The 72,089-nt window shown below is 35.6% G+C and overlaps 5 protein-coding genes and 1 long non-coding RNA gene across 6 annotated transcripts in view; all 6 read left to right on the forward strand.

The window, feature by feature from the left end:
• Positions 1–17,140: 17,140 nt before the first annotated feature.
• On the forward strand, positions 17,141–17,815 carry LOC141480260 (G2/mitotic-specific cyclin-B-like). Its single transcript, XM_074170134.1, has one exon. It carries the CDS (start codon positions 17,141–17,143, stop codon positions 17,813–17,815), a length of 675 nt encoding a protein of 224 aa, XP_074026235.1.
• A 5,248-nt stretch (positions 17,816–23,063) lies between these two features.
• Positions 23,064–24,107, forward strand: LOC141480261 (G2/mitotic-specific cyclin-B-like). The gene has a single exon (XM_074170135.1). The coding sequence runs from the start codon at positions 23,064–23,066 to the stop codon at positions 24,105–24,107; it is 1,044 nt and encodes a 347-aa protein (XP_074026236.1).
• Positions 24,108–38,300: 14,193 nt separating this feature from the next.
• LOC141480366 (G2/mitotic-specific cyclin-B-like) lies at positions 38,301–38,945 on the forward strand. The gene has a single exon (XM_074170296.1). The coding sequence runs from the start codon at positions 38,301–38,303 to the stop codon at positions 38,943–38,945; it is 645 nt and encodes a 214-aa protein (XP_074026397.1).
• Positions 38,946–39,024: 79 nt separating this feature from the next.
• LOC141480367 (G2/mitotic-specific cyclin-B-like) lies at positions 39,025–39,480 on the forward strand. The gene has a single exon (XM_074170297.1). It carries the CDS (start codon positions 39,025–39,027, stop codon positions 39,478–39,480), a length of 456 nt encoding a protein of 151 aa, XP_074026398.1.
• A 21,568-nt stretch (positions 39,481–61,048) lies between these two features.
• Positions 61,049–62,418, forward strand: LOC141480368 (G2/mitotic-specific cyclin-B2-like). Its single transcript, XM_074170299.1, has one exon. The coding sequence runs from the start codon at positions 61,085–61,087 to the stop codon at positions 62,414–62,416; it is 1,332 nt and encodes a 443-aa protein (XP_074026400.1). The 5' UTR covers positions 61,049–61,084; the 3' UTR covers positions 62,417–62,418.
• A 4,880-nt stretch (positions 62,419–67,298) lies between these two features.
• LOC111514906 (uncharacterized) overlaps positions 67,299–72,089 on the forward strand; it is a 9,694-nt gene continuing 4,903 nt past the window's right edge. The window contains exons 1-3 of the long non-coding RNA XR_012464282.1: positions 67,299–67,478; positions 69,205–69,503; positions 69,574–69,739. This is a non-coding gene — a long non-coding RNA (uncharacterized lncRNA). The remainder of the gene's footprint in view (positions 67,479–69,204; positions 69,504–69,573; positions 69,740–72,089) is intronic.

The raw sequence follows: 72,089 nt of genomic DNA on the forward strand, positions 1-72,089 counted from the left end.
AACCTCAATGATTGTAATATGGAGAGGATTAACTTGAGTTTGATATCATGTAACTTTTTGTTGAGCTGTGTTGATGTAGATATATTTTCTGAAGACTTCAAAAGTCAGTGTGAGTCAGTTGTTGACTCAATTGCACCAGAAAGATCATATACTTTGAAGTCAAATAGTGTACCATGGTATGACAACGAGGTTTAAATACATTGTGACAAAAGAGATTGGGCTAACAAGATGTTCAAAAATAATAGAACTGAAGAAAATTGGAACCACTATGAATTTCTTCAAAATAAATGTGTGAATTTACTGAAACTCAAAGAAAAAAAACACTATTATGATAAAATTGATCAAAATAGGTCAAATAGGGAAAACACTCAAAAAGCTTGTAAGTCCAAAAACTAATAGCAATACGTTTACTGATAGTATTTATTTCAAAGTAAATGGTCAGTCAGACATTCATAAAAATAATCTAGATATTACAGAATCATTCAACAATTATTTTATTGATAGCGTACAAGAAATTGTGAACACTATTGATCAATCTGATTCACTTCATGAGAACAATGTTATATCGATTAACAACTCCATCGAGAAATTCAAAGTGTTGGAGTTAGCAGATCTGTCTAAATTGATCAACGGAGTGGAAATGAAATACAGCAGTGAAATACTCAACTGCAAACTCATTAAAATAACCTTTGGTGTTATAGGACATGCATTGTTGCATTTTATAAATACATCTTTGAGCAGTGGCAGATTCCCGAAGGAGCTCACGACCAGTGTCCTTGTGCCAATTCAGAAAGTCCCTAACACAAATAAATCCTGGGAATTTAGACCATCAACTCATTGAATATCTAGAAAATAATGATATTTTATTAAAATATCAGTCAGGTTTCAGAAAACATCATTCATGTGAGTCTGCATTACAAGTCACAATATCAAAATGGAAAAAATCAATAGATAAGGGACATTATATCATAGCCGTATTTTTAGATCTTAAAAGAGCTTTTGAGACAATTGATCGCCACATATTACTAAATAAACTGCAAAGTATTTGTATCAGGGAAACTGTTTTGTTATGGCTGACTGATTATTTATCACAACGCAAACAGGTAACCAAAATAAAAGATTCAGTGTCATCATCTCGCGATGTCATTTTCGGGGTACCTCAGGGGAGTGTTTTGGGATCTATATTATTTTTAATCTACCTGAATGATATAGATACCATCCATGGTTGTGATTTCAGGAACCTTTTTGCAGACGACACTTTGTTATCAATTTCAGGAGATAATAAAGAAACAGTAGCTGATCAAATGAATAATGAACTAAGAAATGTTTTCAAGTACATGAAAAGCAATAAATTAAAACTCAACACCTCCAAAATAAAATTTATGATCTTATCAACTGGTTATAAGCTATCACTCATCAACAATTTCAACATAAGATTACAAATTGCAGGTGATGTTATAGAGTTCGTAAGTGAATTCGAATACTTAGGTTTCATGGTGGATAATCGTTTATCTCTTCATGCTCATTTTGATTATATATATATAGAAAAATTACTAAAAAAATATTTTTTTCTCAAGAATTTCATCTCAGCTTTCGATGTACTCAAAAATTACATTATATAATTGTATAATCCAACCCCATTTTGATTATTGTGCTGGTCTGTTATACTCATTTGACCAAAATGAGGTATCGGCTTTACAAAAGTGGAATGAGGATTATTTCACAAGTGAATAGGTGTATTCTAGTATATCAAACATGTTAAGTACATTGCAGTAGCTGTCTGTTTCCCAGAGACTGTACGAGTTAGCAATGATATTCATTTTCAAACTAACACATAACTTGCTTCCAACTTATTTTGAAGAATTCTGTATATATAAATCTCAAATCCATAACCACTTAACAAGAGCGAGTAGATCCCAAAAATTTCACTTTCCTCGAACTAATTTGACTAGTACGATGAAGTCTTTATCTTATAAAGGTTTGAATGAGTAGGTATAACAAACTCCCACTTTTGTTAAAAGAATTCAATATAAGTTTTCCAATTCTTAAAAAAAACTCATGAACTATATAAAATATCATACTTGATTTTCTTTTTTCTGTTTGGTAATATATGTATTACCTATGTATATCCTCATGTTGAAACCATTCTGGAATCTTTAAAAATGTTTTTTTCTTCTATCATATCATCATTTCTGTTATTTATGTCATTTATTTATATATTTTTAAAATAATGTATGTATATTAGGATGTCCTAAAGAAATCAATAAATATTATTATTATTGATTACAAATAATTATGTGAAACTGTTTCACTAAGTTCAATTATTGAATAACTACCCATATAATGGAGTGAAATATGACTGTCCTGGCAAAATCGTCCATTCATAAGGAAACGACAAATTTGTTCATTTTTTTGCAATGCATGATAGTGACTTTGGTTTTGTAAAATAAACATGTGGTAATTTAAATTTGTTTTGAAAATTAAGTTTTTACTTATATCGGCATCATTAAGGTTATTAATAAAGTACAGAACCCAAAGAACTTGAAAGAGATATGATATTAATTAATGTTTTTTAAAGCAATTATTTTTGAATTTTGACTTGTGAAGGTGTATAATTTTTTCAAAGTGGTCCAGAAGAACAAATCAGCCTGTTATATTATATGAAAATTGTTATAAATATTTTCCCAACTAGCACTTTAGCACATTTTTTGCAAAAAATATCAATTATTCGTAGTTTGTATATTGATATTATTGTCAGTTTTATTTTGCTGAATAAGTAACATTTGTAAATGAAAACCAAATAAAAAAAAAAGTGTTTTGATTATGAATCAACATCGCTTTCAGTTCCAAAATGTATTGTTCGAATAAAATTAATATGATTATCCATGATGATGATTATGATGATTATTCCGTTTCGTTACATGACAGTTACATAAAACTATCATACATTGTAATTACCTGTACCTAATTACATTAGATTGAAGACTAATTCTGATAAGACAGGTGGATTTTGAAAAAAACAAATACAATACAATATTGAAATTAAAAGAGTTATATTGTGAATAACACAAAAGAATGTGAAAATCTTCCAGAGAAAGAAAGAAAGCAATCAATGTCAAAAAATTAACTTTATACAAATATGTGTAGATCATGCAAAGAAGCAACTTGTATCAATATGGAGTAGTAGAAAGGCAAAAATAGATAAGTTATAAATTTGTCAATAATCAACATTAACATTAGTTTTGTAACTACCTATGTTATATAAAAGGCATTGTAGAATAGTTTCATGTACCAGAATTGAGGAAGCTATGCTAACGCCTGAATTAAATTCATAGCATGAAAATTATTATCGTGGATAGTGTTATTGATTTTCATCAGATAATGAGTGAGTGTATTCATGATTAATAATAATTATAAAAAATAACAGTCATTAATACTCAACAAGCAAGAATAACTCTTGAGAGATGAGATAAAAATACTCAAACTTCAGTTATTTTATTGTTAATAGCAAAAGGTTGGATATGTTTTGTCGATGATGTTTGTTTCATTCTGAAATATCTGTATGTTATTTTAATAACGAATTGTATGCTTTAATTCGGAGGTTTTTTTTGCACATCGATATAAATATGTCTGCTTCGTTAAATAACGTTGCAATAGACATGAAGTTGGCAATTTGAGAAATATTGGGTAATAAATATTTGACTGTGGCTATATTGCAAATTATTGAAGAATACAAAAAATCCATGGTAGAGAAATAATGCATTTCATTAGTTCAGACTTCCATTGTCTAATATGATATAAATTGATTTGAAATCCCTGAAACAATTTGTGAAAAATTAAAAAGATCAGCTCTAAAATAACAATTGAGTTGAGCAAAAAAACTGAAATCACAATGAAATAAAATACAAGCAACAACCAAATAATCAAATAAATTGAAATATTAACACGAGATGAAAATTAAAAAATTATTGAAAGATTCCAAGCCAAGTTACTTCACGACGTTTCGATTGATAATTGTGTGATAACCTTCAAATGAACGTAGAGAAATGAGTTGAACATTTTCGAAAAGTGATTGAAATTTGAAAGGAATCCTATGACGTTGTATAAGCGTACCATTTTCAACTTAAAACAACTTATCTGAATATGATTCATCAGTTATGGTGCTTTTGTAGATAATATATACGGTATCGACTGGACTATAATTTGAAATTTTGAAAACGTTACTCACATGGTCGATTTCTGGAAAAACAATTTAGTAAACACAATCCTTTGAAAACTGCCAGGATATCTAAACTACCTATGGTCCAGCTCACAAATGACGTTAAATTGATTATGAAACTCAGAAAAAGGGTTCTTCTTGATCATAAATGAAAGAAATCGGATAGCTCATGGAGGTTTCATAAAGGGCTTTGTAACTTTGTTAACATAGCAGTGAAAATTGTGTCTTTTGAAACCAATACGAATCCAAAAGGGTTTTGAAAAACTTTAGTCTACATGGATATAAAAGATAAACAACATAACATTCCAAATTATTTTGACAACCCAGTGACTTTGAATGATAATTTTGTAGATAGTATACCAGTACGCCAAACTAGCTGGACTGAGTTCTTCATCTTTTCACAGATTAGTTGATTTCAGTAAGGCGTGTGACACGATTAGTCTCCCTCTTTTGTGTTCTGAATATAAATTATTTGTATTGGAAATACGGTTGTGCAGTTCTTCCATTATTATTTGTGGATACAGGACACAACATACTGTTATTGAGAATTAAATAAAGAGTAGTAAATTGTGGTGTCCCGCATGGTAGAGACCGTTAAAAATTTTTTACATACACTTTCCACAAACATGTTTAATTTTGTGAATTCCTTCAATATGCGGATGACGAAGATGCACAATTTTGCACATATAGCCCGATAAAAATTGAACTCAGACTGACACTACATGGCTCACTTTGGAAGAACGCGTCGTCTATCGACGACAGTCTATAAAATCAACAAATTTAAAGTTCCATGGTATCTAATATGTGTAACTGATGACTTGTTTATTTTGTGATAATTCATGATCACTTTAATGAAATCAATAACAACACTTTTGTCTAATTACCACTAGTTGATTTTATTCATACGACCGGTTTCGGGTTTGACCTCAATATCAAGTATGAAACTGATATGTGGAGTTTGAAAACTCGGTTATATCGGGAGTTTTCAGGTGAGATGTAAGGACAGGTATTTCAAAGACAGGTATTTGGGCGAACCAGGATTTCAACTTTAAAATTCAATACTGAAAATTCTAGGGGTTGTTAAACTTAATAATTCAAGAGAGACCTACATAAATCGAGTTGCTCGTTTAGGGGTAGGTTAGGTTAGGTCTGAGGTGAGTGGGTCTATTCGACCCTCCACCGCAACCTGCAAAGGTTCACAATGCCACGGCTCTGCCGAACTCTAAGAACCTGATTTGGTCCCGAGCGGGGCAGGCACCAAGTATATGCTTTGCTGCTGTTTCATCATTTTCTAAACAGAGGCGACACATACTGTCTTCCGACATTCCAAGCCTCTGCATATGATAATTCAAATGACAATGACCTGTAAGAAGGCCTGTTAGACATTGTAGTTCATCCTTACTGTAGTCCAACAACTGTTTGGTATCAAACTTCGAATAAACGCCTTGGAATGAGTCAATCCTGGAAAATTCTGCCAGAAGTCCAGGTATTCAATGTTTGCTTGGCAAAGTCTAAAGCGATGCCAATGACAGGTTCTGGTCCGATGAAGCTGCTTGCGTCGTTTAGGGGTATATATTTCTGGTTTTTAATTGATTTGTTAATTTCCATGGCTTCCAACAAATTCATTTTTTCCTTTTATTGCATATGCGTAGGATTTTGAGGTTATCTTTATTTCACTTGTGTTTTGATTCTTGAAGATGTTCGTACATTGTAGATTTTTGTCCAAACAGACGTGGTCACGCATCCTTGTCAAAATTTCTACCGGTTTGGCCTGTATATACTGCAGGGCCACACTCTATTCTATATATACCTGATTTTTTAATTCTATCCCGTTTGGTTTCTGCATTAAACAGATGTGCCATCTTGACCGCTTCAGTAGTAGACAAAAATGCTCATCAGGATAGATATTTCGATATTAGATTTCAGGTTTTCAGTAACAGATCAATCTATTGGGGTATACATTCTCCAGATCAGCTACCGACTCAATTGAGGATCATCGTTCTCATGGAATTCACGTTCATTTAGAGCTTACTCTGCACATGCATAGTATTTGTTCTATTCAACATGAATTTATCATTTTTGTAGTGATTATACTCAATATTTTTTCATTTGTTTCCAAAATTCACTTTCTGGAGTCATATCTTCTTTCATCTTCTCTTGTATTTCCAGGATGTTTTTATTATACACCCTGAATAACTGTCACATCTTCATGAATATTATACCGTCAATGAGCCCGCTTATATATTTGTAAATTTTGCTCTATCAGAATATCAATCATTCATTACATAAAATAGTTTGACCGATTTTAAGCTTGTTTCGAATACATCTGTTACTGCAGAATCCTTTCTTCAATATTCAATGTTTCTTTCTGAATGGTAACGGGTATCGTACTCAAAAAATACACATCCTCTTTGATAATCATTCAATAACAAACTGATTCATATTTAAGAAACACATAAGTTCTCGTTCTCTAGTTAGTCTGTTGTTTTTCAGCCATCATCTCTCAACCGGGATTACAAAATTTGCTCTTGATATGATATATGACATGTTCGTCAAATCACTGTTACCTAATTTTTCATATTGGAGTAAGAAACTTAGTTGTCTGCCATTCCATTCGTATTTTCCAAAAAAAAAAAAACTATTGATTTTTACTACTGCGATTATTTTCACAATCTTCCTAATTATTTTTGTAAAACGCAGTTTGGTGTTGAAATGTGGCATCTTTATAATTGAGTTTTTAAATCACATTTGATCGACTACGCCTAAAAAATGATAATATATCTTTCAAATCTCTATTCTTTCAATCATCCTCCAGCATGATAATTATAAGGCGGAAATTCCTCAACTACATTCGAAATGGTTTCAAATGACTTGTTTTGAACTCTGACATTAAAATTTCATGCTATATTTTTAAATATTTTCATTTGACAGTGCAATCCGCTTCATTTTCAATATAGTTTAAAATATTCCCCAATAAATGCAATTTCATAAATTTTATTATCTGCATTGTTTTCACAACTGAATATAGAGCACAATTTTTATCACTTTCAATTAACTTTATGCGAATAAAGCCCAAACTACCTTCTCTATTGCCATTATACCAGATACGAAATTCCACGAATATGATGCTACAGGTTGAAGCGATGAATGGCTAACGCGATTCGCGCTGAACTGATTGGAGGATTTCTCAAAAAGGATAACTCTCACGAAAGTAATATATTGTTTTTGTCTGAATCATCTGTTACCTAAGTGTTGTAGAATTGAGACTGATGTCTGTTTTTCAATGATGACTATACAGGGTGTAACATAAGTACGTTTAAATATTCAAGTGACGTATTCCTGAGGCAATTTTAAGAAAAAAGGTATATATGAACTTGTGCCCGAAAATGCTTCGTTTCGGAGATACGGGGTGTTGAAATTGAATTTTTTTGTTCGCTTTTTGAAAAAAACTCTTGCAAAAAATAAGTTGTTTACACGAAATTCGATACCCAGGGTTTTTTTGACGTGGGAAATCATAACTTCGAATTAATTTTCATGTAATATCTGGATGGCGCTGCGTACGCTGTGATTATTTATTTTAAATTGCCCTAACTTTTTTGACAGTAAACTTTTGGTACTTTTCATGAAAAAACCTAATTCACACACCTTTTCCAAGTGAAAAAGGTACACCTCCTCAACAACGCTGGAGGTGATCGTTTCTATATCGATGCATATTATTTAGCTCCTAAGTGAAGTTGCTGAGAACATTACAAAAACTGAGTATGTGATGAATCTCGTCAAAATAAACAACTTTTTCCTATAAAATGTTTTACGAAGAATGGTAGGTTTTTGTCATAAGTTTTTTGCAATTTTAGATATTTTCATCAAACTTTATACGCAGTATACCGATACAGATTTCTTCTAAACTGAGCATTATCGAACTGATTATTCAATCCAAATTAAAAAAAATTGTCTGGTTTATTTATTCAATTAGAAACTGCTACATTTCGGAGTTTGTGAAAAAAAACAATTCGGAGAAGAACTATGTTATTTATTAGGAAAATAAACATATAAAAATTGAACGAAACAACTATCACAACAACTGTTCAAAGTGACGACCCTCAACAGTAATACAAGCTTCTGCTCTCCTCATCAAAGAATTCCGCACCCGTTGAAAAATGTCCGAAGTGTTTCTTATCGTTTCGCAGCAAGCTGTGATGCGATCCCTCAATATTTCCTCGTTTTCAATGGGGCTAGCATAAACTAATGATTCTAGGTGTCGACGGGTTTGAGGTCCGGTGATCTCGGGGATCAATGCTCAGTGCCTCCTCTTCCATCCATCATTGGGGATATGCTACGTCTAAAAAATTTCTTGCTATCGCACTAAAATGTGCAGGAGCTCCATCGTGCTTCCACGAGTGATTTCGGAAACCAATGGGAACATCTTCCATAAGTTGGGGAAGCTCTTGTTTCAAAAAATGTAGGTAAGCATCTCCATTCAAACTTAAGAGGAGAAAATATGGCCCAATTAAATGATCCCCAATCATGCCTACCCATATATTTGAAGAGAATATGTCTTGGAAATGAGTTTGCGTTATCGCATGTAGGTTATCTCCCGCCTAGATGTGGTTGTTATGGAAGTTCATGATACCATTTCTTGAAAAATTAGCCTCATCTGTGAAAAAGATTTTCGATAAAATTTGCAGATGTTGTTCGACTTTTCTTTGAAGCCATTGTGCAAATTCGATACGTGGTTAGAAATCACGTAGCGCAAGTGCCTGGACACGCTGAATATAAGAATATAATTGCTGTTCCTTTAAAATTATGTAAACTGTCATGTGACTCATATTTAAAGTTTGTCTAATTTTTCTTGTACTTGTCTCTGGATGCTCACTAATTTCTTCGAGAACCGCCTCCCCCAATTCTATAGTTCCTGTAGTCCGTGTCCGTTCTACTGCAGAATTTGTTTCAAAGCTTCCAGATTCGGAAAGTCGCCGGAAAAGATTCGCAAATGTCGCTGCGGAAAGAGTCACGCGTTGGGATACCTTTCCTGTTAGATGCGTCTGGCCTCGCTTGAATTTCCGTCAGCCAAGCCGTATGCAAAAACTATATCAGCCATTTCAGCATTCGTCAAGTCGGGCATGGTACCAAAAAATCACTTCATAAACTCCGAACTGTGAATTTGTCAATTAATAGTTAAAAATGTGAGAGCGAACTTCTATTTTTATAAACAAACTTTCACAGCCTACTCGATTTAATTAACTTAATTTGTAAGTGGAGAGTGACAAAAATTATTGAAATCAAATTTGGCTATAAAGTAATATGCATCGATATAGAAAATTGTAAATATCTCGAAAGCGATCACCTCCAGCGTTGTTGAGGACGTGTACCTTTTTCACTTGGAAAAGGTGTGGGAATTATGTTTTTCATGAAAAATGCCAAAAGTTTACTGTCAAAAAAGTTAGGGTAATTTGAAATAAATAATGACAGCGTACGCAGCGCCCTCTAAATGTTACATGAAAATTAATACGAAATTATGATTTCCCACGTCAAAAAAACCCCGGGCACCAAATTTCGTGCAAATAACTTATTTTTTGCAATAGTTATTTTCAAAAAGCGAACAAAAAAATTCAATTTCAACACCTCGTATCTCCGAAACGAAGCATTTTCGGGCACATATAGACTTTTTTTCTTCGAATTGTCTCAGAAATACGTCACTTGAATATTTTAACGTATTTATGTTACACCCTGTATATGTTTCAATCAATTGTATCTAACTTCAACTTTGACACCTATGAATGTAATATAATTTTTTCTCTTATATTCAGTTTTCAAGCAGTCTAATCTTGATATTACTGTTTGTGTGTATTGTATCTATTTTTCCATTATGAATTCATGTTCCAATTTCTACCTGCATTGGGAAATTCATTTGATCCTCACGTATATTCGTGGTTGGAACGGCTACTATAAATCTATATTATGTTATATTATATAGTTGTTTCTACACCTCATTTTTTTTTATGATTTACATGGACGTTCATTCTCATGCTGTTAGTTCGGTGCTCAGTATCATAGTTTTTATGGTCTATAATTGAAATTGTTTGAAAAGTTCAGACGAAGGGGAACTTTCAGATCGCATTGTATTCAAGGGCATTCCGTTTTGGGCCTCCATTCCCCCAGTATGACGTCACAATGTTACTCACAGGACCTTCAAGGGACCGCCAGGTGCATGAATCTCATCGTCATTCAAAAATAGACCTTGAAAATCTTTCGGAAAAAGTTATTGTTACGACCTTGGGAAAGGTTTGGATACACGAAATAACCTATGACCTTGGGTAAAGACGTATTTATGTACTATAGAATTCGAACATAGAGCATTTGTGTATACCTGCACCGCAGGGTCCTTGTTTGAAATGAACGCTTCGATGCGACCGTCGATTCACCAAGCCATTCGAGTTTTATGACCTCCAGGAGACCACCCTGACAGAGGATCTAGAGCCTACTGGGCCTCCCTACGGACTGAACACTTCAATGCATACGTCTGCTCACTGTGGCGTTCGAGTGTATACTAACGACTGATGAGCATTCGAAAACATGAGGTTTGTTCTGGATCTGAAATCCCAAAACGTTTGGAAACTGCGCAAGACATGGTGCATACAAACAAAAAAATCTCAAACAGTCCGAAATAGTCTCGGACACTTGTTTGAACCAGAACACTTTTGAGGATACCACTGTACCACCTATCGTATATATGAAGAGATAAAGCCGAGAAAATACTATTAATCATGTCCATTTTGTTATGTAGCGTATTCCTATAGTCAGCTCAAATGTTATCTACCCTCAATCATCTATTATTCAACTCAAATAAATTAAAAAACATCCTAGCAAATAGCCCAAACAAATTTCCACATGAATGCGCATGAGTAACGGGAACAGTTCTCAACAGTTCAGCCTCGAGAGCAAGAACGATTCGAGACGGTTCAAAACAGTTTAGGATCATTTCGCAGTCAAAACCAGAACAGAGGATTCATCAGTCCGAAATTATCCTCAATGAACCAGAACGCTCTATATCAACTGCGCATGATCCTGACGTCCTAGAACATGAATTTCGCAGAACCAGAACAAACATATGATGTTTAAGTTACCAGCACTTCACTAGTGGTAGGGGAGGACCAGAATCGGCTGTAATTTTCAAGATCATGTAATGTGCGATTCACGGTGATCGAATCGTTATGGTTTTCGAAGTCAATTCATGGGCGAAGGGTTGAAAGGAGATTTCATGGTCACGACGCAACTTAAGGTCATGTGACGTCACATTCAACTCAAATCCAAGTTATAGGAGGGGAGTGGAAAAGGGGTTTTAAGAACAAGGTCATTGTGGTGACACTGGGGGAATACACGTTGGGGGGGGGAGATTCAGAACCATCATTAGCACCCTATGCATGACACAACTTCAAGCTTCATAAACACAACATAAAAAGTTATTACAACTCAGCCAATGAGTTAACACAACATTTATCAATGCTTAGGTGGTTCGAAATTCGCCGGGTCGGCTGATTTGAAATAATATGAAGCGCCTCCCTCAACTATATGAAATATGCTGTATTCTGCCCAACACACAATGCCTAAATTCGTAATACCATACACAATAAAGAACCAAATCAAATTTTGTTTCAGATTTTTGAAGGTTCAAAAATAGGCATTCAAGTCATTATCTCCAATCTAACTGCATTGCCGATGGAGGAAACAAAATAACAAATTCATTTTAAATACTATATCAAACAAGTCAAGTGACGTTTCAATGTAAATATGGGCCTCTCATATATAAATATTTTCAGTTTAACCTATTGGAATTGTAAATTTTGATAATTTTTTCCTTGAAAATCAGTTGAGTTGAAATGAATGAGGTGTACTGTAAAAACACAACTTTGATTAGTTATACTTTTAAGGACAACCTGTTGTTGAACCCTTTCACCGAACTCCGATGGCATTTAAACCAACTCAATTCAACTTTAATATTTTTCGGAAAAGGTTAAGTTGACATTTCAACTTTCCAAAAGTAAGGCAACAGTGGATATAATATTAAAAAACTATTGAATGAGTTATTACTCGATCCCCAGTCTCATAAAAAAATAGGGATAGTATGCTTAAAGGGTACAAGGTTTCACAATAGTTTTTGAATTAGAATTCGCCCTCTCATAAACAATATATGGTGATGGATTTTTATAAAAAAAAAATCCTTACAGTTGTACCTGACGATATGTTCTTGGTTGCCCACTCTATATTGACAATAAGGATATTTCTGTATTTCCCAGTATAAGTCTTATAGTTTTATTTACGATGGCAGGTTCCTACAAATAATGTAATAAAACCTATAATTATGGTCCTGAAATATTTGAGTGCAGATTAAATTTTATTGAAGTGATTTCATATGAATTCTTGAACATCAATAACTCTTTTAGTTTGAATGCAACGCCTTATATTACATGGCCACGTCAGATGTCAAATTCAATTGTTTATCGAATACTACACTATATATTCCTATAGCTAATTATTTACGTTTTTAAGTAAAATGCATATTATCATTACGCAAAGCGTTTTAAAGAAATTATCATTTTTCAAGTCTCCTATGGTGTTTCGACAAGTCGCATTAATATTAACTTATAGTTATTACTCATTTATAAGTGTTTATTTCCAAATTGTACTATCATTGACAACGCAACGGTTGTTTGTGATCTTGTTATCATTTTTTGTTACCAATAACGATAGTTCATCTGAATGAATAAGGAACTGACATGATTTTTATATTTTTCTGATTGATTTGGCTGTTACTTAGTCAACAACGTATAGGGACTAAGGTATAATGAGTTCGTAGGCGATACAATATTCCTCAAGAAGAGCTCATACCCTACATTGTTTTTATCTATCTTATTTACTATATCTATATCAATGTCTCTGAAATAATGATTGAACATATTGGCAATCAAATTTGGTGATTCTACCATACGGTTATTATCTTTTATTATTATATTTTTTGCTTACTATTTGATTTTAGTTAAATGAGATTCAATTCCCCACGCTGCTTTATGAATATTGTCCGCGTTTTCTATTTTACTCTGGTAGTATCGTTTTTTAGTCGAATCGATCAGTTTTAAATGTTTTAGTTTCTCCTCATTGTAAAAAGTTAGCAACTCGGGAAAAATTTGTTTCAACTTAAAAAGATCCTTCAAATTGTGGCTTGATTTTACAATTTCGGTATTGACCCAACCCTTGTTTTTATTATTATTCAAGTATTTTTTACGTTTTGGGAAATTTATCTCAAAATGGTATGAGAAATTCAATGAAAATTTAGAAGAAGCATCATTCATGTCAGATGTTCTCATTGAGTCTGACCAGTCTTCACTCTGTAGACCTTCAACAAAAGACTTGATATCATCATTATTAAATGATCTTTTCAATTCCCACGAATTTCCCGCTTTAAGTGCTCTCATTCCGCAGTCGAATAGTAACGTTCTGTGATCAGATATAGTGTTGTCTATATTACACAGCATGATCCATTTCTGATCCATTTCTGCACTAGTTGTAACTCTTGTTGGCCAACCCAATTCTGGGAGCATATTAAAACAGTTAAAAATATCACATAATTTTTTAAAATTATTATTATAACCATTATAGCAGTTAATATTGAGATCACCACAAACTATCATATTACAGTTAGGTTTGTACGTGCGGGTGAGAACATCATACAGTACTATCGACTTCAACAGAACTTCGGAGAAATTACGATATTTGAAGGCTAGCCACGAGGATATCGAGACAGCCAAGTGGACGTTACAGTGCGGTGCACGAAGTGATCTAGTAAGGCGATAAACATTCAAATAATAGTTAAAGTTTTAGTTGAAGTGTTTGTTGTACTTGAAGTGAAATAAAGTCAAGTTTGATTATTCAGTGTAATTGATTATTGGTCGACCCACGGGGAAAAATGTAACATTTGGTGTCAGAAATGGGATAATTGACTGAAATTTTACTGTTTCATGTTGAAAACAAGGAGTGTCAATGAGTGGAGATTGGAAAACGCAGAAAAGAAGAAGATAAACGCAAAATAGAGGAGGAACAATTACGCCGAAATGAAGATCGTGAAATACTACTAGGTATTCAAGAAAAACAGGAGAAAGATAGAGACTTGCTGGTAAATATTCAGGTGAAACAGGAAAACCAGAAAAAAAGACAATCAGATATACCTTCATTCATTGGAAGATTTGAAATCTTCCCAAGTGAGTACAAGGATATATTCAGGAAGAATTTGGAAAAGTATTTCAGGAAACAAAGGAGGGATTGGAAGAAGTAGTCGATGAGAAGCTTGAAGGGGTTGAAAGAAAATTTGAACAGGAGTTTGAATAGATTTTCCGGGAACTTCGGAAAGAGTTACCGAAACCGAAATGGATTACTGTGGAAAAATGCAAATCGGAAACGACATCTTCCCCTTCTAGCAGTAGTTTTATTAAAACTCCAACTTTCGACGTTGAATCCTTGTGGTTAATTTATCGCAGACAATTTTAGGCCGCTGCGGAAAACAATGGGTGGAGAAACGAGGAGAAAGCAAATCTCTCATTCTGGCACGACGAGGAAAGGCTTCCGAAATTCTGCAAAATATTCCAATGAATAGGCAGAAAGATTATTAAGCAGTCATATCCACTTTGGAGGTCAGATATGGTAGTGAGCACCTTCAACAAGTCTACCAAGCTCAACTGAAGATGAGAACTCAAAGTCCATCAGAAAGTTTGCAAGAGTTTGGAGCTGAAGTCGAAAGGTTAGTGAGACCAGAAGCACCAGATAACTTCACTCACTGGATAAGTGTCCATAGTTTCATCGACGGGGTTCGTGACAAGGAGCTGCAGCAGTCATTGAGGATGGTACGTCATAAAGAATTGAATAAAGCCATCATTCATGCCCTAGAATTTGAAGCTGCTAAAAATGCTTCTCGACAACAACAAAAAGTTCTAGTGAGAGCCATTGATGAAAAGGAAGATAGTAATATAGCCATAGGAGTTCTAAGCCATTCCTTATGGAGAAACAGGTGCAAACTTGAGCAGGTTCATTCTGGCGTTTTTTGGACCTCAGGCCTACTTCACATGGAAGGGGCAAAGGTCAGCGCCTCGCCTCTGCCAGACGTCCATTATGTGTAAACTGAGCCTTAGCCTTCAAAACCCACTTCAGATCACCTCCATTTCTCCACTTTTACTGTCATTCAGTCAACCAATCAGCTATCGCACATACAGCGGGAAATTCAAACCACCAGTAGATGAACAACGTATGTACGAGCGCACTTCAAGGTCATGCGTCGCTGGTAAGTATTTCCGAAAGAAACTTTAGTGAGTGGAAGAGAGAAACGTGTGACGTCATCGACGCAGGTTGGAATGAGTATCGAAGCGATTCAAGCATGGAACTCGGCCCCCTTAGTACTCCGCCACACCTATCAGCCCCCTTAGTATTCCTCCCTCGGCCCCCTTGGGACTCCGCATCACCGCTCGGCCTCCTTGTCACGTAATCATAATTAAAAAAAGTTTATAGTTATGAGAATCGAACCTGGATCGTCCGCGTGGTAGGCATCATTGTCCTTAGCCTCTACACCAATGTAAGATATTGAAAGAAACTGCGAATGATGGGTATTTATAGCGTAAATTTTGTCGGGCCTGAAATTGACTTATTTTATATACTTGACCGCATTTTATTGATTTCCGTGAAATGTAAGGGAAGTCGTAATCGTCATTATCATGTTGAAGATAGGATAATATACTTAGATTTGGGAAATAAGCAATATTTAATATAAAAATGTGTTTGTGTGTGTAAGAGCGATGACGCGTGTGACGTAATCGTTACAAAGAGAGATGGAGATGGTATCGATGTTTTACGTTCCTAACGCAAGCAGGTGTTGCCGGTTGTGAAAAAAACCGTTGTTTATGGGACAATGTAACGTAACGTAACGAAGATTAGAAGTGCGAAAGTGATATATTAATAATAATGAATCAGATTTGAGAAAAATTATGACAACTCAACCTGCGATCTCTCAATGTGTACGAGGTGTCTCAAAATACATCATTAAAAGAAAAAAACATGACGTCGAACTGTACAGGGTGCGACAAAATACATCATTTATGAAAAAACATTACAGTTCCACGAGGCTGTAAGTTTTCAACGTGCGATCCCTCAAAGTGTACAAGGTATCTCTTAATACATCATTGAAAACAAACATGGCGTCGGAGTGTACAGGGTGCGTCAAAATACATCATTCAAAAAAACAACATGTCGGTTTAAAATATGATATCAATGTGTATACAGGGCGTTTCAAAATACATCATTTAAGGAAAAATATGCCGGTTTAACAGAAGTCTAGCGTTCCAACATGTCGGAAGGACACTAAGTCTTATATCTTTGTTAACCAAGTTAGCATCATCAGGAGAAGAAATAGATGGCACCAAAGGTGTCGAGAAGTTACGTATTGTGGAGTTAACATTCGAAAATGTGGAAAGCGAAGTATTCGACCGTTTTGCGTGCGACCGATTTGCGTGCGTTTATTCGTTATCGTTTCATCGTTATTGTCGTAAAGGTGTGTTTCAATATGACAGTCATTTATCACTTAACGCGTTTCGCTAACCAAGTAAGCATTATAAGGAGATGACTACAGTGCATTATGAAGGTTCGTTTTGCGAATTTTCAGACACCTGAACGAAACCTTGTGGAACACTTAACCTAACTTCTGTTCCAGAGTGGTGTCGGTCAGCCAATCAGAAAAAAATCGAATATCGCTCGATTTATTGTGTTAGATGAAATCGAACTGGAGATTGTGGGTCGAATAATAATGATGATTTGTGGAAATGAATGAGTTATTAGAAAAAAATTGCTCCACTGTCAGAAAGACACTAAGTTATATATTCACTAATAATGATCGCACCAGTTGCCATTCATCTTCCACATACTGAAACAAACAGGATAAATATAAAAAGTCGAAACTTAGTTGCCGAAGACAGGTTCACTAAGAAGTCTGTCGTGGAGCCTTACTCCTGCGAGCAACTCGATATTGATGATCCCGATGAAGACTGCAGAAATGATCCTTATATGGTGACCGAATATATTCAGGATATTTCTAAGTATATGAGAACCTTGGAGGATAAGTATCCTATCAGGAAAGGTTTCCTCGATGGACGTGAAACAACTCCGAAGATGCGAGAAATACTCGTCGACTGGCTGGTGCAGATGCGTTTGAAATTCAAAATGCGTATTGAAACACTTTATATGTGTGTAAGTCTTATTGACAGATACTTACAGAACAATGAGGTGGGACGTAATACATATCAGTTAGTTGGGACATCTGCATTTTTGTTAGCTGCTAAATACGAAGAGACGTTCTATCCCTGCATGTATGATTTAAAGTTCATTGGCGGACGCATTTATTCTGGAAAAAAAATTCTACGAATGGAGAGAGACATACTGGTTAAGCTCGATTTCGGTCTGGGTCGCCCCTCATCCATTGAATTTTTGAGGAGGTACGGTCAGATTGCTAAGGTGCGCAGGGTTCATCATGTCTTGGGAAAATATATGTTGGAGCTGGCACTTTAGTACCAATCTGGATAACATTACAAGAAAAAACACACAATTTATTCATAAATTACGATTTTTCATATCACGGAATGAGTTTGATCTGTGTCAACAATTTTTTGGTATTTTCACCTTCCATAATCTGAAAAATGTGAAAATTATAATGAAGAAGTTTAGACAAAGTAGCAAGGGTGAACTTTTCAGTTTATCCCGATGAGTTACTGCGTAAAATCAAAATATTTTTCACAAAGAAAAATGATGGTTCCGTTTTAATCACTCATGAACATTACGTTCAACGCCATGTTGATCAATTCACAAATATATTATATAATCCAATTCCTGAACAGCGTAAAGCCATTGCATTCATAGATGGGACCTTTTGTGAAGTGGAGAAGAACAAGAATTTCAAAGTACTCTGAACCATTTATTGAAGCCAACATCATCTGTTGTTTTGTCAATTCAAGGACTTCACTTCCCTGATCCCAGAAACAAGGAAGCATCAACTTTGCGAAATGATTTTTCAGTAAGACATTATTGTAATAAGAAACTGGTTTGTTGAGGATAACAATTTTGTTTACGATCGTGGTTATAGAGACGCCATCTACCTTCTGGAAAAATTAGGTATTGTACATAAAATGGCCTACAGTGTACAGAATGGACAACAACCTACTACTGAAGAGGCTTAGGCCTCTCGCCTCGTGACCAAAAACCGGTTGATAATTGAAGCGAACAATGGACATATGAAATCAATCTTCGAATTTTTTCTATCACAATGTCAACCCTACACCTTCATCATTAAAGGGATTTTTTTCTTATCGGTGGAGCAATTATTAACAAATACCACCCAGTAATTGTAATGAGAGGAGCAGATGCAGAACTAGTCCATCTTATGTACAAGATTCAAATCAGAGGGAAGCACCAAATGAACTACATTCCGATACCTAACTTTGATATCCCAGATTATATTGTTTCAGAGTTTTTTCCCGTCATCGCAATGGTACAAAATATATGTATAATGTGGATACAGTACATAAATAAATCTGAAGAAATGAACTTTGAATGTTCAAGCCAGTTTCGGATAAACCTACACAGTAGATTGAATGGACTGACGCCTATCAGAAAACAACTACTCCACTGGCTAATACCACGAATCGCGTTGGATTATATCCGACAGGCGTCAGTGCAGTCAGTGCAGGAGTCACTAGATTCAACCGATCTTGTGATAATATATAGCATGTCCCATTTGAAAACCGGAAGTTGTCATTTCCGGAAAAACCGGAAGTTGAATTTGTTTTACAAATATGTCAAAAAGTGTCGTCAAGTGAGCATATTCAATTTTCCCAGATTCGGAGATATATCTAAAGAAATAAAGGAGAAAGAAGGGGTGTAAAATGAGTCTGTGTCACACGGTATAGGAGATGGTACATGGAAAAATAATGGAAGTCAAAAAATGGGTACACTGATGAGGTTACAAGTTGCAACACTATAAATATGTTCGAAAAAACTTGTAGCAAGATTTATTGAAGAATAACATTGCTGAGACATACTTTCCAACGTCCTGATCGAATGTCTCGATGGGCACAATGGAAAATAATGGACAGTTTTTGAGGAAAACGTCTTAAAGTCACCAAAATAGCGTGTGAGGAAATGAAAACTAGAACCTGTCATGGAAATGAGGTGGAACATCATATCATTAATTGAATGCGTTTCAGTTCGTGCAACAAACTCTTCAATAGTGTGTTGTTGATCAATTGTTATTTCAATGTATATATTGTTTTATCAAAATTTCTCAGAGTGTTATTCTTCACTAAATTTCCATTTCAATTGACTTCTATTATTGTCCCTTGTATCACGTCCTGCATATCAATTGAATCATCTTCTATATAAACATATCCACCATCTATTGTTTTCATAATGTTATGGAAATTATTTTTTCATTCCTTGGAGTGTGGCTCTATACGTCAGCCTGTATGGTCTGCAATTATTGGCAAGTGGTGCTGCAAAGACAGCAGAAAGAATTGCTGAAGCGCATACTACAATTTCCGAGACGCATGAAGTTGCAAAATAACATGGCCTATTTCTCCCGTTTCATTACCAAATTCCCCATTTTGTCGACTTTGAGTAATTATTTTCTTAAAAATTGTCCACTATGTTTCGTTGTGCTCGTGAAGATTTTTGATCAGGAATTGAAAAGTTCATCATGCCAAAAATCAGCAGAACTCACCAGAAGCCATTTTCCATAAGGTTTATGCGTGGTCCTTTCAGATCACGAAAGTTTTTAATATCTTGATAAAATTCGAAAACGAAATGATTTTTTGAATTTCATTTAATTAATTGAACCCATGTTTTATAATCAATATGTATAATCACTATCGTTAATTTCAGATAGTTTCTCTTCATTTAACAGTTTCTATGAAATTACTTCCACCGTTCGTTCATTCTTTCACATTTCTCATTATATAAAACAGTTTTATCTTCCTCTTGAAGATGATCACTTGGTGATCGAAAAACGTGTCGAGGTGTAATAATAAAACTGTTTTATCTTCCTCTTGAAGATGATCACTTGGTGATCGAAACACGTGTCGAGGTGTAAAAATAACGATTTGGTGTTGGATAAAAACTCCAGTAATATTCAAAGATTATACTAATCAAATTAATGACCTCAAAAAGAATAATACTTAGTGGGGAACTACTAGATTCATCAGTCGCCACCATACAGTAATCATGATTGTTTTTTGGTGGGTTTTGGGAGATGCTTGGATGGCTCATCGGTGTCCAATCACTCTCTGAACGTCTGTTGGAAAGAATCCTCTTCTCGTTACAAGTGACGATCCGATTAAAAAAAATTGTTTTGGTTTCTCAAAAACAAAGAAGAACAAACCTTGAAACGTGACAATTCCTGTCGATCAATAACGATCAAAAGTTATCTTTTAGGAACAATTATCACATGATATTTTTGTTATGGATAGGTAGTATTTTTAATTTTTATTGATTTCAGTTCACTGCAATTTATATTATGTTACTTGCAGATCTGATTAGAGTACATTCAATTTTCATTAACTCATTTGTATACCAGAATATCTACTCTTATCCATCTCTCTCTTATCACTATTTAACATTTAATTATACATATATAAAAGAGGATGACGTCATGATTGAAAATAATTTCCTGAAATATTCCCAGCTAAAGACTGAACGAGACAAGAAACGTCTCTTGGCATTTCATACTTTTTTTTGGGGTTTATAACCTTTCACAATCTGAAAACATAAATTTTAAATCAATAGAGAATCTGCTGATTTGTAGTGAAGGGTAATCTGAAAAGTTCAATCACGAAAAGTTACTCCTTAATATAAACCACTGGAAAGTCAGAAGTTAGTCAATAACTTGCCATAGTCGTAAATTTTGCCTACAAATTCATTTTTTTCTAAATGGACTCCGGTATTTTATATTACGCAGTAACTTTACGGTGTGAACTTTTCAGTTTTCCCTTTCCCACATTTCAGCAGATTCTCTACTGATTTAGCTTTAATTTTTTTTCGATTGTGGGAGGTTATAAACCCAAAAAAATAGTACAGAGTATTGAATTCTTCACAAAAAACTTGTCGTTTAAAGAATATTTACAAGAACGATATGTGGCGCAAAGTATTAGGAATTTAAAATCTTAGAGAATCTGTATGAAAAATCGTCGAAGTCTCATAACAGTTTACCTTTTCCATGCAGATGTAGACACAATAAAATGATCCCTAGAAACGTCAGATTGATAATGCCTCATGATATTCTACAAAGTAAAAAATTTTTGGAAAGTATCGGCCATGCAATTGTATAAGAGACAGGATAAAAAGAGTTTCATCGTCACAATAAGGAAATATTTGAAAATGATATTAATAGTTCATTAATAATTCAACATCTCCCTTCGTCCGATTATAATAACCTATGTGATTGCATTCAGAAATCTTATATTGATTTTTATAACACCAGACACCGAATCCACACTAAAAAATTCCAAAATTTATTTGACGAGAAGCAAAAGCATTTTACTTGGATATGCATAATAATCAAACATTTGTGGAAATAACGGTGGTAGATTTGTCTTCTAAAGAACTAAATATGGATGAAAAACTTGTATGGGCGAAAGGATTAAATTTTGCAGCTGCTCCAAAAACAGGTTCAACATTTGATCTAATTACCGTTTTAGAATCCACTGCTCAGAATGCTGGTGATTTCAGATCAGATTGCAAAATTTTTCTTTCACGACCATATCAAGTTGAAAGTGATATTAATAAATTTGAAAATATTGCACTCAAATCTCTCAGATCCGACAGCAATATTAAAATTCTTTCCACAGATAAGGGTAATGCAACAGTTGTAATGGATTCCCATGAATACGTAAAAACAAATCAAGGCATTTGATTTCAGAGACAACATACGAAGTATGAAATACAGATTTAACATATACAAAAAAAATCCAACAAAATCTGTGGAACTTTAGCCAAACAAAAATCATTCTCTCAAAAACACAACGTACTTGACTTATTTACCACTACAGTAAACCTCCACAATTTATGGTTTACCAAAAATACACAAACAGATTTGTCCTCTGAGACCAATTCTCAGGTCAATCGGTTCTCCTCGTCAAAAAATTGTAGTGAAATATTTCTTTCAAATTTTGAAACCATTGTCTGGAAATAGAAACAAATACATAAACAAAACTTCTGATTTCATTGAGAGACTTAATGAATAACAAATCCGGAACGGAGATCTGGTGAATATTGTTGCGGATTTTTTTACAGATTGGAAGTTCCGCTATAATCTCATTTGGTAATAACGATGTAAGAAAATCCTTCCGTCTTGAAATATGATCTTGAATCTTCAAGAAACTGTATGTGCATTAGCAACACAAGGTTGCTCACATTGATTATAATATCAGAATTATTACGGAGTGTTTCAAATTTTGAATTTGGAGACAGAATTATATTTCACCTCCTCAATACTAATCAGTTCATTTTTTTTACATATTCAGGTGAGTAGTGGAGGCCACCCCGGATAGCGTTACAGGTACAAATTTTGGACACTGGGTGGAACTCGTGTAGACGCAATCAATGAGATCAATTAGAATTTTAACAAACTACCTGTTTCTCTATTACCTAATGAGCTATGTACATATAAATAGATAAAACTACAGTAATTTAGAATCCAATGTGCATTTGACACGAATAGAGGCAGCAGTGAGTGGTGTTTTGGAGTGTACTGTTCAATTTTTCATCACAGATGGGTCACAGAGAAGGTGCTGCTAAACCCAAAATTAACCATTTGCATTGTGCCTCAATAAGGAAACCACTAAGAGGTGACAGAAAGAAGACCACTCTATGGAAATTCGGCAAACGGCTGAGGGATGCCACCAGACACATTCCAATTACCAAAAATCAAGGAATATTGGGAATGATCACATGTCTTTTTGAGACCATCAAGCTGCCTATGGTTGCAAACCCTACGTTCTTCAAAACAATTCAGATTGAAGTTGAGGAATTTACTTCCGACACATCTGTGTTATCTTCAGAAGAAAAGGAGTATCTTCTGGAGAATATAACCTACTTGAAAATTTTGGAGACTGATATAAAGATAGATTTCACTCTTGTTGAAGAAAGTGCAGTATTTGGGAGGATGCTAATGATCAACTGGATGATGACAGTACAGTTGTGTCACTGTTTCGACATCGAAACGCTTCACCTCAGCGTTTCCATTTTAGACAGATATTTCAGTAGGAGGAAATATATGAGGTATGAAGATCATTTTCTTATAGTAACATCGGCTCTACTGATTGGCTGGAATTACCAGAACAGGAAACACCCGGAGTTGCAGAAGTTTCTTGAAAACGCTGGAATTTGTTACAGTCACGGAGAAATTTTTCGAATGGAACGGGAAATGTTGACTACTTTGAATTTCGGATTGGGACAACCCTTGCCTTTGGATTTTTTGAAAATCTATAACACGATTGGAGGACTCCATAGTGAGCATCAGTCCCTCTCAGAATTCATTCTAGAGGTGGCCATTCTGGATTTCAGGTTGAGTCACGAGAAACCGTCACTACAGGCTGCTGCTGTTTATTGTGTGACTTCGGCACTGGCAAGAAGAAGTTTAGATGTTTCGTCAATGTGGACATTCCAATTGGTTACTACCACAAACATATGTTTTGCAGATTTTAGTCATGTAGCATTTAGAATCATGGATCTTGCACCGTTATCACTTTTTCCGTATTTGACTGCGATGAGATTGAAGTACAGTGAGTTTTTCGAATTAGCCAATGGACTCTGAACCCGACCATTTTCACCGAATGTGTGAAATATGAATGACGTATGAATTGTTAACTAATTGTTGTAACGTTTTAACTCTTACATTAAGATTACATAATAAAAAACTGTTTTGTTTGTAGCTATATATTATGTCATGACTGAATTAGTCCAAATAATACAAGTAAAAATACCAAAACTTAGTTCAAGATAAGCACTGTTCCTGAACACCGGAACTGCAACATCTCGACGCACGTTTTACCAACCAAGTTGACGTCTTCAGGAGGTGACATAGTGTTTTCACTTCTTGAAGTGAGTAAACAGATAATAATATTTATTTGTAGTTTTTCATTACAGCATATAAATTCAAATATTTATTTAATCTATATAACTGAAAAAAAAAATTAAAATGAGGCTACAATCAACTTGTACCGAAATGGTACTGTTGATTTTAGTTCTGTCCTTGAAAACCTAGAGTGAAAACAAAAAATTTAACGCTGGTCATCGGTGTGATAGCCTTTATCCTTAGCTTTTTCAAAACTATATTGAAAAAAAATATCAACAACAAACTGGTAATAGTAATTTTAAAATTATAATTATAAATTTGTTTTTCGAGGTTTCAAATGTGATGAAAACGAATGAAACTTCGTACATAACAACTGGAAACGGACGTGTCAGTCACTGGGAACGGACGTGTGTCAGATTGTGTTTAATTTGTAGTCGCTGCAGTTTTTATGTGACTTTTTGTGAAAACAGGAAAAAAACTTTGAAGGTGAGTTAAATTGAATATTAACTACACATTTTGAAAGTCTCCGAAATTTCTAAGTGTAGAAGGGTTCTACACTTTCCATTGATATTGGAAATTTGGAAGTAGTAAAGAGTATCACGAAATTACCTCCGGGGCCGGACCCCGAAGCCTGTAAAATCTTCTCTACGACTGAGCATGGAGAGAAAACATCTGGGGAAAGCACAAGGATTTTTTTTATTTTTTTTTAATTAGCTTTATTTATTGTCTCATCAACTATTACAGTTATTGAAGACACTCATATTGTTAGTGAATACATTGATACTGTGTAACGGTACTAAATTTTGTTTGAGAGATTAGTTTGTTTTAAAAATTTTATCACATTTTCAACTGCACTGTATTCTCCTAAGATTTGCGCGATATTCTCTGGGATGTTGTTGTCCTCTCTTTGTTGGTGGTACAATGGACATTCTTGGAGAATGTTTTCAACAGTGAATTTTGTCTGGCAAATATCACAGTGTGGTTCTTCAGTTTTGTCTGTTCTGTTCACCAATTTGGAGTTGTTGGAATTCTATTTTTATCATTCGAAGGGTTGCATTATGAGGATAGATTTGGGAAAGGTTCATTATGCCACTTTGTTCTGGAATCAGGAGGTTGTGTTGCTCTAGGTACCATGTTAATCTGTTGTTAATAATGTTTTCCAGGACTTTACATAAAACACAGGTGAGAGAGATCGGTCTGTAGGAATCTAGGTCTGTTTTGGTTTTTTTTGGCTATGAGAATTAGAATTATTAAAGCTACTTGCCACGCTCTGGGGAAGACATTTTCTGTCAATATTTTATTGTAAATTTTAAGTAGATATGTCTTAGCGCCAGTTGAAAGTTTGCATAAGAATATCAGTGGTATGTTGTTAGATCCTGGACTGGTATTTTTGCATCGAGAGAAGGGAGTTATTGAGTTCATCTAGTGTAATTGGTGAGTTGATGGTACTATCGTATTCATCATTATAATCTATTGGTGATCTTTCTCTGTTTGCCTTGAGCTCCTGGAAGGTATTTGTGCACGATGAAGTACTAGAACACTTTTCGTAGTGATCGGCAAATTTTTCTGTTATTTCCTGATTTTCTGTTATAATGGTATTGTCGGCTATTAGTACTTTTATATGATTGTTATCGTGAACTTTTCGTTTTTTAACTTTACGGCAGAGTTGACTCATCGGGGTTGAGCTGTTAATGCTTGATATGAAATTTCTCCATGATATTCTTCTGCTTTTTTTCATTGTATGTCTTACTTTGGCTCTTTTCTTTTTGAATTCTAGTAATTTTTTCTGACTTGTGTCTCTTGTAAATGTTGTATGCATGTTTACTCTCTTTGATGGCTTTATCAAAATGTTCATTCCACCAAGGAACTGGTTTATGTTTAGGGGGTGGTTTCACTTTTTTCATAAATGTGTCTTCTGACTTCAAAATTGTAGCTGTGAAAATATTGAGTATTTCATCTATATTATTGTTGGTATTAGGATCTGGGACTCCTTCTAAGTCTAGTTCAATTTGTTGCGTATAGCTTGTCCAGTCGGCTCTTTGGAAGTTCCAATTTCTGGGTGTATTGGGATCAGAATTATCGTATTTGTTATTGAAGGTTACTTGGATTGGATAGTGGTCACTGTTGTATAGGCTTGGTAGAATATTCCATGATAAAAATGGGGACAGAAATGCGTCACAAATTGTCGGGTCTATTGCTGATGTGTTACCAGTATGTATATCGAATCTAGTGCTTCGTCCATCATTCATAATGTTTATATCGAATTTTGAGGTAAAATCTTCAATTATTTTTTCCTTTTTTGTTTTGATTTTTCGATCCTCATATAGGGCTGTGACTATTGAAATCGCCAACTATTATTCTTGGACTTGAAATCTGTTGTATAAAGTTCATGAGTTCATTTTTATCTGAGTCCTTTCCAGGAGGTATATAAATATTACATATATTTATTTTCTTCTCTGCCTGTATGGTTACTGCCATAGCTTCTAAATTAGCATTGACGTGGAGTTGGTGGGAGGTGTATATGTTATTTACATATATGGCTACTCCACCACTTGCTTTGTCGGGGTTTGTCCACAAGAAATGAAAGTTCCAAAAACTAGACCTTCTCTAGGAAGGGGTAGAGCGAGGAGCAGACCGTCGACGCCGACGCCAGGAAACACGGACACGATCAATCAAACTGATCATGAGTGCGGTAGTGTAACAGCAAAAACTAAAAATCACTCCGCGAACGTAGCCAACAAGAGTGGTAGTGCAAGTTCATCACTAAACCAGAGTGGTAGTGAACGCGGTATAAAGAAAGTGATGGCAGAGATAGGTCGCGCAATAATTCAATCACGTCGTTCGGTAAACGTTTGTCATCGCGCGCTGGGGCAAAGGAGATGAACAAGCATCAGGACATCGAGGAGGGCGAGACATCGAGGGAACCCAGGGTCAGCCACCACGCTACACCACTACCCACAAAAAGCCAGGAGGACACCATTCCACAGGAGGGACAACCCCAGGAGATCCCGGAATTCGTCAGCGCGTACGCAGCACCCATCCACGACCAGGACACTATGGAAACGAATTCCAGGGAACTAGACAGTAGTATACCGGAACCTGATGGTACCCCAAAAAATCATTCCAAAAGCTTCAATACAGGAAACTTAGAAACCAGGCTGAATGAGCAAATTGGCAAAATGCAAGAGGTGCAGTAGCAGCTCTTGAAACTAGTTGAGATGCCCAACCCAGAGCAAGACCAGAGATTATCATTGGAGGTTGTCGGCTCGAAGCCACATAGTGGGGACGAACCATCCTTCCAAGGGGTGCCTCACGAAGACATTGCAGATAACCACAGTCACGATGTAGACATGGAAGAGCTGCCTGAACTACTCGGTAGTTGTCTAATACCAAGATGACCGAAGAAAGTGACACAACCAAGCCCAAACCTAACAAGGGCAAACGCCTTCTACCCAATAAGTACAGCCTCAACTATAGAATCCAAGAACCAGAAGAGGAAGAAGTGGACCTACAGTCACTAAGTCAACTTCTGGAGGACATAAAATCCAGGCAAGAGAAAGAACGAGCGGAAACCATTAAAAGGAGAGAAGAAGAACGTGCTCAAGTGCAGCTCTCGAAGGCTAAAGAGAGAGAAAAGTGGGAGAGAAAACATGTTAAATGTTCATACTGAGAATTTTTCAGAAGTATAAATTCTATGAAATCAATGATTTTCTGAACAGCGATGATATATTTTTTGTAACAGCACTTAAATAAGGAAACTTTACTATATACGTTATAGCTGAAGGATCGTTGATATAGAGTGGTTCGATGGAGCACAGCGGAAAGTGAGCCTTCAAACCTCAAATTTGAAGTATGTACATCGCTATTATATCTTATTTTGTTATACAAATAAGCTTTTTCATCATTTCCCATCATGATATTGGTTTGGTTTCTTAGTAATTTATAATAATTCCAATCAGTAACGTTCTTAATTTTTTGGAATTTTCTAAGCGCTTCATTCCTTAGACCTATTATCAGGTCTTCCTTATTTTTATATTTTCTATTGACGCGACAGTATCAAATATGGCAAGCATCAAATCAGTAAAATATTTAACCCTGTCATTAACATCCTGAAAGAACAAAATGTCATCAGAGGGTAATACTAACAGCAGCTGCAGTAATTGATCTCTGTCGATTCCTTTAAAATTTCTATATTTGAACAAAATGTTCCTCATTTCTATAATTTTCATGTTGAATTGCACCGAATAGTAGAATACACTTCATTATATGTGTGTAAGTCCTATTGACAGATACTTACAGGACAACGAGGTGGGACGTAATACATATCAGTCAGTTGGGACCTCTGCATTTCTGTTAGCTGCTAAATAGAAAGAGACGTTCTATCCCATACTGGTTGAGCTCGATTTCGGTATGGGTCGCCCCTCATCCATTGAATTTTTGAGGAGGTACGGTCAGATTGCTAAGGTGCACAGGGTTCATCATGTCTTGGGAAAATATATGTCGAGTGTTTGGAATCCAACCCTCATTTATTATACGGGTTACGAATATGCTGACTCCGAAGGACTTGTAGTTTGCTTGGCAAGAAATTTGATCGAAAGTGAGACTTCCAGCTTGCAAACTATCAGGAGAAAGTATGCTGGGCCGAAATGTGCAAAAATAAGTACAGGTTTGTTGTTTAAGGGATCTCTTTTGAGGAAGTTTGGGAGTATGACAACTTTCTAGTAATGGAGCCTTATTTGATTATTTTATTTTAATATTTGAATAATTATATTTGATAAACACTGTTTTTGAATTTTCGAAGTGTCCAAAGAAAGGAAAATAATGAAGTGAGCGCAAATGCGATGACATGAAAAAAAAAGTTGATTGTCAAGAGATGTCAAAATGTGCTTTTATAGAAATATCAAATTTATCTATTCAATTATGAAAACAGGACAGTTGTAGAAAAGCTTTGTATATTTGTGTAAAATTAAGTTACATTTTGTTCGTGAGATTGCTCAACTCGCAACGCTTGTTTCGCACACTTGTTCACTCACAAATTTAAACCACACTTTCAACACTCATTTCATAAATAGCTATTCTCACATTCTAGAATTGAAACATTTGTTGAAGTAGGTTTCGCTGTCCGAATTGTCATCATATCCTGATGTTTTTTATGGGTTTTCGCTTTTGAGAAGCACCTGGAGAAGTAATGGAGCCTTATTTGATTATTTCATTTTAATATTTGAATAATTATATTTGATAAACACAAAACCTTATTGCGGAAAATATCAAGCGAGAGTTTCGGAAATTCTCAAAAAACCAACCATCCTTATAATATACAGCTTCACCAAGAACTTCACGAGAACGATTATGGAAAACGAATTGAATTTTGTATGTGGGTATAAGATAAAGTTGCCGAGGGTGAATTTTTTTTCAATTCATATTTGGATAGTGATAAGTGAATGCAACTTTTCATAACAATAAGTCTGTTCATAACATACACAATAATTTTGATTCCAATACACATCAATTTATTATTATTCTCCATAATCAATACGGATGAGCAGTGAATGTATGGGGCGGAATAATGGGTCAATATCTGAGTCTTATTTTTTCGAAGATAGTTTGAGCAGAATGTTGTTTCTACAGTTTTTGACAAATCATTTTCCAGTCCTATTACAAGACATTCCATCAACTCAGATGACAAGCTGTAGTAAATATGGGAGACGACATCTCTCCTTATCAAGACGCCATCTATGGGATCGACCGAGAACTCAATTCTCAGTAAAAGGCAGGAGAGCAATCTCATCGGCAGTCAATGTCACGATGATTCCTCGTCAATCAAGAAGCAACGAGAATAATACTATCGACTTCGACAGAACTTCGGAAAAACTACGATATTCAAGCCTAGCCACGAGGATATCGAGACAGCCAAGTAGACGTTACAGTGCGGTGCACGAAGTGATCTAGTAATACGATAAACATTCAAATAATAGTTGAAGTGTTTGTTGTATTTGAAGTGAAATAAAGTTAAGTTTGATTATTCAGTGTAATCAATTATTGGTCGACCCACGGGGAAAAATATAACATTTGGTGTCAGAAATGGGATAATTGACTGAAATTTCACTGTTTCAGGTTGAAAACAAGGATTGTCGGATGAGTGGAGATTGGAAAACGCAGAAAAGAAGAAGATGAACGCATAATAGAGGAAGAACAATTACGCCGAAATGAAGATCGTGAAATACTACTAGGTATTCAAGAAAAACAGGAGAAAGATAGAGACTTGGTGGTAAATATTCAGGTGAAACAGGAAAACTAGAAGAAAAGACATTCAGATATACCTTCATTCATTGAAAGATTTGAAATCTTCCCAAGTGAGTACAGGGATATATTCAGGAAGAATTTGGAAAAGTATTTCAAGAAACAAAGGAGGGATTGGAAGAAGTAGTCGATGCGAAGCTTGAAGGGGTGGAAAGAAAATTTGAACAGGAGTTTGGATAGATTTTCCGGGAACTTCGGAAAGAGTTACCGAAACCGAAATGGATTACTGTGGAAAAATGCAAATCGGAAACGACATCTTTCCCTTCTAGCAGTAATTTTATTAAAACTCCAACTTTCGATGGCGAATCCTCATGGTTAATTTATCGCAGATAATTTTAGGCCGTTGCGGAAAACAATGGGTGGGGAAACGAGGAGAAAGCAAAGCTCTCATTTTGGCACTACGAGGAAAGGCTTCCAAAATTCTGCAAAATATTCCAATGAATAGGCAAAAGGATTATTAAGCAGTTATATCCGCTTTGGAGGTCAGATATGGTAGTGAGCACCTTCAACAAGTCTACCAAGCTCAACTGAAGATGAAAACTCAAGGTCCATCAGAAAGTTTGCAAGAGTTTGGAGCTGAAGTCGAAAGGTTAGTAAGACTCGCCCACCCAGAAGCACCGGATAACTTCACTCACTGGATGAGTGTCCATAGTTTCATCGACGAGGTTCGTGACAAGGAGCTGCAGCAGTCATTGACGATGGCACGTCATGAAAAATTGAATGAAGCCATCATTCATGCCCTAGAATTTGAAGCTGCTAAAAATCCTTCTCGACAACAACGAAATGTTCTAGTGAGAACCATTAATGAAAAGGAAGATAGTAATATAGGAGTTCTAAACCATTCCTTATGGAAAAACACGTGCAAACTTGAGCAGGGGCAAAGGTCAGCGCCTCGACTCTGCCAGACGTCCATTATGTGTAAACTGGGCCTTCGCCTTCAAAACCCTCTTCAGGCCACCTCCACTTCACCACTTTTACTGTCATTCAGTCAACCAATCAGCTATCGCACATACAGCGGAAAATTCAAACCACCAGTAGATGAACAACTTATGTACAAGCGCACTTCAAGTTCATGCGTCGCTGATAAGTATTTCCGAGAGAAACTTTAGTGAGTGGAAGAGAGAAACGTGTGGCGTCATCGATGCATGATGGAATGAGTATCGAAGCGATTCAAGCATGGAACGCGGCTCCCTTAGTACTACGCCACACCTATCAGCCCCCTTAGTACTCCCTCGGCCCCCTTGGGACCGAGAATCGAACCTGGATCGTCCGCGTAGTAGGCATTGTCCTCAGCCTCTACACCAATGTAAGATATTGAAAGTAACTGCGAATGATGGGTATTTATAGCGTAAGTTTTGTCGGGCCCAAAATTGACTCATTTTATATACTTGACCGCATATTATTGATTTCCGTGAAATTTTAGGGAAGTCGTAATCGTCATTATCATGTTGAAGATAGGAAAATATACTTAGATTTGGGAAATGAGCAATATTTCATATAAAAATATGATAGTGTGTGTAAGAGCGAGGACGCGTGTGACGTAATCGAGACAAAGAGAGATGGAGATGGTATCGATGTTTTACATTCCTAACGCAAGCAGGTGTTGCCGGTTGTGAAAGAAATCGTTGTTTATGGGGCAATGTAACTTTACCGGTTTCAAAATTAGACGTGAACGACTTGACGAAGATTAGAAGCGCGAAAGTGATATATTAATAATAATGAATCAGATTTAAGAAAAATTATCACAACTCAACCTGCGATCCCTCAATATGTACGAGATGTCTCAAAATACATCATTAAAAGAAAAAAACATGACGTCGAAGTATACAGGGTTCGACAAAATACATCATTTATTGAAGAACATTACAATTCCACGAGGCTGTAAATTTTCAACGTGCGATCCCTCAATGTGTACAAGGTATCTCTAAATACATCATTGAAAACAAATATGGCGTCGGAGTGTACAGTGTGCGTCAAAATAGAACATTCAAGAAAACAACATGTCGGTTTAAAATATGATATCAATGTGTATACAGGGCGTGTCAAAATACTTCATTTAAGGAGAATATATGCCGATGCCGGTTTAACAGAAGTCTAGCGTTCCAACATGTTGGAAGGACACTAAGTCTTGTATCTTTGTTAACCAAGTTAGCATCATCAGGAGAAGAAGGAGATGGCACCAAAGGTGTCGAGGAGTTACATATTGTGGAATTGACATTCGAAAATGTGGAAAACGAAGTATTCGACCATTTTGCGTGCGACCGTTTTACGTGCTACCGTTTCGCGTGCGTTTTCGATCGTTTTGCGTGCGTTTTCGACCGTTTTGCGTGCGTTTATTCGTTATCGTTTCATCGTTATTGTCGTAAGCGTTTTTCGTGTTTCAATATGACAGTCATTTATCACTTAACGCGTTTCGCTGACCAAGTAAGCATTATCAGGAGATGACTAAAGTCCTTGCTTTGTCGTATGAATGTTCGTTTTGCGAATTTTCAGACTCCTGAACGAAACCTTGTGGAACACTCAGTCTAACTTCTGTTACAGATTGGTGTCGGTCAGCTAATCAGAATGGAGAAATCAAATATCGCTCGATTGATTGTGTTAGATCAAATTGAACTGGAGATTGAGGGTCGAATAATAATAATAATTTGTGGAAATGAATGAGTTATTAGAAAAAAATGTCGCAACTGTCAGAAATGAAAGAATAGGAAATGCAGAATTCATCGAAAAAGAAGAAACAGAGATGGCGCAACATGTCAGAAGGGGACTAAGCCACATCTTTGTTAATGATAGTTGAATCTCAACGTGCAGCACAATCAATCAATCAATCAATCAAACATTTATTGAATCAGTGTTCATTTACAATCACATTAGGCAAACATCATCATAAAATACTGGCTGATACAACAGGTCAAACTATTATAGAAAAACAAATACAAAGCATAACTTAAATAAAAATAAAATCACTAAGCTACAATCAAATTATGATTATGACTCAAGGAGAAACTCATCCACAGAGTAGTATGCTTTTTGCAATAGAAAAACCTCAAGCTTCCTTTTAAAGACATTGATGTTTGAGGACTTAATGTCATTACTAAGCTTATTATATAATTTAATCCCACAGCACATGGGGTGATTCTTCGATACTGTCAATCTACGATAAGGCTGATAAAGTTGAAGGTTATTTCTGGTGAAATGTTCATGGATTTGCTCATTTCTAGGAATAATTGAAATATTTTTTCTTATATATATATCAGAGTTTGGTAGATATACAAACTAGGCATTGTTAATACACTATAACGAATGAATAATGGCCTGCAGTTAGCACTTGAAGATGCCCCAGCCAGAATTCTGATTACCTTTTTCTGAATGACAAACACTTCATCAGCTTTAGCTGATAAGCCCCACTGTTCAAGACCATAGGAAATCACTGACTGAATTAAACTGTGGTATAAAACCATGAGAACATCAAAAGAGACTGTTTGTTTCAACCTACGAAGTAAATATATATGTTTACTGAGCTTCAGTTTGACACTATCAACATGGAAACTCCAGGTAAGTTTATTATCAATATCAACACCCAAGAATTTAGTACAATTAACTTGATGTAAAGTTTCATTATTTAATCTTACCAAATAGCTTTTATCAATAGTTATATTTTTAGTAACAAAGTTGAGCATTTGAGATTTGGCAGAATTTAGCAGCAGACCATTTGTAGAACACCACTCCTCAATTTGATCAGTTACTTCATTAGCTTTGATAATTACTTCGGACATAGTTTCCGCAGATACCAAGATATTAGTGTCATCCGCAAAAATTATAATAATGGAAGCTTTCGAACAAAATTTCGGAAGATCGTTAATAAAAACCAAAAATAAAAGAGGTCCTAAAACAGAGCCTTGAGGTACCCCTCTTACTATACATTTACTTACAGAGTTAATTCCATTCACACAGACCAGTTGACTACGGCCAGTCAGGTAAGATCTTACCCAATTCAATGCAGGACCACGTATACCATAAAACTGCAATTTGTGTAGCAGTATGTCATGGTCAAAGAGGTCAAAAGCTTTGCTCAAATCAAAAAATAACCCCAGAGTTTGCTGTTTGTTTTCTAAGATTTCCAACACATGTTTAATGAGTTGATCAATTGCGCCAACAGTGGATTTATTTCTTCTATAAGCATTCTGACTAGAAGAAAATAATCTAAATGATTCAAAGTAATCATATAATCTTTGATAGAAACAGTATTCAATAATCTTAGAAAACTGACTAAGTAGCGATATAGGCCTGTAAGATGCACAGTCAGATCTCGAGCCCTTATTTTTATATATTGGCAAAACCTTTGACATTTTCAGTATATCAGGAAACCTCCCCTCTATGAAAGTGGAGTTAACTATATGAGTCAAAGGCTCAGAAATTACATTGGCAACGTTTTTTATAACAAGACCAGGAATTTCATCAATACCGGACGATTTTTTCTTACAAACTTTTTTGATAACTTGTTCAATTTCCATCTTAGTTGCTGGATATAAAAAAATACTTTGATGTGAAGGTGACATATAATTAATATTTTTTAGTATCAGGTTTGGATATGCTACTGCTAACAGTTGAAAAATACTCACTAAAAAGGTTGCATATAGCAAAATCATCAGAAAGAAGGACCCCATCTTCAGCACTTTCTAGACAAGGTATTGCATTGCCAGAATAACCAGTCTGGGATTCCTTGATGATTTTCCAGGATTCTTTCACTTTATTATCAGCAGAAGAGATTCTATCATCATTGCTAGTTTTCGTAGCATGTTTCAATTTATCCTGATATATTATTTTAAGTTCTTGATATTCCCTCTGATATAAACCATTTTTATATACTTTGTTCAGCTCAGATAACTCGGTTAACCTTCTACTGATTTCTCTCAACTCAGTAGTTATCCACCTGGAGTCACCAGATTTTTTTATCTTGACTACCTTTTTTGGAAATGAAGTATCAAAATAATAGGAAAATTTATTATAAAAACTATCAAACTTAGAATTTGCTTCAACTGAGTCATACACTGAAGACCAATCAGTCTCCAGCAGTAAACTAGAAAACTTCTCAATATTGTAGTCAATAAAACATCTCTTGTGAGTTTCTTGGTTATGGTCAACCTGATCATAGCAGAAAGTTGCCAGCTGGAAAGTGTGATCAGATATATAGGAATGATTAATGGAGTAACTAATAGGATTAGAAGTAGACAAAATATTATCAATACAAGTTGCTGAATCACCCCATATACGAGTAGGTTCACTTATAATAGCACTAATGTTATGTTGCTCAAGTATATTTATGAAGTCAGTTCTCTCATTAGTAAACCTTAACATATCTATGTTAAAGTCACCACAAGCTATTAATTCTAAGTTTTTATACTTACTATACAACATCACAAGTAATCGATCAAATGAATCAAAAAAAGTTGAAGTATTACCAAGAGGTGATCTATATACCGATAAAATTATTATAGTTTTATTCTTACCGTTTAACGCTAATGCACATACCTCAATATCTTGCTCTATACTAATTTCTATAGGAATGTTATTTACTTGCAAGGATTTTTTAGCAAAAATGCATACCCCTCCCCTGATACGTTTCTCCCTACAGAAAAAAGAGATTAAATTATAGTCAGTTATTTGAAAAGATGAACACTCTTGTGATTTAAGCCAGCTCTCACTAATACATAGAATATCTGGAGAATGTTTGTCTAAAATTATCTCCAAATCAAGTGACTTATTGTTACAACCCTGTACGTTGAAGTGCATCACACACAATTCAGCACAGATTTCAAGTTGACATATACTCTTGTTAACTACTTGACTGCTATTGGGCTTCGAAAAATCCTGACAACTGAGAACTCCTTGGTTATCAATTGATATAACTGGAACTAAGTTGTAGTTGCAGTTTGTTTGGATGGATGAAAATTTTCTCTAAACTTAAACCTCCTGATTACGGATCCCTCTGGCCAGATGGTTGGTTCGTATACTTCCTGGACCTTGTCTAAAGGAAAAGTAAGTGAAATATCGCTCATTCCTATTCCATTCTACACACTCAAATGGTATTTGAGGTGCCGAATCTTTTAATAAATTCAGTAAATCTTCAGACTTTACATCAGCACCAATACGAGAAACGTGCAAATGTCCCAATTTTGGGATTGTTTTAAAATTTGCGGATTTATTGCTACCAAGTATAGGTTTGTATTTATTTACATTGTTTTTATGTGGGGAATACCTACTGGGATTTCCACCAGTTTTTACTTCAAATTCGTTATCAGAAGACAGAGTTTTGTTCGGTATGTTGTTCACCTTTTTTACTGTATGGCTATAAAGTTTTTTTGGAATATTCTCAGTTGTAGATATTTCAACTGGATTCGCTTTTCTGCTACTAGATGGCAATATTGGTAAGGAATCTGAGTTATTCAATTGTTGTTTCAATAGGTATATTAGATCTTCCTGCTCTTGGGCCCTTTTTTCTAAATGAAAAGACAGTTTACTCACAGATTCAAATTTGTCTTTGATGTCAGTCACTTCTTTCAACCTTTTATTACAGTCACCACAGGTTATGTTTGCTCTTGAAACATGAACATTTCCTTCAACACTATTGTTTAGTACTTTATCACTGATTCTGTTTATATAATTCTTCAACTGGATGCTTGTCACCACTACTGGCACTTTCAAAGTAATTAACATATCAATTAGCTCATTTTTTTTGAGCTTATTTAGCTTTGTTGTTAAAATCGCAACTTCATGTTCAGCCGCCATATTGCATACTCAAATGAAATATTGCACATCAAATGAAATGGAAACGAATACAGAGTGTACCGACAGAGAAAAAATAAAGATGGCGTAACAAATATAATATCCAGCGCCTAATGTGAAATAGAATGCAAATTCAAAGAAAGTCATTGAACAAACATGAAATTAAAAGATGTTGGGTTATGAACAATTATGAGTGTATTCCAATTGCAGAAGCTTGATTCAAAACGCATAATGTATTGACAACTGAAATGAAAGAATCATTGTTACTGAAACATATGATATATTTGGAGTCCTTAGGGTGAGAAGGTTTCGAATTCATCAAAAAACGACCACTTCCGTTTTTCACTTCTGGTCATCTGATTTCGACATCAATGGATTTGTTTACATGTCATGAAACATAATTGATCATTTTTCAAAGCCAAAAGGGCTTTATACCTATTATTGAAATTTGTTGGGTTATGAACAAGTACGAGTGTATTCCAATTGCAGAAGTTTGATTCAAAACGCAGAATTTGTTAAAGAAAAAATGAAAAAATCATCGTATACTCAAACATATGGTATTTTTGAAATCCTTAGGGTGACTGTTTCGATTTGTATAATGTTACCTGTAGATCTGATTTTGTGTTCAATGAAATAAAACAGGTAGATATTTTCATTACCTGATTTGTATACCTGTACCTACCTCTCTCAATACCATTTCATTATAAATATATGAAAGTGAACGATTCTGACAATCAGTCTCAGTTTAGTGGCTTACAGTATACTTTGAACACTTTGTGGAAGACAGCCAGGTGGAGGTGTATTGTTAAATCTGTGACTCAATTTGGAATAAACTCGTAGTCTTACAGGATGGATTTTAGATCACGTGCAACTGTCAAAACCAACCAGAAAAACATTCAATCACAATTCGCTTCAAAACTCACATTAGCGGAATCATCAACGGATAGTCTGAAAAGAGCCCCCCTTGAAGAAGTCGGGAACAAGCTGTGGGTTTCAATCCAGAAGAACAGCAAACTTTCAGATCGGGAACCTGATCACCTTTCGACCTTCAACACCATCGCACCAGTTGCCATTCATCCTCCTCATACTGAAACAAACAGGATAAATATAAAAAATCAAAACTCAGCTGCCGAAGACAGGTTCACTAAGAAGCCTGTTGTTGAGTCTTACTCCTGCGAGCAACTCAATATTGATGATCCCGATGAAGACTGCAGAAATGATCCTTATATGGTGACCGAATATATTCAGGATATTTTTAAGTATATGAGAACCTTGGAGGATAAGTATCCTATCAGGAAAGGTTTCCTCGATGGACGTGAAACAACTCCGAAGATGCGAGAAATACTCGTCGACTGGCTGGTGCAGATGCGTTTGAAATTCAAATTGCGTATTGAAACACTTTATATATGTGTAAGTCTTATTGACAGATACTTACAGAACAATGAGGTGGGACGTAATACATATCAGTTAGTTGGGACATCTGCATTTTTGTAAGCTGCTAAATACGAAGAGACGTTCTATCCCTGCATGTATGATTTAAAGTTCATTGGCGGTCGCATTTATTCTGGAAAAAATGGAGAGAGACATACTGGTTAAGCTCGATTTCGGTCTGGGTCGCCCCTCATCCATTGAATTTTTGAGGAGGTACGGTCAGATTGCTAAGGTGCGCAGGGTTCATCATGTCTTGGGAAAATATATGTTGGAGCTGGCACTTATGGATTACGGCATGAGCCACGTTAAACCATCGCTTCAGGCTGCTGCAGCCTGTTGTCTATCAATGGGAATTCTCAATGGCATTAGCGACTTGTCGAGTCTGTGGAATCCAACCCTCATTTATTATACGGGTTACGAATATGCTGACTTCGAAGGACTTACAGTTTGCTTGGCAAGAATTTTGATCAAGAGTGAGACTTCCAGCTTGCAAACTATCAGGAGGAAGTATGCTGGGCCGGAATGTGCAAAAATAAGTACAAGTTCGTTGTTGAAGGGATCTCTTTTGAGGAAGTTTGCGAGTATGACAAGTTTCTAGTAATGGAGCCTTATTTGATTATTTTATTTTGATATTTGAATAAATATATTTGATAAACACTGTTTTCTGAATTTTTGGGGTGTCCAAAGAAAGGAAAATAATGAACTGAGTTATTTCATGTGACCAAAGGTGAGATGTAAGTATTTTACTGGAATGCGGAGTCGCGTCCATTCAAATATTCATAATAGTGATACTAATGTTCATTTTTTTATACATTCATGTAAATTACATGGGGTAGTAGGGGATATATCACAGAAAATCACAATCTCCATGGAGATGTAGAAGTAAAGGTGTTTATTTGTGAAAAATATTTCTATATATATTCCTATATATATATATATATATATATATATATATATATATATATATATATATATATATATAGATATATATATAAAATAGAATTTTATAGAATAGAATAATATAGTATGATGTAGATGTAAAGGTGTTTTGTTGTGAAAAATAATTCTATATGATTCTATTGTATATATATATATATTAGAAACAAACTACATTGATCATAATGAATAATCAATAATATCAAAAGTGACATCTTCGTGAGGGGATGTGTCATCGCTCTTTCTCGATGGAAATTTACTATTGATGGAAATACTATTATTTTCGTTCTTTTTATTTGTCATAATTATTATTGAGATGAGAAAATGTATGGTATAAATGAAGGGCAATGTTCAATTTTTATTGGAACCAATCGTCGTCATATGACTGAACCCAAGCATATTGATATATTTTGGTTTGTTGTCAAAAGTGACATTTATAGGTTCTCTATTCAGAATTTTCTGGTATTCAAAGTATTAAAGGAATAACATAATGATTTGAGCCGATGAAGAAAATACTTTTTTGTATTTGTATTGAATGGTTAGATGATGATGTTTACAAAGTAGCGTATCAAAAATATTTTCAACGCTAGTGTTAACGGTAGGTATTGTCAACACAGTTTTTTCGAGCAAATAGCAGTGAATATAATATTGGTAATCAATTTTTAAGGAAATTTCATCATTATACGTGCAATTGAATTCTGTTACAAATGCATTATATACATTGAACACCAGCAAGATCTTTAAACGTGACTTCAAATAAAAAGCGAGAGCTGTAAACAATACTGTTTATTGGTAACCAGGTGATTCGGCGTCACCTGACACGGCAACTTCACAGCAAATGCGATATCATGAAAATAGTTAACTGTCAAGAGATGTCAAAATGTGTTTTTATAGAACTATCAAATTTATCTATTCAACTATGAAAACAGGACAGTTGTAAAAAAGCTTTGTATATTTGTGTAAAAATTAAGTTACCTTTTGTTCGTGAAATTGCTTAACTAGCAACGCTTGTTTCGCACACTTGTTCACTCACAAAATTGAACCACACTTTTAAACTCATATCATAAATAGCTATTCTCACATTCTAGAATTGAAACATTTGTTGAAGTGGGTTTCGCTGTCCAAATTGTCATCATATCCTGATGGTTTTTTTAATGGGTTTTCGCTTTTGAGAAGCACCTGGATGGTTTATCTGTGTCCACCACCGCCTCAAACGTAACCTGTTGTCGTAAAAAATTCACTTTTCGTCGCCCCGATTCAAAAAAGATTTTCTCTGGTTACTCATAAGCATAGAGGGACAGACATAGATACCTGACAATTCCTGTCGATCGTTCAAATCGTGGGAAACACACTTCTGGACCGTTTTGACATTTCCAATAAATTTTAATACCATTGAAAAGCTCATGTCGAATATACTACCAGACTCAATATTATGTTCCACCTGTAGTTACGATCCAAATGTACCTTCTAGGAAGAAAAGTCACATGAAATTTATATCATGGACAGGAACCATTTTTAAAATTTTTTATAATTTCAGTTTGAAGTAATACCCAGAATTTATATGTTAGGTACCTGTGGATCTGATTTTGTCTTCAATTGAATCAAACGAGTACATCTAATTTACATTGATTCCTTTGTATACCAGAATATCTACTTCTACTTACCTCTCTCTTATCACCATTAAATTATAAATATATAAAAGAGGATGACGTCAAGATTCGAACAGATCAGAAAGTGCTTCATGTAGGTACTTTATAATCTTCACAATATTAATTAATGATGATGTCCTTGCCTCGTAATAACAGCACTGTGTGAAGGCTGAACGAAACAAGAATAAAATATTATCTATGAAACGAGGAATTTTCAACAATAATAAAGACATATGTCATAGTATGGGAAACGTCTCATGGCATATCATCATCAATAAAAATTTGAATTCTGCATTCTCTAAAAATTGAACTTTGGCAAACCGTCGAGTTTTTGACTTTCTACTACTCCATCTTGATAGAAAAAAGTGGGGATCTTCCCCCGCATCAAATACTTTTATGAAAACACTTTTTTCTACTAAGTTTGTACTCCAAACATTCGTTATGAAACTGAATCAGATAAAATTCACAGGATTTCTAAACAATATACTGAATGGAAAGTAAAAATTTCACTTACATGCAACACTGTCATCCTCACTGGTAGACATTGATGCCATGATGCACTTGACTTAGGGCTCTTTAGTACCAATCTGGATAACATTACAAGAAAAAACACACAATTTATTCATAAATTACGATTTATTATATCACGGAATGAGTTTGATCTGTATCAACATTTTTTTGGTATTTTCACCTTCCGTAATCTGATAAATGTGAAAATTATAATGAAGAAGTTTAGACAAAGTAGAAAGGGCAAACTTTTCAGTTTACCCCGATAAGTTACTGCGTGAAATCAAAATATTTTTCACGAAGAAAAATGATGGTTCCGTTTCAATCACTCATGAACATTACATTCAACGCCATGTTAATCAATTCACAAATATATTATATAATCCAATTCCTGAACAGCGTAAAGCCATTGCATTCATAGATGGGACCTATTGTGAAGTGGAGAAGAACAAGAATTTCAAAGTACTCTGTACCATTTATTGAAGCCAACATCATCTGTTGTTTTGTCAATTCAAGGACTTCACTTCCCTGATCCCAGAAACAAGAAAGCATCAACTTTGCGAAATGATTTTTCAGCAAGACATTATTGGGATAAGAAACTGCTTTAGTGAGGATAACAATTTTGTTTACGATCGTGGTCATAGAGACGCCATCTACCTTCTGGAAAAATTAGGTATTGTACATAAAATGGCCTACAGTGTACAGAATGGACAACAACCTACTACTGAAGAGGCTAAGGCCTCTCGCCTCGTGACCAAAAAACCGGTGGATAATTGAAGCGAACAATGTACATATGAAATCAATCTTCGAATTTTTTCTATCACAATGTCAACCCGACACCTTCATCATTAGAGGGATTTTTTTTTTATTGGTGGAGCAATTATTAACAAATACCACCCAGTAATTGCAATGAGAGGAGCAGATGCAGAACTAGTCCATCTTATGTACAAGATTCAAATCAGAGGGAAGCACCAAATGAACTACATTCCGATACCTAACTTTGATATCCCAGATTATATTGTTTCAGAGTTTTTTCCCGTCATCGCAATGGTACAAAATATATGTATAATGTGGATACAGTACATAAATAAATCTGAAGAAATGAACTTTGAATGTTCAAGCCAGTTTCGGATAAACCTACACAGTAGATTGAATGGACTGACGCCTATCAGAAAACAACTACTCCACTGGCTAATACCACGAATCGCGTTGGATTATATCCGAGAGGCGTCAGTGCAGGCAGTGCAGGAGTCACTAGATTCAACCGATCTTGTGATAATATATAGCATGTCCCATTTGAAAACCGGAAGTTGTCATTTCCGGAAAAACCGGAAGTTGAATTTGTTTTACAAATATGTCAAAAAGTGTCGTCAAGTGAGCATATTCAATTTTCCAAGTTTCGGAGATATATCTAAAGAAATAAAGGAGAAAGAAGGGGTGTAAAATGAGTCTGTGCCACACGGTATAGGAGATGGTACATGGAAAAATAATGGAAGTCAAAAAATGGGTACACTGATGAGGTTACAAGTTGCAACACTATAAATATGTTCGAAAAAAAGTTGTAGCAAGATTTATTGAAGAATAACATTGCTGAGACATACTTTCCAACGTCCAGATCGAATGTCTCGATGGGCACAATGGAAAATAAAGGACAGTTTTTGAGGAAAACGTCTCAAAGTCACCAAAATAGCGTGTGAGGAAATGAAAACTAGAACCTGTCATGGAAATGAGGTGGAAAATATCATTGATTGAATGCGTTTCAGTTCGTGCAACAAACTCTTCAATGGTGTGTTGTTGATCAATTGTTATTTCAATGTATAAATTGTTTTATCAAAATTTCTCAGAGTGTTATTCTTCATTTAATCTTGCGACACGTTTTTTCGTATATATTTTGTAATACAATTGACTTCTATTATTGTCCCTTGTATCACCCCTACATATCAATTGAATCATCTTCTATATAAACATATCCACAACCTATTGTTTTCATAACGTTATGAAAATTATTTTTTCATTCCTTGGAGTGTGGCTCTATACGTCAGCCTGTATGGTCTGCAATTATTGGCAAAAGGTGCTGCAAAGACAGCAGAAAGAATTGCTGAAGGGCATACTACAATTTCCGAGACGCATGAAGTTGCAAAATAACATGGCCTTTTTCTCCTGTTTCATTACCAAATTCCCCACATTGTCGACTTTGAGTAATTATTTTCTTAAAAATTGTCCACTATGTTTCGTTGTGCTCGTGAAGATTTTTGATCAGGAATTGAAAAGTTCATCATGCCAAAAATCAGCAGAACTCACCAGAAGCCATATTCCATAAGGTTTGTGCGTGGTCCTTTCAGAATCACGAAAGTTTTTAATATCTTGATAAAATTCGAAAACGAAATGATTTTTTGAATTTCATTTAATTAATTGAACCCATGTTTTATAATCAATATGTATAATCACTATCGTTAATTTCAGATAGTTTCTCTTCATTTAACAGTTTCTATGAAAATACTTCCACCGTTCGTTCATTCTTTCACATTTCTAATTATATAAAACAGTTTTATCTTCTTCTTGAAGATGATCACTTGGTAACAGGTACTATTTTTAATTTTTATGGATTTCAGTTCACTGCAATTTATATTATGTTACTTGCAGATCTGATTAAAGTACATTCAATTTTCATTAACTCATTTGTATACCAGAATATCTACTCTTATCCATCTCTCTCTCATCACTATTTAACATTTAATTATACATATATAAAAGAGGATGACGTCATGATTGAAAATAATTTCCTGAAATATTCCCAGCTAAAGACTGAACGAGACAAGAAACATCTCTTGGCATTTCATACTTTTTTTTGGGGTTTATAACCTTTCACAATCTGAAACATAAATTTTAAATCAATAGAGAATCTGCTGATTTGTAGTGAAGGGTAATCTGAAAAGTTCAATCCCGAAAAGTTATTCCTTAATATAAACCACTGGAAAGTCAGAAGTTAGTCAATAACTTTCCATAGTCGTAAATTTTGCCTACAAATTCATTTTTTTCTAAATGGACTCCGGTATTTTATATTACGCAGTAACTTTACGGTGTGAACTTTTCAGTTTTCCCTTTCCCACATTTCAGCAGATTCTCTACTGATTTAGCTTTAATTTTTTTTCGATTGTGGGAGGTTATAAACCCAAAAAAATAGTACAGAGTATTGAATTCTTCACAAAAAACTTGTCGTTTAAAGAATATTTACAAGAACGATATGTGGCGCAAAGTATTAGGAATTTAAAGTCTTAGAGAATCTGTATGAAAAATCGTCGAAGTCTCATAACAGTTTACCTTTTCCATGAAGATGTAGACACAATAAAATGATCCCTAGAAACGTCAGATTGATAATGCCTCATGATATTCTACAAAGTAAAAAATTTTTGGAAAGTATCGGCCATGCAATTGTATAAGAGACAGGATAAAAAGAGTTTCATCGTCACAATAAGAAAATATTTGAAAATGATATTAATAGTTCATTAATAATTCAACATCTCCCTTCGTCCGATTATAATAACCTATGTGATTGCATTCAGAAATCTTATATTGATTTTTATAACACCAGACACAGAATCCACACTAAAAAATTTCAAAATTTCTTTGACGAGAAGCAAAAGCATTTTTCTTGGATATGCATAATAATCAAACATTTGTGGAAATAACGGTGGTAGATTTGTCTTCTAAAGAACTAAATATGGATGAAAAACGCGTATGGGCGAAAGGATTAAATTTTGCAGCTGCTCCAAAAACAGGTTCAACATTTGATCTAATTACCGTTTTAGAATCCACTGCTCAGAATGCTGGTGATTTCAGATCAGATTGCAAAATTGTTCTTTCACGACCATATCAAGTTGAAAGTGATATTAGTAAATTTGAAAATATTGCACTCAAATCTCTCAGATCCGACAGCAATATTAAAATTCTTTCCACAGATAAGGGTAATGCAACAGTTATAATGGATTCACATGAATACGTAAAAACAAATTAAGGCAATTGATTTCAGAGACAACATACGAAGTATGAAATACAGATTTACCATACACAGAGAAAATCCAACAAAATCTGTGGAACTTTAGCCAAACAAAAATCATTCTCTCAAAAACAGAACGTACTTGACTTATTTACCATTAGAGTAAACCTCCACAATTTATGGTTTACCAAAAATACACAAACAGATTTGTCCTCTGAGACCAATTCTCAGGTCAATCGGTTCTCCTCGTCAAAAAATTGTAGTAAAATATTTCCTTCAAGTTTTGAAACCATTGTCAGGAAATAGAAACAAGTACATAAACAAAACTTCTGATTTCATTAAAAGACTTAATGAATCACAAATCCGGAACGGAGATCTGGTGAATATTGTTGCGGATTTTTTTACAGATTGGAAGTTCCGCTATAATCTCATTTGGTAATAACGATGTAAGAAAATCCTTCCGTCTTGAAATATGATCTTGAATCTTCAAGAAACTATATGTGCATTAGCAACACAAGGTTGCTCACATTGATTATAATATCAGAATTATTACGGAGTGTTTAAAATTTTGAATTTGGAGACAGAATTATATTTCACCACCTCAATACTAATCAGTTCATTTTTTTTACATATTCAGGTGAGTAGTAGGGGCCACCCCGGATAGCGTTACAGGTACAAATTTTGGACACTGGGTGGGAACTCGTGTAGACGCAATCAATGAGATCAATTAGAATTTTAACAAACTACCTGTTTCTCTATTACCTAATGAGCTATATACATATAAATAGATAACACTACAGTAATTTAGAATCCAATGTGCATTTGACACGAATAGAGGCAGCAGTGAGTGGTATTTTGGAGTGTACTGTTCAATTTTTCATCACAGATGGGTCACAGAGAAGGTGCTGCTAAACCCAAAATTAACCATTTGCATTGTGCCTCAATAAGGAAACCATTAAGAGGTGACAGAAAGAAGACCACTCTATGGAAATTCGGCAAACGGCTGAGGGATGCCACCAGACACATTCCAATTACCAAAAATCAAGGAATATTGGGAATGATCACATGTCTTTTTGAGACCATCAAGCTGCCTATGGTTGCAAACCCTACGTTCTTCAAAACAATTCAGATTGAAGTCGAGGAATTTACTTCCGACACATCTGTGTTATCTTCAGAAGAAAAGGAGTATCTTCTGGAGCATATAACCTACTTGAAAATTTTGAGACTGATATAAAGATAGATTTCACTCTTGTTGAAGAAAGTACAGTATTTGGGAGGATGCTAATGATCAACTGGATGATGACAGTACAGTTATGTCACTGTTTCGACATCGAAACGCTTCACCTCAGCGTTTCCATTTTGGACAGATATTTCAGTAGGAGTAAATATATGAGATATGAAGATCATTTTCTTATAGTAACGTCGGCTCTACTGATTGGCTGGAAGTACGAGAACAGGAAACACCCGGAGTTGCAGAAGTTTCTTGAAAACGCTGGAATTTGTTACAGTCACGGAGAAATTTTTCGAATGGAACGGGAAATGTTGACTACTTTGAATTTCGGATTGGGAAAACCCTTGCCTTTGGATTTTTTGAAAATCTATAACACGATTGGAGGACTCCATAGTGAGCATCAGTCCCTCTCAGAATTCATTCTAGAGGTGGCCATTCTGGATTTCAGGTTGAGTCACGAGAAACCGTCACTACAGGCTGCTGCTGTTTATTGTGTGACTTCGGCACTGGCAAGAAGAAGTTTAGATGTTTCGTCAATGTGGACATTCCAATTGGTCACTACCACAAATATATGTTTTGCAGATTTTAGTCATATGGCATTCAGAATCATGGATCTTGCACCGTTATCATTTTCTCCGTATTTGACTGCGATGAGATTGAAGTACAGTAAGTTTTTCGAGTTAGCCAATGGACTCTGAACCCGACCATTTTTACCGAACGTGTGAAATATGAATGACGTATGAATTGTTAACTAATTGTTGTAACGTTTTAACTCTTACATTAAGATTACATAATAAAAAACAGTTTTGTTCGTATCTATATATTATGTCATGACTGAATTAGTCCAAATAATGCAAGTAAAAATACCAAAACTTAGTCCAAGATAAGCACTGTTCCTGAACACCGGAACTGCAACATCTCGACGCACGTTTCACCAACCAAGTTGACGTCTTCAGGAGGTGACATAGTGTTTTCACTTCTTGAAGTGAGTAAACAGATAATAATATTCATTTGTAGTTTTTCATTACAGCATATAAATTCAAATATTTATTCAATCTATATAACTAAATAAAAATTAAAATGAGGCTACAATCAACTTGTACCGAAATGGTACTGTTGATTTTAGTTCTGTCCTTGAAAACCTAGAGTGAAAACAAAAATACAAATCACTTGAAAAAGCTAATGTCTTAGCGAAACATGTGATATATTTTTCAAATAAAGTTTGTGGAGATCAAATCGTTGAGGTGTAGTTTTTGAAATTACTATGGATCTTCATCAAGTAACGGCCGAATCAATCAGAAAATGAAAAAAAAGACTATCCCCCACTTCAACAAGACAGACTGGCCAGTTAATGAGACAGTGAGCAGTCAATAGCACCAGTCACGAGACGTGCTTTCCTCAACCTGTCACTTTTTCCCGCTCGTCACATCTTTGTGACGTCTCAGCACACGCCATTGGTGAATTAAAAAAATATCGAAAAATTCAACGCTGGTCATCGGCGTGATAGCCTTTATCCTTAGCTTTTTCAAAACTATATTGAAAAAAAAATATCAACAACAAACTGGTAATAGTAATTTTATAATTATAATTATAAATTTGTTTTTCAAGGTTTCAAATGTGATGAAAACGAATGAAACTTCGTACATAACAACTGGAAACGGACGTGTCAGTCACTGGGAACGGACGTGTGTCAGATTGTGTTTAATTTGTAGTCGCTGCAGTTTTCATGTGACTTTTTGTGAAAACAGGAAAAAACTTTGAAGGTGAGTTAAATCAAATATTAACTACACATTTGGAAAGTCTCCGAAATTTCTAAGTGTAGAAGTGTTCTACACTTTTCATTGATATTGGAAATTTGGAAGTAGTAAAGAGTATCACGAAATTACCTCCGGGGCCGGACCCCGAAGCCTGTAAAATCTTCTTTACGACTGAGCATGGAGAGAAAACATCTGGGGAAAGCACAAGGAATTTTTTTATTTTTTTTAATTAGCTTTATTTATTGTCTCATCAACTATTACAGTTATTGAAGACACTCATATTGTTAGTGAATACATTGATACTGTGTAACGGTACTAAATTTTGTTTGAGAGATTAATTTGTTTTGAAAATTTTATCACATTTTCGACTGCACTGTATTCTCCTAAGATTTGCGCGATATTCTCTGGGATGTTATTGTCCTCTCTTTGTTGGTGATATAATGGACATTCTTGGAGAATGTGTTCAACAGTGATTTTCGTCTGGCAAATATCACAGTGTGGTTCTTCAGTTTTGTCTGTTCTGTTCACCAATTTGGAGTTGTTGGAGTTCTATTTTTATCATTCGAAGGATTGCATTATGAGGATAGATTTGGGAAAGGTTCATTATGGAGCTGAGAGAGTCAGTAAGGATAAGGGAGTTTGGTAATTTTTCATTTTTTGCAAATTCCAAGGCCTTCCATACAGCGTAGAGCTCTGCATTGAAAACACTGAATGACGAGGGTAGTTTGTAGGTGGCGGTGTATTGGTTTGTTGAAAATGCTGCAGCTGTTCCTTCAGGAGTGTTAGATCCATCAGTATATATACGTGTGTATGATAGCATTGTGTCGAGGATCTGGTATAGGTGTTGCTTTATCATTGTAGGGTTAGTATCGTATTTGTTGTATTGCTGCAAGGATGTATTTATTTTCGGGATATTTATTGTCCATGGTGGAGGCGACAGAATGTGATGGGGATAGCATTCTGGTATGCTGATGTTATATTCAGCTTGATATCTGTTTATCCTTTCGTAGAAGGGTGGATCAAGGCTTCTCATTCTCCTATAAGTGGATGTGAAGCGATCTGAGAAGCAGTAGCTGTGGACTGGATTATTTTTATTTGAAGATATAGCTGTAGCGTTAGATAGGCTCAAGTACTTTCTTCTGTTATGTTGTGATGGTTCTCCAGATAAACACAGTAGGCTTGGGCTTGGGCTGTTACAGAAGGCTCCAGTAGCTAGGCGGATGGCTGTGTTCTGTATACTGTCTAGTGACTTCAGAACTGACTTTTTTACCGAATTGTAAATAATGGATCCATAGTCCAGTTTTGATCTGATGAGTGAATTATATATATGTATTTGACATAAATAATCTGCACCCCAGTCTGTGTTGGCAAGAGTTCTCATCAGATTAAGTCTATTCTGGCATTGTGTTTTCAGGTTTTGAATGTGATGTTTCCAGGTTAATTTTTTATCGAACGTCATCCCTAGAAATCTTATAGTTTCACAATATTTTAGAGGCTGGTTATGAAGTCGAAGTAGTGGTTCTGTGTAGCGGTGTTTTTTTGTGAAGAGCATGCATTTTGTTTTCTTGAGTGAAAATCGCAATCCAGTTTTCTCTGACCTATTCTCAAAGCATTCTAGGGCTTTCTGTAGATTTCTCTGGAGGGTAGAGGAGTTTTTCCCTTTGGTGTAGATAACTAAGTCGTCCGCATAAAGTCTAACTTTCACAGGATGTTTGATATGTTGGAGAATATTATTAACGACAATGAGAAACAGCGTTACGCTTATGGTGGATCCTTGTGGTATTCATTCATTTGAATCTGTTTGGCAGATGTGGTGTTATTTGTTCTTACTTGAAAATTACGTTCCTTTAAAAAATTTGACACAAACTTCAGGATGTTTCCCTTGATGCCCCATGTCTGTAAGGTTTTGATGACGTCATACCTCCAGATAGTGCCATAAGCCTTTTTCAGGTCGAAAAATACTTTGTTTGAAGGTGATTGACAATGTTTCGTGATGAATTTCACTAGTTCGGACTTCCATTGTCTATTATATAAAATGATTTGAAATCCCTGAAACAAGTAAAAAAGAATAATTAAAAAAGAATAGTTGAAAATAACAATTATATTAAGCAACAATAAACCTGAAATGAAATGATAGTAAAATAACCTACAAGTAAAAATATAATAATTGAATAAATAAAAATTAAAGGAATGCAAAAAGAAAATAATAAAAATAAAAAAGTGTAGAGATTCCAAGTCACGTTAGTTCACGACGTTTCGATTGTTGGTATCTACAATCGTCTTCGGGTGATGACTGGACTGATTCCTCCGAGAGATGACTATTTTATAGGTCGTTGAAATACTTTCACTTTCTCTACTTTCCATTTTCCGCTTCACTGATTCCGTGAGAGATGACCGATTTGGCGGGAGTTGGTCATTTCTCGTTTGATGATGGGTTTCCATATGTTTCGTATATCTACGCTGGCCTGGCTGAATACGTTGTTGGACAACATGTATGCGGCTTCCTTAAATTTTCTCCTGAACCAATGTTCCTCTCTGTGCAAGATCTCAGCTTGGGACCACTCGATGTTGTGTTGATGGGTCCAAACATGGTCTGCTATTCCTGAAGCACACACAGCGAGGAGAAACCAGCAAATCAGGAATAGCAGACCATGTTTGGACCCATCAACACAACATCGAGTGGTCCCAAGCTGAGATCTTGCACAGAGAGGAACATTGGTTCAGGAGAAAATTTAAGGAAGCCGCATACATGTTGTCCAACAACGTATTCAGCCAGGCCAGCGTAGATATACGAAACATATGGAAACCCATCATCAAACGAGAAATGACCAACTCCCGCCAAATCGGTCATCTCTCACGGAATCAGTGAAGCGGAAAATGGAAAGTAGAGAAAGTGAAAGTATTTCAACGACCTATAAAATAGTCATCTCTCGGAGGAATCAGTCCAGTCATCACCCGAAGACGATTGTAGATACCAACAATCGAAACGTCGTGAACTAACGTGACTTGGAATCTCTACACTTTTTTATTTTTATTATTTTCTTTTTGCATTCCTTTAATTTTTATTTATTCAATTATTATATTTTTACTTGTAGGTTATTTTACTATCATTTCATTTCAGGTTTATTGTTGCTTAATATAATTGTTATTTTCAACTATTCTTTTTTAATTATTCTTTTTTACTTGTTTCAGGGATTTCAAATCATTTTATATAATAGACAATGGAAGTCCGAACTAGTGAAATTCATCGAAAAATACTGCTAGGCATTGCTGTTGGTTCGCGAAACTTTCGTGTATTCCTGATTCGAGGCTTACCAAATTATCTGCTGTGGATCGATTTTTGCGGAAGCCACTTTGTTCTGGAATCAGGAGGTTGTGATGCTCTAGGTACCATGTTAATCTGTTGTTATTAATGTTTTCCAGGACTTTACATAAAACACAGGTGAGAGAAATCGGTCTCTAGGAATCTAGGTCTGTTTTGGTTTTTTTGGGTATGAGAATTGGAATTATTAAAGCTTCTTGCCACGCTCTGGGGAAGACATTTTCTGTCAATATTTTATTGTACATTTTGAGTAGATATGTCTTAGCGCCAGTTGAAAGTTCGCATAAGAATATCAGTGGTATGTTGTCAGGTCCTGGAATGGTATTTTTGCTTGAGAGAAGGGAGTTATTGAGTTCATCCAGTGTAATTGGTGAGTTGATGGTACTATCGTATTCATCATTATCGGTGATCTTTCTCTGTCTGCCTTGAGCTCCTGGAAGGTATTTGTGTACAATGAAGTACTAGAACACTTTTTGTAGTGATCGGCAAATTTTTCTTTTATTTCCTGATTATCTGTTATAATGGTATTGTCGGCTATCAGTACTTTTATATGATTGTTATCGTAAACTTTCGACATTTTTTAACTCTACGCCAGATTTGACTCATCGGGGTTGAGCTGTTAATGCTTGATATAAAATTTCTCCATGATGTTCTTCTGCTTTTTTTTATTGTGTGTCTTACTCTGGCTCTTTTCTTTTTGAATTCTAGTAAGTTTTCTTCTGACTGTCTCTTGTAAAAGTTGTATGCATGTTTACTCTCTTTGATGGCTTTATCACAATGTTCATTCCACCAAGGAACTGGTTTATGTTTAGCGGGTGGTTTCACTTTTTTCACAAATGTGTCTGCTGACTTCAAAAATGTACCTGTGAGAATATTGAGTATTTCATCTATGTTATTGTTGGTATTAGGGTCTGGGACTTTTTCTAAGTCCAGTTCAATTTGTTGCGTATAGCTTGTCCAATCGGCTCTTTGGAAGTTCCAATTTCTGGGTGTATTAGGATCAGAATTATCGTATCTGTTATTGAAGGTTACTTGGATTGGATAGTGGACACTGTTGTATGTTGGTAGAACATTCCATGATAAAAATGGGGACGGATATGCGTCACAAATTGTCAGGTCTATTGCTGATGTGTTAACAGTATGTATATCGAATCTAGTGCTTCGTCCATCATTCATAATGTTTATATCAAGTTTTGAAGTAATATCTTCAATTATTTTTCCTTTTTTGTTTTGACCCCATATACGGCTGTGACTAATGAAATCGTCAACCATTATTCTTGGACTTGGAATCTGTTGTATCAAGTTCATGAGTTCATTTTTGTCTAAGTCCTTTCCAGGAGGTATATAAATATTACATATATTTATTTTTTTCTCTGCCTGTATGGTTACTGCCACAGCTTCCAAATTAGTATTGACGTAGAGTTGGTGGGAGGTATATATGTTATTCACATATATGGCTACTTCACCACTTGCTTTGTCGGGGTTTGTCCACAACAAATGAAAGTTCCAAAAACTAGACCTTCTCTAGGACGGGGTAGAGCGAGGAGCAGACCGTCGACGCAGACGCCAGGAAACACGGACACGATCAACCAAACTGATAATGAGTGCAGTAGTGTAACAGCAAAAACTAAAAATCACTCCGCGAACGTAGCCAACAAGAGTGGTAGTGCAAGTTCATCACTAAACCAGAGTGGTAGTGAACGCGGTATAAAGAAAGTGATGGCAGAGATAGGTCGCGCAATAATTCAATCACGTCGTTCGGTAAACGATTGTCATCGCGCGCTGGGACAAAGGAGATGGACAAGCATCAGGACATCGAGGAGGGCGAGACATCGAGGGAACCCAGGGTCAGCCACCACGCTACATCACTACCCACAAAAAGCCAGGAGGACACCATTCCACAGGAGGGACAATCCCAGGAGATCCCGGAATTCGTCAGCGCGTACGCAGTACCCATCCATGACCAGGACACTATGGAAACGAATTCCAGGGAACTAGACAGTAGTATACCGGAACCTGATGGTACCCCAGAAAATCATTCCAATAGCTTAAATACAGGAAACTTAGAAACCAGGCTAAATGAGCAAATTGGCAAAACTCAAGAGGTGCAGGAGGAGCAGCTCTTGAAACTAGTTGAGATGCCCAACCGAGAGCAAGACCAGAGATTATCATTGGAAGTTGTCGGCTCGAAGCCACATAGTGGGGCCGAACCACCCTTCCAAGGGGTGCCTCACGAAGACAGATAACAGGCAGATAGCCACAGCCACCATGTAGACATGGAAGAGCTGCCTGAACTACTCGGTAATAAGACTACTCTGTCTAATACCAAGATGACCGAAGAAAGTAACACAACCAAGCCCAAAGCTAACAAGGGCAAACGCCTCCTACCCAATAAGTACAGCCTCAACTATAGAATCACCGAACCAGAAGAGGAAGAATTGGACCTACAATCACTAAGTCAACTACTGGAGGACATAAAATCCAGGCAAGAGAAAGAACGAGCGGAAACCATAAAAAGGAGAGAAGAAGCACGTGCTCAAGTGCAGCTCTCGAAGGCTAAAGAGAGAGGAAAGTGGGAGGGAAAACATGTTAAATGTTCATACTGAGAATTTTTCAGAAGTATAAAATCTATGAAATCAATGATTTTCTGAACAGCGATGATATATTTTTTGTAACAGCACTTGAATAAGGAAACTTTACTATATACGTTATAGCTGAAGGATCGTTGATATAGAGTGGTTCGATGGAGCACAGCGGAAAGTGAGCCTTCAAACCTCAAATTTGAAGTATGATCGCTATTATATCTTATTTTGTTATACAAATAAGCTTTTTCATCATTTCCCATCATGATATTGGTTTGTTTTCTTAGTAATTTATAATAATTCCAATCAGTAACGTTCTTAATTTTTTTGAATTTTCTAAGCGCTTCATTCCTTAGACCTATTATCAGTTTTAAATTATCAAAGAGCCATGGTTATTGAACCTTCCTAATTTTTATATTTTCTATTGGCGCGACAGTATCAAATATGGGAAGCATCAAATCAGTAAAATATTTAACCCTGTCATTAACATCCTGAAAGAACAAAATGTCATCAGAGGGTAATACTAACAGCAGCTGCAGTAATTGATCTCTGTCGATTCCTTTAAAATTTCTATATTTGAACAAAATGTTCCTCATTTCTATAATTTTCATGTTGAATTGCACCGAATAGTAGAATACACTTCATTATATGTGTGTAAGTCCTATTGACAGATACTTACAGGACAACGAGGTGGGACGTAATACATATCAGTCAGTTGGGACCTCTGCATTTCTGTTAGCTGCTAAATAGAAAGAGACGTTCTATCCCATACTGTTTGAGCTCGATTTCGGTCTGGGTCGCCCCTCATCCATTGAATTTTTGAGGAGGTACGGTCAAATTGCTAAGGTGCGCAGGGTTCACCATGTCTTGGGAAAATATATGTTGGAGCTGGCACGTCGAGTGTTTGGAATCCAACCCTCATTTATTATACGGGTTACGAATATGCTGACTTCGAAGGACTTGTAGTTTGCTTGGCAAGAAATTTAATCGAAAGTGACACTTCCAGCTTGCAAACTATCAGGAGAAAGTATGCTGGGCCGGAATGTGCAAAAATAAGTACAAGTTCTTTGTTGAAGGGATCTCTTTTGAGGAAGTTTGCGAGTATGACAACTTTCTAGTAATGGAGTCTTATTTGATTATTTTATTTTAATATTTGAATAATTATATTTGATAAACACTGTTTTTGAATTTTTGAAGTGTCCAAAGAAAGGAAAATAATGAAGTGAGCGCAAATGCGATGACATGAAAAAAAAAGTTAATTGTCAAGAGATGTCAAAATGTGCTTTTATAGAAATATCAAATTTATCTATTCAATTATGAAAACAGGACAGTTGTAGAAAAGCTTTGTATATTTGTGTAAAAATTAAGTTACATTTTGTTCGTGAAATTGCTTAACTCGCAACGCTTGTTTCGCACACTTGTTCACTCACAAAATTAAACCACACTTTTAACACTCATATCATAAATAGCTATTCTCACATTCTAGAATTGAAACATTTGTTGAAGTGGGTTTCGCTGTCCGAATTGTCATCATATATTGTATATTTGTGTAAAAATTAAGTTACATTTTGTTCGTGAAATTGCTCAACTCGCAACGCTTGTTTCGCACACTTGTTCACTCACAAAATTAAACCACACTTTCAACACTCATATCATAAATAGCTATTCTCACATTCTAGAATTGAAACATTTGTTGAAGTGGGTTTCGCTGTCCGAATTGTAATCATATCCTGATGTTTTTTTTATGGGTTTTCGCTTTTGAGAAGCACCTGGAGAAGTAATGGAGCCTTATTTGATTATTTCATTTTAATAGTTGAATAATTATATTTGATAAACACAAAACCTTATTGCCGAAATATCAAGCGAGAGTTTCGGAAATTCTCAAAAAACCAACCATCCTTATAAAATACAGCTTCACCAAGAACTTCACGAGAACGATTATGGAAAACGAATTGAATTTTGTATGTGGGTATAAGATAAAGTTGCCGAGGATGATTTTTTTTTCAATTCATTTTTGGATAGTGATAAGTGAATGCAACTTTTCATAACAATAAGTCTGTTCATAACATACACAATAATTCTGATTCCAATACACATCAATTTATTATTATTCTCCATAATCAATACGGATGGGCAGTGAATGTATGGGGCGGAATAATGGGTCAATATCTGAGTCTTATTTTTTCGAAGATAGTTTGAGCAGAATGTTGTTTCTACAGTTTTTGACAAATCATTTTCCAGTCCTATTACAAGACATTCCATCAACTCAGATGACAAGCTGTAGTAAATATGGGAGACGACATCGGTCCTTATCAAGACGCCATCTATGGGATCGACCGAGAACTCAATTCTCAGTAAAAGGCAGGAGAGCAATCTCATCGGCAGTCAATGTCACGATGATTCCTCGCCAATCAAGAAGCAACGAGAATAATACTATAGACTTCGACAGAACTTCGGAGAAACTACGATATTCAAAGCCTAGCCACGAGGATATCGAGACAGCCAAGTAGACGTTACAGTGCGGTGCACGAAGTGATCTAGTAATACGATAAACATTCAAATAATAGTTGAAATGTTTGTTGTATTTGAAGTGAAATGAAGTTAAGTTTGATTATTCAGTGTAATCAATTATTGGTCGACCCACGGGGAAAAATGTAACATTTGGTGTGAGAAATGGGATATTCGACTGAAATTTTGCTGTTTCATGTTGAAAACAAGGAGTGTCGAATGAGTGGAGATTGGAAAACGCAGAAAAGAAGAAGATGAATGCAAAATAGAGGAAGAACAATGACGCCGAAATGAAGATCGTGAAATACTACTAGATATTCAAGAAAAACAGGAGAAATATAGAGACTTGGTGGTAAATATTCAGGTGAAACAGGAAAACTAGAAGAAAAGACATTCAGATATACCTTCATTCATTGGAAGATTTGAAATCTTCCCAAGTGAGTACAGGGATATATTCAGGAAGAATTTGGAAAAGTATTTCAAGAAACAAAGGAGGGATTGGAAGAAGTAGTCGATGAGAAGCTTGAAGGGGTGGAAAGGAAATTTGAACAGGAGTTTGGATAGATTTTCCGGGAACTTCAGAAAGAGTTACCGACACCAAAAAGGATTACTGTGGAAAAATGCAAATCGGAAACGACATCTTTCCCTTCTAGCAGTAGTTTTATTAAAACTCCAACTTTCGATGGCGAATCCTCATGGTTAATTTATCGCAGACAATTTTAGGCCGTTGCGAAAAACAATGGGTGGAGAAACGAGGAGAAAGCAAAGCTCTCATTCTGGCACTACGAGGAAAGGCTTCCAAAATTCTGCAAAATATTCCAATGAATAGGCAAAAGGATTATTAAGCAGTCATATCCGCTTTGGAGGTCAGATATGGTAGTGAGCACCTTCAACAAGTCTACCAAGCTCAACTGAAGATGAGAACTCAAGGTCCATCAAAAAGTTTGCAAGAGTTTGGAGCTGAAGTCGAAAGGTTAGTAAGCCCACCCAGAAGCACCGGATAACTTCATTCACTGGATGAGTGTCCATAGTTTCATCGACGAGGTTCGTGACAAGGAGCTGCAGCAGTCATTGAGGATGGTACGTCATAAAAAATTGAATGAAGCCATCATTCATGCCCTAGAATTTGAAGCTGCTAAAAATCCTTCTCGACAACAACGAAATGTTCTAGTGAGAACCATTAATGAAAAGGAAGATTGTAATATAGGAGTTCTAAGCCATTCCTTATGGAAAAATACGTGCAAACTTGAGCAGGGGCAAAGGTCAGCGCCTCGACTCTGCCAGACGTCCATTATGTGGAAACTGGGCCTTCGCCTTCAAAACCCACTTCAGGCCTCCTCCACTTCTCCACTTTTTCTGTCATTCAGTCAACCAATCAGCTATCGCACATACAGCGGGAAATTCAAACCACCAGTAGATGAACAACGTATGTACAAGCGCACTTCAAGTTCATGCGTCGCTGGTAAGTATTTCCGAGAGAAACTTTAGTGAGTGGAAGAGAGAAACGTGTGGCGTCATCGACACATGATGGAATGAGTATCGAAGCGATTCAAGCATGGAAGTCGGCTCCCTTAGTACTCCGCCACACCTATCAGCCCCTTTAGTACTCCCTCGGCCCCCTTGGGACTCCGCATCACCGTTCGGCCCCCTTGTCACGTGATCATAATTAAAAAAAGTTTATAGTTATGAGAATCGAACCTGGATCGTCCGCGTAGTAGGCATTGTCCTCAGCCTCTACACCAATATAAGATATTGGAACTAACTGCGAATGATGGGTATTTATAGCGTAAGTTTTGTCGGGCCCGAAATTGACTCATTTTATATACTTGACCGCATTTTATTGATTTTCGAAAAATGTTAGGGAAGTCCTAATCATCATTATCATGTTGAAGATAGGAAAATATACTTAGATTTGGGAAATAAGCAATATTTCATATAAAGATGTGTTTGTGTGTGTAAGAGCGAAGACGCGTGTGACGTAATCGAGACAAAGAGAGATGGAGATTGTATCGATGTTTTACGTTCCTAACGCAAGCAGGTGTTGCCGGTTGTAAAAGAAATCGTTGTTTATGGGGCAATGTAACTTTGCCGGTTTTAAAATCAGGCGTGAACGACTTGTCGAAGATTAGAAGCGCGAAAGTGATATATCAATAATAATGAATCAGATTTAAGAAAAATTATGACAACTCAACCTGCGATCCCTCAATGTGTACGAGGTGTCTCAAAATACATCATTAAAAGAAAAAAACATGACGTCGAAGTGTACAGGGTGCGACAAAATACATCATTTATGAAAGAACATTACAATTCCACGAGGCTGTACGTTTTCAACGTGCGATCCCTCAATGTGTACAAGGTATCTCTAAATACATCATTGAAAACAAACATGGCGTCGAAGTGTACAGGGTGCGTCAAAATACATCATTCAAGAAAACAACATGTCGGTTTAAAATATGATATCAATGTGTATAAAGGGCTTTTCAAAATACTTCATTTAAGGAGAATATATGCCGATGCCGGTTCAACAGGAGTCTAGCGTTCCAACATGTTGGAAGGACACTAATTCTTGTATCTTTGTTAACCAAGTTAGCATCATCAGGAGAAGAAGGAGATGGCACCAAAGGTGTCGATGAGTTACGTATTGTGGAATTGACATTCGAAAATGTGGAAAGCGAAGTATTGGACCGTTTTGCGTGCGACCGTTTTTCGTGCTACCGTTTCGCGTGCGTTTTCGATCGTTTTGCGTGCATTTTCGGCCGTTTTGCGTGCGTTTATTCGTTATCGTTTCATCATTATTGTCGTAAGCGTTTATCGTGTTTCAATATGACAGTCATTTATCACTTGAAGCGTTTCGCTAACCAAGTAAGCATTATCAGGAGATGACTGAAGTCCATGCTTTGTCGTATGAAGGTTCGTTTTGCGAATTTTCAGACTCCTGAACGAAACCTTGCAGAACACTCAGACTAACTTCTGTTACAGATTGGTGTCGGTCAGCTAATCAGAATGGAGAAATCAAATATCGCTCGATTGATTGTGTTAGATGAAATTGAAGAAGCTTGATTCAAAACACATAATTTATTGACAAATGAAATGAAAGAATCATTGTATACAGAAGCATATGATATATTTGGAGTCCTTAGGGTGAGAAGGTTTCGAATTCATCAAAAAACGACCACTTCCGGTTTTCACTTCTGGTCATCTGATTCCGATGATTTCGACATCAATGGATTTGTTTACATATCATGAAACATAATTGATCATTTTTCGAAGCCAAAAGGACTTTATAACCTATTTTCATTATACTAGCCGCAATAGACCGATGTGGGTACTTATTCCAAATTATTTAATTTGTAGATTATGAAAAGTATAATATACAGCGTCTAATAAGAAATAGCATGAGAAGAATTGCACATTTAGAGAAAATCAATGAACATACTTGAAATTAAAATTTGTTGGGTTATGAACAAGTACGAGTGTAATCCAATTGCAGAAGTTTGATTCAAAACACAGAATTTGTTGACAAAAAAATGAAAAAATCATCGTATACTCCAACATATGGTATTTTTGGATTCCTTAGAGTGACTGTTTCGATTTGTATAATGTTACCTGTAGATCTGATTTTGTGTTCAATGAAATAAAACAGGTAGATATTTTCATTACCTGTTTTGTATACCTGTACCTACCTCTCTCAATAGCATTTCATATATAAATATATGAAAGTAGACGATTCTGACAATCAGTCTCAGTTTAGTGGCTTACAGTGTACTTTGAACACTTTGTGGAAGACAGCCAAGAGTAGGTGTATTGTTGAATCTGTGACTCAATTTGGAATAAACTCGTGGTCTTACAGGATGGATTTTAGATCACGTGCAACTGTCAAAACCAACCAGAAAAACATTCGATCACAATTCGCTTCAAAACTCACATTAGCGGAATCATCTACGGATAGTCTGAAGAGATCCCCTCTTGAGGAAGTTGGACATAAGCTTTGGATTTCAATCCAGAAACACGGCAAACTTTCGGATCGGAAACCAGATCTCCCTTCGACCTTGAACACCATCGCACCAGTTACCATTGAACCTCCCCATACTGGAACAAACAGGTCAAATATAAAACATCAAAACAAGTTAATTGCCGACAACAGGTTCACTAAGAAGCCTGCTGTTGAGTCTCACTCCTGCGAGCAACTCGATATTGATGATCCCGATGAAGACTGCAGAAATGATCCTTATATGGTGACCGAATATATTCAGGATATTTTCAACTATATGAGAACCTTGGAGGATAAGTATCCTATCAGGAAAGGTTTCCTCGATGGACGTGATACAACTCCGAAGATGCGAGAAATACTCGTCGACTGGCTGGTGCAGATGCGTTTGAAATTCAAAATGCGTGTTGAAACACTTTATATGTGTGTGAGTCTTATTGACAGATACTCACAGAACAATGAGGTGGGACGTAATACATATCAGTTAGTTGGGACATCTGCATTTTTGTTAGCTGCTAAATACGAAGAGACGTTCTATCCCTGCATGTATGATTTAAAGTTCATTGGCGGTCGCATTTATTCTGGAAAAAAAATTCTACAAATGGAGAGAGACATACTGGTTAAGCTCGATTTCGGTCTGGGTCGCCCCTCGTCCATTGAATTTTTGAGGAGGTACGGTCAGATTGCTAAGGTGCGCAGGGTTCATCATGTCTTGGGAAAATATATGTTGGAGCTGGCACTTATGGATTACGGCATGAGTCACGTTAAACCATCGCTTCAGGCTGCTGCAGCCTGTTGTCTATCAGTGGGAATTCTCAATGGCATTAGCGACTTGTCGAGTCTGTGGAATCCAACCCTCATTTATTATACGGGTTACGAATATGCTGACTTCGAAGGACTTATAGTTTGCTTGGCAAGAATTTTAATCAAGAGTGAGAATTCCAGCTTGCAAACTATCAGGAGGAAGTATGCTGGGCCGGAATGTGCAAAAATAAGTACAAGTTCGTTGTTGAAGGGATCTCTTTTGAGGAAGTTTGCGAGTATGACAAGTTTCTAGTAATGGAGCCTTATTTGATTATTTTATTTTGATATTTGAATAAATATATTTGATGAACACTGTTTTCTGAATTTTTGAGGTGTCCAAAGAAAGGAAAATAATGAAGTGCGTTATTTTATGTGACCAAAGGTGAGATGTAAGTATTTTACTGGAATGCGTTCGCGTTCATTCAAATATTCATAATAATGATAATAATGTTCATTTTTGTATACATTCATGTAAATTACATGGAGTGGTAGGGGATATATCACAGAAAATCACAAACTTCATATTTATATATATATATATATATATATATATATATATATATATATATATATATAATAATAATATATATATAATAATATAGTATGATGTAGATGTAAAGGTGTTTTGTTGTGAAAAATAATTCTATATTATCCAATTCATTATATACATTAGAATCAAACTACATTGAACATAATGAATAATCAATAACATCAAAAGTGACATCTTCGTGAGGGGATGTGCCATCGCTCTTTCTCAATGGAGATTTACTATCCATGGAAATACTATTATAAATGGAGTGTTACATGGAGTGGTGGTTACATTCATGTAAATTACACAGACAATCACAATCCCGATGGAGATGTAGAAGTGAAGGTGTTTAGTTATGAAAAATATTTCCATATTATACCATGTTGAATGGTTAAATGATGATGTTTACAAAGTAGCGTATTAAAAATATTTTTAACACTAGTGTTAACGGTAGGTATTGTCAACACAGAAAATCACAATCTCCATGGAGATGTAGAAGTGAAGGTGTTTAGTTGTGAAAAATAATTCTATATAATTCTATTTTATATGTATATATATAGATTTATTTTTCACAACTAAACACCTTTACTTCCACATCTCCTTGGTATCCATTTTTCATAATCAATATGTATAATCACTATCGTTAATTTCAGATATTTACTCTTCGTTTAACAGTTTCTATGAAATTACTTCCACCGTTCGTTCATTCTTTCACATTTCAGTAATCTCCGTTTTTCGGAATAATAACAATTCCTCATTGATACTGAAGAAAATTTCACCAGATTGTCTATTTTTATATTTCGGTAGTTAGGCATTGATTTACTTTGTCTCATGTAACTCGAAGAAAGATTATACTAATCAAATTAATGACCTCAAAAAGAATAATACTCAGTGGGGAACTGCTAGATTCATCAGTCGCCACCATACAGTAATCATGATTGTTTTTTGGTGGGTTTTGGGAGATGCTTGGATGGCTCATCGGTGTCCAATCACTCTCTGAACGTCTGTTGGAAAGAATCCTCTTCTCGTCACAAGTGACGATCCGAATAAAAAAGAAATTATTTTGGTTTCTCAAAAGCAAAGAATAAGAGACCTTGAAACGTGACAATTCCTGTCGATCAATAACGATCAAAAGTTATCTTTTAGGAACAATAGTCACATGATATTTTTGTCATGGACAGGTACTATTTTTAATTTTTATTGATTTCAGTTCACTGCAATTTATATTATGTTACTTGCAGATCTGATTAAAGTACATTCAATTTTCATTAACTCATTTGTATACCAGAATATCTACCTTTACCTATCTCCATCTTATCACCATTCAATTATAAATATATGAAAGAGGATGACGTCATGATTGAAACAGATCAGAAAATGCTTTAATTAGGTACTTTATAACCTGTTCAATATGATTCCCTTGCGTCGTGAGGTTTGGTGGTATTCGTGAAAAATAATTTCCTGAAATATTCCCGGCTAAAGACTGAACGAGACAAGAAACGTCTCTTGATTTCATACTTTTTTTTGGTTTATAACATTTCACAATTTGAAAACATAAAAACTAAATCAATAGAGAATCTGCTGATTTGTAGTGAAGGACAATCTGAAAAGTTCAACCCCGAAAAGTTACTCCGTAATATAAACTACTGGAAAGTCAGAAGTGAGTCAATAACTTGCCATATTCGTAAATTTTGCCTACAAATTCATTTTGTTCTAAATGGACTCCAGTATTTTATATTACGCAGTAACTTTACGGGGTGAACTTTTCAGTTTTTCCTTTTCCACACTTCAGCAGATTCTCTACTGATTCAGCTTTAATTTTTTTTTCGATTGTGGAAGGTTATAAACCCAAAAAAATAGTACAGAATATTGAGTACGATATGTGGCGCAATGTATTAGGAATTCAAAATCTTAGAGAATCTGTATGAAAAATCGTCGAAGTCTCATAACAGTTTACCTTTTCCATGCAGATGTAGAGACAATAAAATGATCCCTAGGAACGTCAGATTAACAATACCTTATGATATTCTACAGAGTAAAAGATTTTTGGAAAGTACCGGCCATGCAATTGTATAAGAGACTGGATAAAGAGTTTCATCGTCACAATAAGGAAGTATTTGGAAATGATATTAATAGTTCAGTTTAGAACAATGTATAATTCAACATCTCCCTCCGTTTGATTATAATTATCTATGTGATTGCATTCAGAAATCTTATATTAATTTTTATAACACCAGACACAGAATCCAAACTAAAAAATTCCAAAATTTATTTGAAGAAAAACAGAAGCATTTTTCTTGGATATGCGAAATAATCAAACATTTGTGGAAATAACGGTGGTAGATTTGTCTTCTAGAGAACTAAATATGGATGAAAAACTCGTATATGCGAAAGGATCAAATTTTGCAGTTGCTCCAAAAACAGTTTCAACTTTTGATCTAATTAGCGTTTTAGAATCCACCGCTCAGAATGCTGGTGATTTCAGATCAGATTGCAAAACTGTTCTTTCACGGCCATATCAAGTTGAAAGTAATCTTGATGAATTTGAAAATATTGCACTCAAATCTCTCAGATCCGACAGCAATATTAAAATTCTTTCCGCATATAAGGGTAATGTAACAGTTATAATGGATTCCCATGAATACGTAAAAACAAATTAAGGCAATTGATTTCAGAGACAACATACGAAGTATGAAATACAGATTTAACATATACAAAAAAATCCAACAGAATCTGTGGAACTTTAGCCAAACAAAAATCATTCTCACAAAAACAGAACGTACTTGACTCAGTTACCACTAGAGTAAACCTCCACAATTTATGGTTTACCGAAAATACACAAACAAAATTGTCCTGTGAGACCAATTCTCAGGTCAATCGGTTCTCCTCGTCAAAAAATTTTTAAATATTTCTTTCAAACTTTGAAACCATCATCAGAAAATAGAAACAAGTACATAAAGAAAACTTTTGATTTCATTGAAAGATCTAATGAATCACAAATCCGGAACGGAGATCTGGTGAATATTGTTGCGGATTTTTTTACAGATTGGAAGTTTGGCTATAATCTCATTTGGTAATAACGATGTAAGGAAATCCTTCCGTCTTGAAATATGATCTTGAATCTTCAAGAAACTATATGTGCATTAGCAACACAAGGTTGCTCACATTGATTATAATATCAGAATTATTACGAAGTGTTTCAAATTTCGATATGACTGATATGAAGATAGATTTCACTCTTGTTGTAGAGAGTACAGTATTTGGGAGGATGCTAACGATCAACTGTATAATGACAGTACAGTTGTGTCACTGTTTCGACATCGAAACGCTCCACCTCAGCGTTTCCATTTTAGACAGATATTTCAGTAGGAGGAAATATATGAAGAATGAAGATCATTTCCTCATAGTAACGTCGGCTCTACTGATTGGCTGGAAGTGCGAGAACAGGAAACACCCGGAGTTGCAGAAGATTCTTGAAAAATGCTGGAATTTGTTACAGTCACGGAGAAATTTTTCGAATTGAACGGGAAATGTTGACTACTTTGAATTTCGGATTGGGACAACCCTTGCCTTTGGATTTTCTGAAAATCTATAACACGATTGGAGTACTCAATAGTGAGCATAAGTCCCACTCAGAATTCATTCTAGAGGTGGCCATTCTGAATTTCAGGTTGAGTCACGAAAAACCGTCACTACAGGCCGCTGCTGTTTATTGTGTGACTTCGGCACTTGCAATTGGTTACTACCACAATTATCTGTTTTGCCGATTTTAGTCATATGGCATTCAGAATCATGAATCTTGCACCGTTATCATTTTCTCCGTATTTGACAGCAATGAGATGGAAGTACAGTAAGTTTTTCGAATTAGCCAATGGACTCGGAACCCGACCATTTTTACCGAATGTGTGAAATATGAATGACGTATGAATTGTTAACTAATTGTTGTAACGTTTTAACTCTTACATTGAAATTACATAATGAAAAAAAAATTTGTTTGTATCTGTATATTATGTCATGAATGAATTAATCCATATAATGCAAGTGGAAGTACTAAAACTAAGTCCAAGATAAGCACTGTTCCTGAACACCGGAACTGCAACATCTCGATGCACGTTTTACCAACCAAGTTGACGTCTTCAGGAGATGACATAGTGTTTTCACTTCTTGAAGTGAGTAAACAGATAATAATATTTGTTTGTAGTTTTTTATTGCAGCATATACATTCAAATATTTATTTGATCTATATAACTAAAAAAAAATTAAAATGAGGCTACAAACAACATGTACCGAAATGGTATTGTTGATTTTATTTCTAGCCTTGCCACTTCAACGAGACAGACTGACCAGTCAATGAGACAGTGAGTCAGTCAATAGTACCAGTCACGAGAGGTGCTTTCCTCAACCTGTCACTTTTTCCGGCTCGTCACATCTTTGTGATGTTTCAGCACACGCCATTGGTGAATTAAAAAAAGATCGGAAAATTGAATGCTGGTCATCGGCGCGATAGGTTTTGTCCTTTGCTTTTTCAAAACTATATTGAAAAAAATTATCAACAACAAACTGGTAATAGTAATTTTCAAATTATAATTATAAATTTATTTTTCAAGGTTTTAAATGTGATGAAAACAAATGAAACTTCGTACATTACGACTAAGCATGGAGAGAAAACATGTGGAGAAAGAACGAGAAATGAAAGTTCCAAAGACTAGACCTTCTCTAGGACGTGGTAGAGCGAGGAGCAGACCGTCGATGCTAGGACATACGGACACGGACAATCAAACTGATCGTGAGTACGGTAGTGTAACAGCAAAAACTAAAAATCACTCCGCGAACGTAGCCAACAAGAAAGGTAGTGCAAATTCATTACTAAACCAGGGTGGTAGTGAACGCGATATAAAGAAAATTGATGGCAGAGATAGGTCGCGCAATAATTCAATCACGTCGTTCGGTAAACGTTTGTCATCGCGCGCTGGGGCAAAGGAGATGGACAAGCATCAGGACATCGAGGATGGCGAGACATCGAGGGAACCCAGGATCAGCCACCACGCTACACCACTACCCACGAGGAGCCAGGAGGACACCATTCCACAGGAGGGATAACCCCAGGAGATCCCGGAATTCGTCAGCGCGTACGCAGCACCCATCCTCGACCAGGACACTATGGAAACGAATTCCAGGGAACTAGACAGTAGTATACCGGAACCTGATGGTACCTCATTCCAAAAGCTCAAATACAGAAAACTTAGAAACCAGGCTAAATGAGCAAATTGGCAAAACGCAAGAGGTGCAGGAGCAGCTCTTGAAACTAGTTGAGATGCCCAACCGAGAGCAAGACCGGAGGTTATCATTGGAGGTTATCGGTTCAAAGCCACATAGTGAGAACGAACCACCCTTCCAAGGGGTGCCTCACGAAGACAGATAACAGGCAGATAACCACAGCCACGATGTAGACATGGAAGAGCTGCCTGAACTACTCGGTAATAAGACTACTCTGTCTAATACCAAGATGACCGAAGAAAGTGACACAACCAAGCCCAAACCTAACAAGGGCAAACGCCTCCTACCCAATAAGTACAGCCTCAACTATAGAATCACTGAACCAGAAGAGGAAGAATTGGACTTACAATCACTAAGTCAACTTCTGGAGGACATAAAATCCAGGCAAGAGAAAGAACGAGCGGAAACCATTAAAAGGAGAGAAGAAGCTCGTACGCAAGTGAAGATCTCGAAGGCTAAAGAGAGAGGAAAGTGGGAGAGAAAACATGTTAAATGTTCATACTGAGAATTTTTCAGAAGTACAAAATCTATGAAATCAATGACTTTCTGAACAGCGATAATATATTTTTTGTACTTAAATAAGGAAACTTTACTATATACGTTATAGCTGAAGGATCATTGATATAGATAGAGAACCACATCGCTATGATATCTTATTTTGTTATACAAATATGCTTTTTCATCATTTCTCATCATGATATTGGTTTGGGGTCTTAGTAATTCATAATAAGTCCAATCTGTAACGTTCTTAATATTTTTGAATTTTCTAAGAGCTTCATTTCTTAGACCTATTATCAGTTTCACATTATGAAAGAGCCATGGATATTGAACCTTCCTTATTTTTATATTTTTTATTGGCGCAACAGTATCAAATATGGGGAGCATCAAATCAGTAAAATATTTAACCTTGTCATTGACATCCTGAAAGAACAAAATGTCATCAAAGGGTGATACTAATAGCAGCTGCAGCAGTTGATCTCTGGCAATTCCCTCAAAATTTCTATATTTTAAAAAAATGTTCCTCATTTCTATAATTTTCATGTTGAATTGCACCGAATAGTAAATTATGATCAGAAATGTGAGATGTGTCCTGAGTGTCGTAGTGAATAACTATTCCTTCATTGTATACTATAATAACGTCAGATAAAGTTGAAGTGATTCTTGTTGGCGTATCAATTAATTGTTTTAAATTGAAGATATCAATGCCATCTAAAAATTTTTCTTTTTATTTTCAGCAAGAAACAAGAGATTAATTTTAACGTCGCCTACACATATTATTTCATCAAATATAATGAACCAAAACAGACAGGTTTACTACGAAGCCTGCTGCTGAGTCATCCTCCTGCAGACAACTAGTTATTGTTGATCCCGATGAAGAATGTAAACATGATTCTTATATGGTGACGGAGTACATTCAGGATATTTTCAAGTATACGAGGACCATGGAGGATAAGTATCCTATCAGAAAAGGTTTCCCAATGGTCGTGAGACAACCCCGAGGATGCAGCGAATAGTTGTCGACTGGCTAGTAGGGGTGTGTTTGAATTTCAATATGCGTATTGAAACACTTCATAAATATATGTGTTAACCTTATTGTCCTACAGGACAACGAGGCGGTACGTTGTACATCCCAGTTAGTTGGGATATCTGCATTGTTGATAGCTGCAAAATACGAAGAGACCTACTATCCCTGCTTGTATGATTTGAAGTTCACATGCAGCTACGTTTATTCTGATAGGAAAATTCTATAGACCGAGAGGGATATACTGCGTAAGCTCAATTTAATGATAATAATAATAAATCGACTTTATTCATCAAAAATAAATTAGATGAACAGGCGAATTATCAGCATAAGCTGTTTTTCAAATCAACCTTACAAAAATATACAATAAAAACTATAATAATAACAAGTATAGAATAGAAGATAAATCAACCAATACAACAATAAACACAATAATAAAAGCTTGATTGAAATGAATAATAATAAGGGTTTTGCAAAAATCGACATACAGAGCACCAATTACCAGGATTTAAGCAGAAGTTTCAAGCGTTTTTTAAATGTCATTATCGTGTAAAGTCTGAAGTCACTGGGCAACTTATTATACAGCTTAGCGGAAATATAGGAGAAACTTCGAGTAAAAAGTGCCGAGTTGTGTTTGGGAATGACCAAGACAGATCCATTTCGAGTATAATAGTTGTTAGTCTGGGAAAAACTAACAAGTCTATTATATAAATAATTAGGTTTATTTGTTAATAGTAATCTATGTGTATTTGTGAGGATGTGTAGAGTGCGTAGTTTTTCAAGTCTTAACCATCCGGAGTCATCAAACCTACTACTGATGTGATCAAATTTACGTATACCGAAGGAAAATCTCAAACAAGAGTTTTGAATTCTTTGGAGGCGAAGAGAGTCGTATTGAGTAAGTGCAAGTCCATATATGCAATCGCAATAAGATAATTTACAAAAAATTAAAGTTTCGCAAAGCTTAAGTTTGAGTTGTGTAGAAAGAATGTCTCTATTGGGAAAAATTTGTCTGAGAATGTTATAAGACGATTTACAAAGATGACTGATAAGTTTAGAAAATCTCAAATCGGAGTCAATCCACAAACCCAAGTTTTTGCATTCAGAAGCATTCATTTATATGGATCTTGATGAGGTTGGAAATAAGGCTCCTTTTAGATTTGGGTCCAAATAACATATATGATGATTTTTTAGCATTCAATTTCAAGTTATGTGCGCACGAGACGTTATACAGTGAATTGAGATCTCTATTTATCAGTTCTTGTGCTTCCAGGTTGCCTTCCGGAAAAGATAAGTAAATTTGAGTGTCATCAGCGTAGTGATGTATATTGCAAAATTTAATACATTTGTAGAAATCTGAGATATAGATGTTAAATAAGAGAGGTCCAAGAATGGAACCTTGTGGAACTCCAAATTTGTTGTTCAGAACTGCAGATTTTAAGTGATCAAGGCTGATACACTGAGTTCGGTGTTCTAGAAATCTTTCAATAAGATCTACGGCACATTTATCCAAACCAAAGTGACTAAGTTTATTACATAAAAGACTGCGGTCTAAGGTATCAAAAGCTTTACTAAAGACCAATAAAATTAGACATGTAACATAATTTTTATCGGTTGCTTTGAAAATATCATCCGTGCTATGTTGAGAACGAAACCCAGACTGAACGCTAGTTAAGATATTGTAAGAAGTGATGAATTCAATTATCTGATCTTTGAGAATCAGCTCAAGCGTTTTAGATAGGGAGGGTAAAATACTAATGGGCCTAAGATCAGAGTAATGTGTCGGAGAGTTACACTTTGCCAAAGGAATCACAAGTGCATGTTTCCAAGGGGAAGGAAAACACGAGGAAATGATACACGAATTCAGTATAAAGGTGATGTATTCCAAGACATGTGTTTCCACCAAACGAATCATTCGAAGTGAGATGCTGTCCGAACCTACAGCGTTGCTTCTGATTTTATTTAAAAACTTCTGTACAGTATGTTCGTCAACGGGAGAGAATCTGAGAGAATTTGCAGTGTTCTTAGTTTGGTACTTTTCTAGAAGCGATGATTGAAATTGTGTTTTGTCAGGGAGGGTAATATTGCAAAAGAACTGATTGATTTCATCTAGATTGTTCAGGTTAGGTGGTAGTTCAGGGTTTGACTTCTGACGCAAGATGTCTAAATTACGTAATGTGCTCCACGTTGCCTTGGCATCTTTCTTCAAAAGAACAAATTGAAGATACGCTTTTTTCTCCCGACGAATAGCAGATGTCGTATAGTTCCTCAGTTCTTTATAGCTATCCCATTCTACAATGGTTTCAGTTTGCTTATATTTTTTAAATGCGCGATCCCTTAAAGATATCATCTGACGGATGTTGTACGCCCTAGATCGCCCGGTATTCATTAATGTTTTGAGGAGATACAATCGTATTGCCAGGGTGCCCACTATTCACCATGTCTTGGGTAAATATATGCTCGAATATGATTTGAGCCACGTTAAACCTTCGCTTAAAGCTGCTGCAGCCTGTTGCTCATCAATGGGAATTCCGAATGGCATTAGCGACTTGTCGAGTTTTTGGAATCCAACCCTCATCCATTATACGGGTTACGAAT

The sequence above is a fragment of the Leptinotarsa decemlineata genome, unplaced genomic scaffold (genome assembly GCF_025532065.1).
Source record: "Leptinotarsa decemlineata unplaced genomic scaffold, Ldec_3_MD MMD2_P_RNA_scaffold_7, whole genome shotgun sequence".
In the NCBI taxonomy this organism is placed as follows: Eukaryota; Metazoa; Arthropoda; class Insecta; order Coleoptera; family Chrysomelidae; genus Leptinotarsa; species Leptinotarsa decemlineata.

Excerpts from the sequence above, each read along its gene's own strand:
- LOC141480260 (XM_074170134.1), top strand. The coding sequence starts at position 17,141 with ATGATCGCACCAGTTGCCATTCATCTTCCACATACTGAAACAAACAGG.
- LOC141480261 (XM_074170135.1), top strand. The coding sequence starts at position 23,064 with ATGGGTCACAGAGAAGGTGCTGCTAAACCCAAAATTAACCATTTGCAT.
- LOC141480366 (XM_074170296.1), top strand. The coding sequence starts at position 38,301 with ATGGATTTTAGATCACGTGCAACTGTCAAAACCAACCAGAAAAACATT.
- LOC141480367 (XM_074170297.1), top strand. The coding sequence starts at position 39,025 with ATGGAGAGAGACATACTGGTTAAGCTCGATTTCGGTCTGGGTCGCCCC.
- LOC141480368 (XM_074170299.1), top strand. The coding sequence starts at position 61,085 with ATGAAAGTAGACGATTCTGACAATCAGTCTCAGTTTAGTGGCTTACAG.